The following is a 72089-nucleotide window of genomic DNA, read 5'->3' as shown; positions in this document are numbered from 1 at the left end:
GCTATAGCCTTTGAAGGAAAATCCCCATGAAAACTGCTCTATCTCGTCACTTTGTCACCTAAACTCCTTTGGATGTGTACATATTTGTAAGATCACTAAAAGTCAGTTATCTAACTCTAAAAGAATACACTCTATATAAGCTATTTGCTATATCTATATGAAATAAAACTGGTTGAAGTAAGATAAATCTGCATACTTAATGATCTGCAACTTACGATGCACCCAATATCAATTGTTCTTGTTAACAAGTAAATAAGTTTAAATAAAGTTAAATGAGAAAACATTTGAAATTGTAATATGTCATTCAAACATGAAGAATGCTGCTCTTTTTCTAAGAAAATATTTATTATTACTATTTTTAAACAGTAAATAAGGTGATCTACTATTCAAAGAGATGCTAAATTTAGTCAGTCATCAACCTTTAGCTGATGATATTTTAAACTTTTTTTAAACAGCAAAGAAAACCACGAAACAAATATTTTCCTTAAATTCTTAAATTGCATATTTGCTTAACTCAGCAATTAAAATCATGAGTCCCCCTTTAGAGAATCTGATGAAAGAGTTGAATGTTGTCCTGAGAAAATGGCACATTCACACAAAATATTGTGTGCAATTACACAGCATTAATCCATTCTCCTGAAATCCTACACTACATTCCCTCCAAGAACTCTATCCCTTCATAGGCCCTAGTTAAAACCTCTTGACTCAATTTTATTCGCATCATATTTTTAATGTAAATGGTTTTCTTTAAAGAAAAATTTAGATGCTTCTCCTACACAATCAATATGCTTTACCCACAACATACTTTCTTTTATTCCTGTTAAGTGAAGAAAATTTCAGGATATGAAAGATAGTGAAAAGCATCATTTTGTTTATTGTTACTCGTCATATCTTCCTGAGATTAGTTTTGTAAATCAATATATCTACACCAGAAAATGTATCTGTTTTTATTGTAAATCAATACAACGAACAAATGTACATTGTTTAAATCCTGATATCATATGCCTCAATGCATCTGCCTATTTTGAAATATTAGGATATTATGAGTACATTAAAAAAAATAAAGAGTTAATGTGTTAATGTAAAGTAAAAGTAAGAGGAAGTATTGATTTTTTTTTAAAGTTTATTAAATAGCCTTGGGGAAATGCGAGATCCAATAATACAACACTTATGAATTAAAGTATAATGGAAATCCATTTTTACTAAATTTTGATATTATGATTATATCCATTTTACAGTGTAAGAGCCGGCAAAATCATTAGTAAAACAAAGACAATGACTGCATGGAAAAGTCAGAATCGCTTATCTATGAGGCACTCAATCACCCTTTATCACTATATTTTCTTTTACCAAGAATTTTGGGGAAGAAAAAAATATATGTATTTTTAATTCTTTAAATGTAAACATTCACATTATTTTTCTTTAAAAACAAGGGGACTTAGCCAAACATTAATATTTCATAACACTGAAAAACATGCCCCCCAAAAGAATTGGCAATTGTTTAGATATAGATATAGATACAGATATAGATATGCAACTTTTGGCTGATAATATTTGAAACTTTTTTAAAAGACCAAAGAAAGCTACGAAACAGAAATATTTATATATATATTTGCTTGTACTCAGATTTCTATGAATATCTGTTGACTTTGTAGAAAAGATTTTTAAGTGTGCGTTGTGACTTTAAAAAATTATAGGCTGAACCCCTTCATGCATCTGATTTTTGATGATTTCACAAGGACAAATGTTAGTCATTTGAAATTCATCAGTAGTCACTTTACCTGAAGATACATCAATAGTGTGATGAAGCACTGAATTCATTTAGAACGAACTAATCATAAAATCATACCATGATGAAATACGTGTCACAAAATGGCATAGCCATGCTTATTTTAAACCAAACATAGTCATCTAGAGGCACTAAAGGTGCTTAGTTTCTGAAATGAAAATCGGATTTAAATCTAAATATCCTGACTTATTCCAATGATTGAAATATAATAAGAATCTGAACAGATAAATACTTAAGCATTTGGAAGGTCAAATAAAAAGCTAAGGAAAAGAAGTATGAGAATGTTAAAAAGAACACGGCAAGGAAATTTTCCTACAAGTTAGCAAGAATTATGATGAAACTATGATATGATGCTAGTAAAATAGTAGACAGAGACAAAGGAAATAGAAAAAAAACCAGAGTAAGTGATTTTAACCTGTTTTACTGATTTACTAGAAAAGCATTACAAATCCATGGGGAATTGTAATTCAATATTGAATTGAATATTGAATGAACAACATTCAATAAATGTTGTTAGAAAATTGGCTATCCATAGGGAGAAAAGTAAAGTTGGATCTAATCATACCACATGAAACAAAATTCCCAGAGAGATTAACCACATAAATGTTTAAACAAAAACTCTCAAATGATATTTAGAAAATAGAATATCTTTCTGATATTGAGTAGAATAGAAATTATTAAAAGATGAAAACACAAGGATTAAAATAAATATTGAGGTATATGGTTATATTTTAAATATTCTTTCCTGAACAGCAAAAGATAAAAGATGTAATGTTAAAATATAAGCCACATACACACACAGAGACACATACACATACACATACCATTCCAGAGGACAGGGAAAAGAGGAGATTCTACCCAACTCACATTCTTATGCTTGTAACATTGATACCAAAACATAAGAAGCACAGTATAAGAATAAATGGTTATAGATCATGTTCTTTGTGAAGAACACAGAAAAACCTTAATCTTAGCAAAACAAATCAGAAAAATATAAAATAGGTAATGTACAATGACTATGTGGGTTACTCTAAGAATGCAAAGCAGCTTAAATATTAGAAAAATTCAGTAATGCAATTCACCATATAAACAGAATAAATAGAAAAAGCATATTTTTTTCACCAGATATTAAAAAAGAGCACAGCAAATTTGCTGGATACAAAACCAACACAAAAATTCCACTTTTATATACAAGAAAACATATTTTAAAAATTAACTTAAAAGGATACCATTTTATAACAGCATCCACAATAGACAGTATATATGAATAAATAAACAACAAAAAAAAAGTAAACAAGACCTCTATGAGACATAAAAGGCCTCCTAAATAAATGAAAAGATCGACCAAGTTCTTAGCAATAAATACTTAATATTGGAAAGATGTAAATTCTCTGCCAACTGAACTAGAGATTCAATGAAATTCAAATCAAAATTAAAACATGCTTTTTATGGACCTGGCACAAGGGGTCTCAAAAATTTATATAAATATGCAAAATGCCAGGACACGCATCTTTTTGTATAAGAAATACATAGTGTGAGAGTTTGCCCTACTCAATATCAAATCTTACTTAAAACCTATAATTAAGAGGATATGTTTTTGGCACTCTAGTAGAAACATAGATAAATTTAACATAGAGATCTCAGAAGCAAATATATAAAAACTTTGATATATTACACAGATGGTATTGCAGATTGGAGGGAAATGACTGATTTTTAAATAAACTTTACTTCTTAAACATTTTTAAGTTTATAGAAAAATTGTGAATGTAGTCGAGTTCCCTTATGGCCTACAACCACTTTCCTCTATTATTAATATCTTACATTAGAAAGGTACATTTGTTGCCATGAATAAATTAATATGTATATATTGTTACTAAATTAACTAACATCCATGTCTTATTTAGATTTTTATAGTTTTTAATCTAACTTCCTTTTTCTATTCCAGGATCCCCCAACCCTCAAGATAGCACATGACATTTAGTCATTATGTCCCCTTATGCTCCTCTTGGCTTTGAGAGGTTCTCAGACTTTCCTTGTTTTGATGACCTTGACAGTTTTGGGTAGTAATAATCACGTAATTTGTAGAAAGTTCCTCAAGTTAGATTTGTTTGTTATTTTTCTCACGGTTAGACTTTTCTCGTGGTTATTGGTTTTAGGGAGGAGGGCCACAAATGTAAAATGAATTTTATCACAATATATCAAGGGTACCTGCTATCAGTATGACATCACTGTTGACTGATGTTGACTTCTTGACCTCGATCACCTGGATGAGGCAGTGTTTGTCAGGTTTCTCCTCTCTAAAGGTAATATTCTCCCCTTTTCACACTGTAATCATTGGAAGAGACTCATGATGCACAGCTGACACTTAAGCAGCGTGGAGTTAAGCTCCACTTCTTTGAAGATGGAGTATCTACGTAAATTATGTAGAATTCTTCTGCATGTAACATTTATTTATTTTTTTCCATCATTTGTTTATATCAGTATGGACCAATGAATATTTATTTTATGGGTTGGGTTAAATCCAATAATACTTTGTGTTTTTTATTGCTCAAATTGTTCCAGCTTTGGCCATTGAGAGCGCTTTCATTTGGTTCCTGTGTCCCTTTGGCATACCTCATCATTGTGGTATATATACCTATTTTTTGTGTGTGTGAGGAAGATCAGCCCTGAGCTAACATCCATGCTAATCCTCCTCTTTTTGCTGAGGAAGACCAGCTCTGAGCTAACATCTATTGCCAATCCTCCTCCGTTTTTTTTCCCCAAAGCCCCAGTAGATAGTTGTATGTCATAGTTGCACATCCTTCTAGTTGCTGTATGTGGGACGCAGCCTCAGCATGGCCGGACAAGCGGTGCGTCGGTGCGCGCCCGGGATCTGAACCCCGGCTGCCAGCAGCGGAGCACGCGCACTTAACCACTAAGCCACGGGGCTGGCCCTGTGGTATATTTTTTTTAAGTCCTTACTGTCTGGCACTAAAAATTACTCCAGGATCATCTTGTATATTTCCTGTCCTAGTCCTAGAGTCAGCCATTTCTCCAAGAAGCCCTCGATCCTTTTTTTTTGTACAATGGTCTATCAGCATTTTTTGTAGAGTTCGAAATTGAAAAAACTCAAAGATTTATTAATATTGTGGTGGGTAAACATACTGTGGAGTATTCATACAATGAGAAAATATACAGTAATGAATATAAATAATCTGTAGCTTTAAGTATTAATATGGATGCATCTCACAAAAAATGTTTCAAATCATAGTAGAATGTATATAGTGTGACTCCATTTATAATAAGTACACATACTTCATTATAAATAATCATTCTATTAGATTTCTATTGCTATTATAACAAACTGCAACAAACTTTGTTTCTTAATACAAATTTATTGTCTTACAGTTCTAGAGGTCAGAAGTTCTAAATGTGTCTCAATGGGCTAAAAGAAAAATGTCAGCAGGGCTGCGTTCTTTCTGGAGGCTCTAGAGTAGAATCCCTTTCTTTGACATTTCCATCCCCTTAAGGTCACACACATTCCTTAGCTCATGGGCCCCTTCTTCCATCCTAGTGCTAGCAATGTCAAGCTACATTCTTCCTACGCCTCCAACTCTTTAATTCTCCGTCTAGTGCCTCCGTCTTCCACTTTTACGGCCTTTGTGATTGCAGTGGGCCCACCTGGATAATCTAGAACAAACTCCCCATTGTGAGGTTAGTTGATTAACAAACTTAGTTCCATCTGCAGCCTTGTTTCCTCTTTGCAATATAATGTAACATGTTCACAGCTTCCAAGCATTAGGACATGGACATCTTTGGGGGCCATTATTCTGCCTACTACTATTATCATTCAAAAATTAACTACGTTTTTTGAATGTGTATATCACTATCAAACAATGGAGAAAAGTAGGGCAATGATTCTCACTCAAGTTAAGAGACTGATTACTTCTAAGGAGAAGGAAAGGAGATGTAAACAGAGAGGGGCAAAATGGTGCAAGCAAATGGTGCCATGGCAGTGACTGACTTCTTATACAGAAGTTACATGGTATCATTGTTCTTTATCCTGCATTAGTGGGTACAGTGTTGAGGTATGATATGTTCTACAATTTAAATTTACCTGGATTTTTTTCCCTTATAATTTTAAAGGTCATTAAATGTTTTTCAAAATCTATTTAAGATGACTCAACATGAGAAAGCATATGCACACACAAAAAAAAGAAGTTATATTTTATTTATGTATACAAAGGTATGTAGTTCAATTAAAGCAGAACAAAATAAAAATTCTTAGATCAAAGGTATTGGATTAATTCTACTTTTCACTTCTTTTTCAGTCTACACCATGCTTAGGCCTGCTCTGTGCCACAGGAACATGGCTTGTGTCAATTTGGTTCTTTTGCCATCTATCTTCAGGTTTAGCAAATGGAAGGTACTGACAGGAGACTGAGAATTTAGGAGATAAAGAGAGGAAATGGTATTTCTAATATTTTATCTATTAAATATTTGAAAAAATGAAATATATAGTTCTGTTATTTTTATATGTAAAAAGTTCAATGAAAATGTGATTAAACATGAAAAATCACTTTTGTTGTTGCTCTTGTTGCTACCATTACCTTTCTCTCCTCCTTCTCTTTCTTTTTCTTCTTCCCCTTTTCCTCTCCTTCTCCTTTTTCCTCTTTTTTCCCTTATTCTTCCCCATCATCTTTTTCTTGTTCTCCTTTAGTTTATTTCCTGCATTTCCTAGTGTTGTTGTCCCAAGTCTTTCAGGGGGATTTGATTTTCTTACTGGTTTTCCTTTGAGTCAAAGGAGAACAGACCAGAGGATAACACAACTGGGTAAAATAATCTTACCATTGCTTATACAAAATAGTATACAAAGAAGTGCTTTCTAGAATTCACTCTAACAACAAATATTTTTCCATTGTTACCTCCCCTGCATGCTTAGCTTTACTAATGTCAAAGACAACAATCTAATGTATAAAAGAAAAAAATAGAAAAAAGCAACCATAGCTGGAAACTGACCAGTTAATGGTTTCCATTTTCATTCTAGCATGAGTGAAAAAATTCACTATTAGCATGTGAATTTTTAGGTGCAGTGCTATGAACATGTAAAGGAAGAAAGGACTCGAAAGAGCATTTGACTATGATAGAACCTCATATATGATCTTGAATCTTAATTGAACTGTTGACTTTTTTCTCTTTTTCCCCTGATTATTATTCAAAAATGATTACTTTTTATCCTAATCCTCTGTTAGAGTTTAGTGAGAAAAAGTAAGAAAAACTAAGTTTATAGATTGCATGCAGTTATTAGATTCTGACAAAAATATTTTGACTTTCTCACATAGATATATTATAGAAATCTAGAAATGGATTTCTAAATAAGTGTGTGTGTTTGTGTGTTTGTGAATGCATGTGCATGTAATAATTATTATTGTAGTATTTCCATGAAAGGCTGTACATATGGGAAGTTTTATGGTATAGAGATCAAGTGTACTGTCTCTGAGGTCAAATGGCCTGAATTCAATGCCTCACTATCTAAATTAGTGACCATGTGATCATTTATAAGTAACTTAACGTCTAATTGGGGTCAGTCATCCATAAATTTGAAATAATAATAATAATAATTTCAAATATTTTTTTAAACCTTAAGTTATATACATAGAAAATCTTTTAAAAATACCTAGAATATACTAAGCATTCATACATGTAGGTATTACTTTATGGCAAAAAACGTAATCTATGAAATTTCAACTCATATAATGCATACCTATAGTTATATATCTTAATATCAAATTAATGTGTATTTGTATTGTATTTACTCATTTGTTCTTTAGCTTTTCTAGAAATAATTGGAGTCTGATAATAATAAAAGATACATGAAACATTTAAAATCAAGATAAAAGTCTTTGGTTCTTTAGTGTTACTGTAGCTACTGCTAAAATTATTTAAAGAACTGGAGATATTGGATTGTTAATGGTCATAATCACATGATCACGATCTTAGAAACCAATCAGAATTTAATTTTAAACAGAGCTTAGAAAGTTTCTACTCATTTTAATATACTTTTACTCTTTTTTGTGTGTGTGTGTGGTGAGGAAGGTTGTCGCTGAGCTAACATCTGTGCCCATCTTCCTCTATTTTGTATGTGGGATGCTGCCACAACATCGTTTGATAAGTGGTGCGTAGGTCTGTGCCCGGGATCCAAACTCATGAACCCCAGGGCAGCCGAAGCAGAGCACATGAACTTAACCACTATGCCACCGGGCCAGCCCCTGCTTTTACTCTTTTGATTCTAACATACATCAATCTTTGTGGTGTCTCTTTTATATTTGCAATGACATGGCCACTAAGTACTCTGATACATGGAATGGCATTTCATGAGAGAGGTAGACTAGAGAAATTTTTTCAAGTTCTATCTTTAATTCTTAGCTCTTTTCTTTCTATAATTTTTCTGTTGAAAACTTCATTGACTGATGTCATTTTAACTTTCCCAATTATGAGCTTGTCTCAGTTTTGCATCTGGCACTCTGGCTTCTCTAATTGGATACTGCATTTTCAATAGCTGCTGATTATTTCTACATGCGAAACATTTCCATTAAAAATGCTATCTGGAAAAAAGAGAACTAAATAATAGACACATATTGTGGATATTTTATAGATAAGAAAACTGGGTCTTTTAGAATTTATGTGATATACATTAAACCATAGATTTAGTAACTAAAAAAGCAGAGCCTAAAACAGATCATTGGAATCCAAATCCATTGCCTTTTCTATATGGTACTTTTATATGTAAATGTATTCCAATGTATAACAATGTTATAATAATTGAGTTGTATTATATCACCGCATTTCTATCATCCAGCGTAATCTGTGGTCTGCTCTGAGTTAATTTATTTCATTTGCTTTATCCAGTACTGTATATATAGAAAAAGCCCCTTACACTAAGTTATCTGAATGAACTGCTCCACATTATGCTTTGATGATGGCATTATTGCTGTGTGTCTCTTCGGGGTATTGCAGATTCGAAAATATAAAGCTCATTAACATGAAACTGCTCCCCGAGGAGATGTGTTATGTGGAATCCAATGTTTACAAACATTTATAGCCCTATTCATCTAAAAGTTGTCCATTAGTTGGCAGTAAATCAGTGTGATTTGCATTGAAATATACTATTTACCTTTAGTAGCCATGCAGCAATATATATACATGTAATATAGAATGACACAATTATGCAATATCATATTTTAAGTTAAAGAAATCTATCAACACATTTAAAGAAAGATACATTGCAGATTTATTTTCATGTTTAAACCATTGACAATTTATGGATTTGATTTTTCAATCGTAGTCCATAGCTCAGATTTCTTCAAACTTAACTTTATAGAGATTACTTTGAATTCTGAGAACGACTTTAAAATAAAATAATAATTATTTTACTCTTGAATAGTAATATTTCATATATCTTATTGCAATGAATGGGTCTCAGTTATAACATAGGAAAAAACGTCAAGATTTACATTAATGTATTCATTAATATATTTGTTAAGTATAAGTGAATATATACAAGGTGATCTGGTTTCACCCTTTATTCACTTAACAAATATTCATTGAGCTCTTAAAATGTGTAAGGCTCTTTACAGTAGACACACATATGAAGAAAAGAAATGTCTTTATTTTCATAATTTACATTAACAGAAGGCACAAAAATAAAATCTAAAACTAAGTCAAAAATTAGAGAACAGATAGAGAGGGTATCTTTGGAACAGAGAACACTACAACTACACAAGAACTGCATCAGATAAGGGGGCAAGTTACTATCTCAATAACTTTCCTGTATGCCAAAACAAAGAGGCACTGCATTTATTTACCAAAATAGAGAGAAATGTAACATAAAAAAAGGGAACTGTGGACTACTGATGGTGGCTGGTTAAGGCTGACAGCCCTTACAGCGACAACTGTGATCCAGCAAAGGTGTGATCATGCTTAGGAAAATCAAGAGTGAGCGTGTTACATATTTTATACATAGGCAACGACAAGGATATCAGAATCAACTTGACTAAATGAAGAAAATTACATTGTTCTTTGATTTGAATATTTTCCAGTGCAAATGACTATTCTTAAATGATTTTATAGATGAAATCATATTTAAATTAAAATCCCAATAAAATTACTAACCAAAGTCAATCCTATCCCAAAGTGCATGGTTTGGGGTGTTATATGGACTTAGGTTAAAACATCAGATCACTTGTTAATTAGCTATATGTCCTTAGTCATATGACTAACTTCTTGGGGCCAATCTCCTACATGAGGGCAATAATATTATCTCTTATAGTAATTAAGGAGAGTAAATAAGATTACATATATAAAATATCTAGCATAGTGTCTGGCACTCAGAAAGTGCTTCTGAATGTTGAGTTTTCCTTTCTCCTTCATATGCTCTGCGACTGAGAGACCTGTATGACCAGCAAAATCTGTGCTTTCTCCTCCCAGAGTTGTCACTTGGAAGTATTTGCCCAACCAAGGACTCTATTCTCCAGACCCATCTGTATCTATATAAGGCCATGTTAGTAGTTCTTGCGAATGAAATGTGAATAAAGTGATGTGCCTCTTCAGGACTGGAATATTAAAAATCAGTGTTCTGGACCTCCAGTTTCAGCTCCAACATGTAAAGAGATTCTAAAACAAACAAAAAACAACAACAAAAAAACCTAAATAAATTGAAAAGCTATTACTTTTATTGGATCAATGAGAGACTTGAGATTGCAGGGCAGACAGTCACCCTTAAATGTGGAGAGAAAGGAGAATAGAGAGAATCACAGCAAAGAACTGTTTACCTAGAGCAGAAGCTTCTGGAGCCATAAACTGTAAGATGTATTTAAATGGTAATGTTGTAAAATTGCTGGAGTTGATTATAGACTCACATGAACATGAGAAACTCTACAGGGTCACAGTCTTGTGGGTGAGTGGGGAGGCATCTTCATGAGCTTTATCTCCAGCTAGCCCATTAGATTCTCACTTGTTAGAGTCAAGAAAGCCTTTGTGGCTCTGGTAGACAGAGGGGAAGAAGAACCGTTATGAAATATTTCCAGAGTGTTCTACATAACAATGTCCGTGGGAAAAGACTTTACTAGAGCCTCATTCCTCCTAAGGGGTAGGACACATACCAAACTCCTGTGCTCTTCAGTTTCTCATATCTGGTGAAAATAGTTATACCATGCCAATACTTATCAAAGAAAGCTTGAAAAGCTGTATTAATTTCAGAAAAGCAGGTAAGATAACACCATCTTGATGGAGATATATTAGTTAAAGCTGTGACGGGCTGTTAAAATACAATATACTGGTTTTATCATTGTCATTAATGCAAAGTCGCAAATAATATTGGTCAAAACATATAAGTGGTGTCTATTTCATATAACAACAAGTCCAGTGGTAGGCAGTCCAACACTAATATATCATGAAGTTCCAACCTCCTGTCATCTTCCAATCCTGGCAACTTCATCACATAGGCCTTTGTCACCAGCACGCTTTTCACTTTCTGGACATTTGTTGAAGCTCTAGTTACAATATCCATGTCTAAGCAGGAGGGAAAAGCTTCCTTGCCTTGCTGAGCAAGGCAAGCGCAGGTAACAGAAACAGACTATTGCCCTGGAGTTAGTAAACAGAGGAAATCCTAGTATTAGATTAAATTGAAGATATAGTCAGAAGAAAAATTAAGAAAAGTCTTGTAGTTTAAGCTGGATTTGATGGTAGGTAAGATTTATTCTTAGTACAATGTGAAGCTATCTAGTGGTTTTAAAACAGGGAGTGACTTTACCTCAGTTATATTTAAAAATATCACTCCGGCTCCCTATGTGGGCAATGAAATGACAGCAATAAATGGAGACAAGAAAGATCAAATTAGATGATATTAGAAATGACTGTTACTTTGGCTAGGGTGGCAGTGATAGAGAAAGAGAGATGGGATGATTCACATACATTTTGGAGGAAGACCCGTTAGGATTTATTGTAGGATTGAGGATTGAATGTAGGCAATGAGGAAAGGGGACAAACAAAATGTCTCCTAACTTGTGGTATGAACTGGCTGGTTAGTTAACTGAGAGGGTTGAGGGGAAGGGCAGATTTGGTGGAAGTGATTATCAAAATTCTACTTTGAACATGTTAAATTCAAGATGGCTTCAGACTTCTGAGTGGTTGTATACAGTCATAAATCAGAGATTTGTTTGGAACTTGGTCGTGAACTAGAATGGAAGTGTAAGTTTTGAGGATTATTACCATATACATGGTTTTCACAATTTTGAGAATATATGCAATCATGGGGGCGGGGTAGGTATAGAAGAGAAAAGGGATCAAACCCTGAGAGACACCATTTAGAATACACATAATAAAGGGAGAAGCTCATAGAAGTAGACAGACCAGCTGCAGCCATTGAGCTAGAGGAACACCAGGAAACTGCTACAGAAGACATGTGAGGAGAATGTTTGATGAATGAAGCAATGAACAAGGAGCTCAATGAGATGCAGATTGAGTACTGTATTTTCAACTTGGAACATGGGAGAGCTGTCAGCCTTGACAAGAGCAGTATCTTTGGAAGGACAGAGATGAAAGGCATTTTTGAGAGGGACGTATAGTAAACAGAATTTGAGAAAGTAGAAATGCCAAGAGTTAACGGATCTTGGTAGAAGTTTTACTGTGAAAAAGAACAACAAAATGTTAGAGTGATAAGAGAGTCTTGTGGTATTCAGAGAGCAACTGAGTTTTGTTGTTTCAGTGGTTATTGTTACTGTTGCCAATGATTTTGCTGTTTTAAGATGGAATAGCTGGGGTGGATTTTTATGATAGTGGATTGTTCCAGTAGCTAAGGACAGATTGATAATGCATAAAGTGTAAATTGTGAGGTCAATAGAGTTACAGATTGTACGTGGGAGGGCAGTAGTCAAAAGAGTTATGTAGAAAAATAAACACATTAGGCTAAAATTAAAAATGTGTGTGGGCAGGAGAATGGCGGCCATGAAAAGTACTCAAGGAGTAGTCAGAGAGGACTGAATTACAAGAGACCTGTTACTAGAGCAAAAAAAATGAAGAAATCTATTAAAAAGTCCCTTAAAATAAATTATCAACAGTGCCAAATGTTTTGTACATGAAGTGAGATGAAAACTAAGTGAGTCAATCAATCTTAGTAATTAGGAAGTGACTAATGGCCAGAGTCATTGTAGTGGTGACTAGACTCAAGTGGGTCAAGGGGTGAGTTTGGGATAAAAAAAGGGGAGGCAAAGATTCGTAGCAATGCTTTAGTGGAATTAAACGGCCTCGTCATTAACAGGGAAATGCAAGTTCAAGGAAAATTTCATTGTTTTAAGATGGAAAAAACTAGAGCACATTTTTATGCTACAAGAAAACACCCCTTTGAACATTTGAAAATATAAAAGACAGGGAATAACTATGGGCAAATACTTTATAAAGATAAGAATCCCTTGAAATTGGAAAGAAGGAAGAGTGGGCACAAATACAAAATAGCCTGTGGGTGTTGTCACAGAAAACTGACGAATTCTAGATAAAGAAAAAAAGTTCATCTAATGAGAAAGAGTTAAGATAATTCTGTGATGGGGAACTTGAAGATGCAGTTGGGAATTGTGGTTTTTTGTCCAAACCAAGTCACGGTGATCCATGGCAATAGTTAAAAGCATTTTGTCATTTGTATTCCAAAGAATCCCTCGATTGATAATAACATCTGAGCAGTGGAAGAATAATATCAAATATTCAAAAAGACTACTAAAGAATCTTCTTGAGCAGGGAAAAAATAGACATCAAATAAGACATTATTTCCTTAATCTCTTATCTAACTCTACTATTTTATAAATTCATGAAAACCTCATAAAATAGAATGAAAGGGTAACCCCTACTGAGAAAGTGGCCCTTGGAGGCACACATCTTTGATAGGCCCAGTTAATTGCCTAGGAATTCCTCCAGGCCAAGAACAATAAATCAGAGAACAATTGGGTAGGGATCGCAGTGCCAATTCCCTTTGGCTATAAAAAGTTTATTGGAATAGATGATTTAAATTGCTTTTCAGCTAAAAGCATCCATGATTTACATAGATTATTCTTTGTAGTACAGTCCTTGTATACTCGACAAGTCTGTATTCACTACTCAATCGTATGCTTCCTTAGGGCAAGGAGTAGGTACTACTCATTCTTTTCCTCAGTCCAGAAGCATTCTTGATTTCCTTATACAAAAGACATGTTCGAAGACTAAAATCATAGACATACTAACAAAACCAAGAAACAAAAATATATTTTCATATAAAGAAAGCACCCACATACTATCAAATAGGCATTATTTCTGCTTGAGGACTGAAAAGACAAAATTCCACTCAAGGGTGAGATTTAATATGTGCCCTCCGGTAAATTCAGCACTTTCAGAAATATTTGAGATTAATCCAGAAGAGAGAGCTCAAAGTGGCCCTGAAGGATTTTACAGACTTGCCCCCTTAAAATAGTTTTTAGCCAACAATTTTATATTCCATATACTACATAGAATTTGTATAGATTTCAACATTCCTTTGTCATACAAGCACTTATCATCTGAAATAAACAATAAAATAGCTGAGACATATTTCTCATGAGATATCAAGGATCCTCACCTATAGAGCTACTATAGGAAATCAATACAATTAACTGTTAAGTGCTTTGAAGAGATTTTGGCACAAGATGAGCATGTAACAAATACTACCTTTTGTTTTAGCTTGCCAGGGCTACCATAACAAAATACCACAAACTGGATGGCTTGAACAACAGAAATTTATTTTCTCAGAGTTCTGGAAGCTAGAAGTCCAAGATCAAGGTGTCTGCAGGTCCTTTCTCCTGAGGCATCTCTCCTTGCCTTGCAGATGGCTGCCTTCTCCGAGTATTCTCAATGTGGCCTTTTCTCGGTGCACATCCCTTGCGTCTCTCCCTCTTTTTATAAAGACACCAGTCATATTGGATTAAAGTCTCAACCTAACGGCCTCCATTTAATTCAATCATCTCTTTGAAGGCCCTATCTCCAATATAGTCACATAAATTAGGGCCCACACATGACCTCATTTAACCTTAATTACTTCTTTAAAGGCCCTATCTCCAAATATTACATTCTGAGGTACCAGGGGCTGGGAATTCAATACACAAATTTTGGAGGGATACACAATTCAGCCCATAAAAAACTGTTGCTATCATTATTATTACCGAGATAGCTTGGCAACATTACCATTCATTTGCTATAAGCCAGTTTGTGAACTCCAAAGTGTTTCTTTACATTGCAAGTAGTCTATTTTCTCTAAAAGTTCTTGCGTAAGAAAACACCTCAAAACCTTAAAACAAAAATTTTCTTCACAGTTTTGTGGGTCAGGAGTGTGGGGAGGGTTTGGCTGAGCAGGTAGTCCTTGGTCGACATTGTGTCAGCTGGGGTGGCCTGGCCTGGAGAGTTAGCTTCTAGAACAACTGTACAGTCATAACTGGCCCCTATGACCTCTCTCTCTAAACCTCTCCACATGAAGTCTCATCTTCCAGGGCCTTCCATATGCCTTGGGCTCCTCATAACATGGTGATCACAGGGTAGTTGGTCTTTACATGATAGCTGACTTACAGGTTCAGGAAGTGGAAGCTGCCAGGCTGGTTAAGGGCTATGTTCTTACCTAGCAGAGTCTCACTGCTGCCACCTGTTAATGATCTAGGCAATCACAGAATCTGCATAAATTCAAGAGAGTTAAGAAATAGACTGCACTCCTTGGTGGGAGAGTGAGAAAGTCAAGTCGCAGAAGAATTTGTGAGATGGAAATGTTTTTGAGGCCACTTTTGGAAAATCGGATGGGCACTAAGTATGACTTGAGATGATTCACTACAGTGGACTGAGATTCTGAAAAAAGAACTACTTCCAAAAATGGCAGCTGACTCTACAAGGCAAAGTTGCAAGTACCAAATGAAATAAAATAGGCTTATTTTAGAAGAATTAAATCAGCTAACTGAAACCCAGTTTCTAATCTTTTGTTCATGCTATTTCTCCACTTCGAATTTTTCTACTCCTCCTACGCACAGAACACACACACACACACACATACACATAAACACACACATACACATAGACACAAACGCTAAACACATTCACTACCATTTTCCTTCAATTTATTCTTCATGTGTCAGCTTCCAAAACTTCCCTTATCTTACTAAGGAAAGATTAATTGCCTCTTTTCACAACATTTTCACACTGCATTTCAATAGAAAATTTATTTGTTTTAGTTTCCCACTGAACTGCAAGGTCCAGGAAAAGTTATCTTTTACTCATCATTTTCTCATCATTTTTCCCAAAGTGACTGGAATATAGCAGATGCTCACTATATATTTGTTGAATAATTGAAAAAATAAATACACAAAAGTACTATTGCATTGGGAATTTTCCCAAAGTTTTGAAATAACGTTGAGTAATGGAATATGGAGACTTTAGTCCATAGCAATTTGCTTTTATATAAAAACTAATTATTATTGTTTGATTTTCACTGTTTAAAATAATACTTTTTTACATTACCATGATTATTCTTGAAAGTGAGTGGATGAATTAGTCTCAGGCTAATTATCAGCTTAAATAGAATAATTTCTCTGGTGTCTGGAAATGTTAGATTTCTGAAACTCAAGATTGCACTTTGACACATTTTAAGAGCTTAACTTTTTCTAGTAAAATAGTTTCAGCCAATAATTCCATATCTTTATCCTTAATATAATGTATATAGAATAAAAATAATATTTGGGGGATTTAAACAGGAACCAACTTTTTGATGACATAAACAGCAGATAGAGTAATTTAAATTTTTCAATTTACATCACATTTTTCTTTTAAAATCACTTTTTTAGAAATAATATAAAACATTTTCATTGAAGAAAAATCAAGGGATACAAGTAAGAAAGATGAAAACAAAAATTATGCAAAATCTCATGAAATGTTATCTACTTATCAATAAAATTTTATTATAAATTCATGTGCCCAGGATATCTCACATGATGTCACACAAAGTAACTTATACAGACATGACCCCTGCCTTCTGGAATTTTACAATATGGAGCAGAGAACAGACTTTCACAAAAGAATTAAATGAAAACCAAAGTACTGAATATGTACATTCAGTGCAAGAAAACTGAGTCATTCGTGATGTTATTATATTTGTATCAAACTTTTACTGACAAATAGTAACACTGATTAATCTCAGTTTTAACTCTTTAACATAGCTTTTATTCATATTTTAATACAAAAACTAACAATCTATAAAATGCTCACATACTCCACAAAAAATGACAAGAAATCATAGGCTTGATATTAATTAACATTGAGGATTGGCTTTATATAGCTAAAATTCCAATGTATAATTTCTTGAGAGATTAAAATATTATAGAAATGTTAATATGGGCACTGAAAACTCAGAAAAGGTTCTCATATTGTACATAGTGTGATTTGCAAGAGTGTTTTTCAGAAGAAAATGTGTTTGCACATAGTTATTTTTTCTCAGATAATATTCAAGGAAAGTTTTCTTTAAAATTTCATGGGAAATGTTGCCTATAATTTTCCAATATCTGCAGATCAAGATAGTCTTTGAATTTCTGTGCTTGACTTAATTGACAACACATTTCACATAATGCAAATCTAAATTATTATTCAACAATGATAATGCTAGATTGAAGGCCATAATTGACGGTAGTCATATGAAAGAAACATTTGAAGATTCAGTAACAGTACAAACATATTGAAACATAGTGTTCTTTTTGCTTTTATAAACAACTTTGATGTAAGAAAATTTCCCTCTTACCATATTTTGATTGATGTTTTTCATGAAAAGAAAGTAAAGTGAGGGCTTTATCTCCTAGAACAATTTAATATAATATTTTACCTCCTTGACTTAATTTTGTTCACCTTCAAAATACCTCCATTAATGTAGAAAGTCAATTACAAGTGTTAGTTATAGTCAGTTCACAATATTATGCATCTCATTTGGTTTAACATCATTTAAAATAAGTTAAAATCTAGGGATATCTATTAAGAAGACAATTGCAACACAATATAAGGATTGTGTGGCTTTAGACTATCTTGTCACACAAAGACAAATTAAGACAAGTTAGACAAGTTAGTGCCCCCTCCCATCCCTGGACCCCCACACCTTTGGGTTAATAAATATTCCTCAGTACCCTTTTTTTAAAATTAGTAGATTTTATTTTTTACAACAGTTTTAGGTTTACAGCAAAAAATGAATGAAGGTGCTGGCCCCGTGGTATGGTGGTTAAGTTCGGTGCACTCCACATCGGTGGCCCGGGGTTTGCGAGTTCAGATCCCAAGGGCAGACCTACACCACCTGTCAGCCATGCTGTGGCGGTGACCCACATACAAAATAGAGGACGATTGACACAGATCCTAGCTCAGGTTGAATCTTCCTCAACAACAACAAGAAAAAAGGTGAGTGGAAAGTTCAAAGAGTTCCCAAATATACCCTCAGCCCCCATCTCCCAAACAGTTTCCCTTATTAACATCTTGCATTAGTGTGATACAATTGTTACAATAGTGAGCCAATATTGATAAATTATTATTAAGTGAAGTCCATGATTTACATTAGGGTTTACTCTTTGTGTTGTACATTCCATGAGTTTTGACAAATGTATAATGATATGAATCCACCATTATAGTTTCATACAGAATAGCAGTTTCACTACCCTAAAAATCCCGTAGGCTCTAGGGGATCACCTCCTGCCCCATCCAGCCCCTACAACCCCTGATCTCTTTACTGTCTCCATGGTTTTGTCTTTTTCAGAATGTCATATGATTGGAATCACACTGTATGTAGCCTTTTAAAACTGATTACTTTCATTTAGAAACATGCATTTAAGTTTTCTCCATTTCTTTTTAAATGGATAGCTCATTTCTTTTTAAATCTGAATAATATTCCATATATATGACTACAGTTTGTTCACACATTCACCTATTGAAGTATATCTTGGCTGCTTCCAAGTTTCAGGAATTATGAATAAGGCTGTTATAAAACATTTTCGTTCAGTTTTTTGTGTGGACATAAATTTTCAACACACTTGGGTAAATATCAGAGTGCAATTGCTGGTTCACACAGCAACATTAAGTTGAGCTTCGTAAGGAAATGCCAAACTGGCTTCCAAAGTGGCTGTACTATTTTGCATTCCCACCAGCAAGGAATGAGGGGGCCTGCTGCTCCACAGGCTCGACACCATTTGGTGTTGTCAGTGTTTTGAATTTTAGTCATTCTACTAAGGTATGTAGTGGTATCTTGTTTTGTTTTGTTTTGTTTTTGTGAGGAAGATCAGCCCTGAGCTAACATCCATTGCCAATCCTCCTCTTTTTGCTGAGGAAGATTGGCCCTGGGCTAACATCCGTGCCCATCTTCCTCTACTTTACATGTGGGACGGCTGCCACAGCATGGCTTGATTAGTAATGCGTAGGTTTGCACCCGGGATTAAAACCTGCGAACCCTGGGCCGTCAAAGCAGAGTGCGTGAACTTAACCACTACCCCACCAGGCCGGCCCCCTGGTATCTTGTTTTAATCTGCAAATCTCTAATGACATATGAGAGTCTTTTCCTATGCTTACTTGCCTTCTGTATATCTTATTTGGTGAGATGTCTCTTCAGATCTTTTGTCCATTTTTTTAAATTGGGTTGTTTATTTTCTTAACATTGAGTTTTTAAAATTCTTCGTATATTTTGTATATCTATCTGTCCTGAATCAGATATGTATTTTGCAACGATTTCCTCCCAGTCTGTGGCTTGTCTTTCATTTTCATAAATATATATTCTTTTTATCTATGGAAGGAACTTTTTAAGGTAAGATACTCATTTCCATTACCCATAATCTTTTACAGTTTAGAGAGGTAGCTAGCTTTGAAGTTGAAGCAAAGTTTGCTTTATGAAGACCAAATCTGTTTCTAAATTTAGCATATATATAATATATCAGGAATATAGCATACCTCTTCATTGGTTTATGTACATCTCGGAAAATTTGTGAATCCCATTTCCAAAAATAACGCACACATAAAAATATTTATGTACCGCATTAGGCAGTTGTAGTAGTCCTATGCCATGGACCACATTAAAGAAAATTTTCCTTATGTGATATGCCCATACAATGACAGAACATCAGAAATGAAAAAAAGAAATTCTATCATACATATGTGACTTTGGTGTGTCAAAGAGAAAATCAATTGGATAATTGTCTGGATTGCTTATATTGACATCATGTAGACAAAATCCCATTTTTCATCTGAAGTTTCTAAATTGATTGAAATTGGTTTTAGGTACAGAGGTCTACCCCTTTTACTATCCATTCTATGCTTGAGCATTTTCATGTCATTTTGGTTTGTCATAGTGACATTTGGCTTAATAGAAATGAGGTAATCAGTAAAAACATTGCTTTTGGGAAAAGTACATATGTAATAAAATTATGGAAAAGTCTTTCATTGATAATAGAAAAAGTTCTATTGAATTAATTACATAGTCCAAGTAAAAATGCAAACTGTTTTGAAAATATCTTTTAAGGTTCTTGTTTATAATTAGATATTAAACAATAAAAAATGATAGCTAAAGATGATGCAAATGAACATTGGAGTGTATAGATTATAAATTGGCTATCACAGTCCAGCTAGTGTGGTCAGATGTTCTATTTTTTCTTTCTTTTTAAACTTTTTATTAGAGAAATTTTAGACATATAAAAAAGTAGAAAAAATAGCATAATGAAGCTTCACATACCCAAGAGTTATCAATTGATGATCAAACTTCCTCTATGCACACTCCCCACAACAATTTCTCATCACCCCCATTTTACCAACAGATTATTTTGAAGCAAATTCAAGAGAACATATTCCTTCTAAATATTTCAAAATATATATATAAGACAATTTTATGTCCTCTTTTTAAACATATGGACAATTCTTTGAAACCTTTAATATCATTAAACAGCAAGTTTCACATTTCCCTGAATGTCATGTAAATTTTTTAAAGCTTCCTATTCTTTTCTGTTCACAAAGTCATGAACATATTGTTTCCTGCTTTCTGAGATCTCCCTCCTTGTCTCCGACCCCAGCCTTTTCATCTCATCCATTCCCTGTCCTGCTCAGTTTGGATTCCACTCTCAGAAGTTTCTCCATAGTGCATGGCTTTTTCCTTGAGTGATGCTTAGGCTTGTTCATTAGTTCCTGAGATTGCTCAGACGCCAAGACATCTTCCCATGGTTCCCAGGCACTCCCTGTAAATTTTAGCCTGTGGCGCCTCCATCTAATTTCTGCTGGTGCTCTCAGACTTTTCTGGAGTACATGATGGCAGTATGTAGGCTGTCTGGATCCAGGGACTATAAAAGGTTCCTTTACCATTCCTCATTTCTTCTGCTCACATTCTGATTCCATGAGATTCTTGCAGCTGTGGTGGTTGGTCCTTTCTCACTCATATTTTGAGGTTTGGGGGGATATATTGTTATGAAATGTCTTTGTTTCTTATGGCTGCTGTAGCAAATCATTATAAACTTGTGACTTAAAACAGCACAAATTAATATCTTACAGTCTGGAGTCCAGAAGCCCCAAATCAGTTTAATTGGGCTAAAATAAAGGTGTTGGGAGGGCTGGTTCCTTCTGGAAGCTCTAGGAGAGAATCTGTTTCCTTGCTGTTTCTGGCCTTCTTGGCCTTCTGAAGGCCATTGACATTCCTTAGCTCCTGACGTCTGCCTCCCATCACTCCAAACTCTTGCTTCTGCCATCACATCTGTATTTCTGTACGAAATCTCTCTCTGCCTAGCTTTTATCAAATCACTTATGATTACATTTAGCACCCAACTGGATCATCTAGGAGAATCTCATCATCTCATCATACGGATCTTGGATCCATAACTTAATCACATTTGCCAAGTCCCTTTTGTCATATAAGCTAATGTAGGAGAGGAAGAAATATTACTCTACCCTTCTAGGTTCTTCTGGCTGGTCTAAGAATTAAATTGATATGAGACAAAATAACAGGAGAAAATCAAGCAAGTTTAATACATGGAGAGAAACCCAGGAAAACTGAACAACTCGCCAAAATGGCTGAAGCCACCAACTTAAATACTGTCTTTAACTAAAGACAAAGGAGGATGTTGGGGATGGTGGTTTGGGACTTCAAACAGGAGGAAGGCAATTCACAAAGAGACGGAAAAGCAAATGTTTGGTAAAAAAAAATTTGCCAGGCCTTGCAAAGATGAGACATGGGGAAGACTTTGATCAAATGGGCCTTGCGAGGTTCCTCCCTGTCTACCACACCTAGTTCATATGACACTATAGTTATCTATAGTATTAGCTCCTTCCTGGAATAGGCCTTCTATCTAAAATTCTCTTAGGTGGTTAGGGGGAAGGTCAAAGTTTCTTCCTGAGTCTTTTGTTCTTAAAAATAATCAAACCAAAGAGACTCATTTTGGGGTAGCAAATTCTGCTCCCCTACAGTAACATCTGTCAGTTCCAAGGATTAGGACATGGATATCTTTGGGGGCCATTATTCAGCTTACCACATGAAATTTCATTGTAGATGTCACCCATAGATTTTTAGTTTTGGTATTTTTAGTTTTAGTTTGGTAAATTTGATGAGGTTCAAATGTGTTCTGATTCACACCTTCTTCCCTACCTCTTGTTCCTTTCCTATTTATTTAATGGAAATTGTTTATAATCCTGGATAAATTACTACTTGTCTTTTTTTTTTTGATAAATGAAATATTTCCCTAGTTTAGTTTTGCCGTAACTGGAGGAAAAAATGCTACAGAAATATACACATTTTATCAGTAGAATAGACAACTCATAAAATATTTCCTGATTTTTTAAATAAATACAAGGCTCAGGATCTCATATTTTGAAAGGAAAATTTTAATTAATTTATTTCATGCATATTTCTAAGTATCAAGATGGATCCAAAAGTATTATGCATCAGCAAGTAATAATAATTATAGTAATAATAATTGTTTAGTTTCTATATTCTCAATATCAGTACCATTTTAACTTCAGATTATTATCCCAACAACTCAACCTGGTATTATTTTTACATTGTTAATAATAACAAATGTTTTTCTAGACATCTATAGACAATACCATTTGTCCAAGTGCTGCAAATTAACTTCTATAGAATTTTTTTTAACACTAAAAAATTTGATTATTTTATGTAGAAAATGCCAAAGTTTTAGTGTTTAATATTTAATAACACAACTTACCAAGGTCCAAAATGTTAAATTACCATGTTCAAGAAACTGGGCGGGGGAATCACTCTATAAACTAGTTATATAGTATGGATAAGAACGCACGCTTTATAGTAGAAAACCTGTCTATACATAGTAGTTGTAAAAAGCCATTCGGTCTCCTCTTGGACTGTAAAAAGGTGTTTCAGATTTCAGTCTAAATTAGCAACCTTCAACTCGTGTGTGTAGCAGGTATCTTGTTTTCACCTTCCAATTCTTCCACCCCAGCCTGTGTCACCAGGTCTGCAATGTTTTTCTCCAGGTCATCAGTGCCACTACTCATGTTATCAATTCTTCCAATGACCTGATCAGATATAGTCTGAAATTTATCTTGCATCTGTTGCAGGAGTGTTTGCATCGCAGAGTGGAGATCGGGCACGGTCTTGAGGGTCTGTCTCAGCTGACCGCCTCCCTGGTTCCCAGCTTGGCGGTGATGTCTCAGCCACCTACACTTCCATTTGTCAGAGCAGACGCCCCCCAATGGCTACGTCTCGCCACAACAGAGGCCAGTAGCGGGACCGCGGGGTCGTTGTGGGAGCTGTAGTTCGCGTCACGCACAGGAGAGGCTTGGAGGTCTGGCGCTTCTGGGTTTTTTGGTGGTTGTTTTTAATAATCATGTTTATTTATCTGTTGTTCCTTTCCTATCTACGCCATTAGCCATCTTCCCCATCAGGTAAGTCTTTGTCCATCTTGCTCTTTGCTGCATTTCCAGTGCCTAATGAGCATATAATTATCAATGAATGACTGAGCAAATGAAGTGAGCAAAAGAAGGTATTGAGAGGTGAGTGACACCAAAGTCATTCCTTGCAGATCAGCGCAGGAGTTCATTCCATCAATATAAGGAAGTCCCATCCCTGACCCACAGCAGGGGAAGCAAGGAGAGGGCAGTGGCTGGGATCAAGCTGGCAGATATTCCTACTCATTTTTTTTTTTCAGATTAAGTATTTCTCTCATTACAGACTAGCCACAAAATTATATAGCAAGTAAACCATTTTGGACATTGAGTTTTTGGCTCTAAATTAAACTCTAAGAACATTTCACCAGTTCACATTAAGGTAACTTGTTTAATACCCGTCTTGATACAAAGTCACAAAGATTTGCCATGCCTTCTAAAAGTTTGATAGGTTAAGCTCTTACTTTTACGTCTATCATCCATTTTGATGAATCATTGTATACGATCTGAACTAAGGGTTCAGCTTTGTTCTTTTGCATATGGATATCCAGTTTTTCCAGCACCATTTGTTGAAGACAATTCTTTCCCCATTGAATTGTCTTGGCATTTTTGTGGAAAATCAACAAAGTATAAATATAAGGGTTAATTTTTGGACGCTCAAGTCTGTTTCATTGATATGTATTTCTTATCTTTATGCCAGTACAACACTGTCTTAAGTACTGTAGCTTTGTATTAAATTTTAAAATTATAAAGTGGCCTTTCTCTGATGATGTTCTTTTCCCAAGACTGTTTTGGCTCTTTCCGGTTCCTTGCATTTCCATATGAATTTTAAGACCATCTTGTCAATTTCTGCACAAGAGTCAACTGGGACTTTGAAAGGGATAATGTTGACTCTAGGTAAATTTGGAGAGCATTACCATCTTAACAATATTGTCTTTCTATCCATGAACGTGCAATGTCCTTCCATTTGGTTAGGTCTTCTTTAATTTCCTTCAACGTTTTATATTTTTCCATGAAGTCTTCCACATCTTTTGTTAAATTTATTCCTAAGTATTTTACTACTTTTGGTGCTATTTAAATGGGAATGTTTTATTAATTTCATTTTTCATATTGTTCATTACTTATGTATAGAAATAGAATCTAATTAATTACTCATTTAATATTCCCTAAGTTTTGTGTGTTTATGTGTCTGTGTTTGTGTATCTGTGTGTGTATGTGTGTTCATTCCTTAGGACTTTCTACATACAAGATTATGTTATCTTCAAATAGAAATAGTTTTACTTCTTCATTTCTAAACCATAAACCCTCATTTTTTTTTCTTGCCTAATTGCCCTGGCTAGAACCTCCAGTGAAACACTGCATAGCAATTGTGAGAGCAGACATCCTGATTATAGTGGAAAATCATCCAATCCTTCACCATTAAATATGATGTTAGCTATGGGATTTTAGTAGATGGCCTTCATCAGGTTGAGGAAATTCCTTTTTCTTCTTAATTTAAGTGCTTTTATCATGTAAGGATATTGGATTTTATCAAATACTTTTACTACATCTATTGAGATAACCATGTCATTTTTGTCCTTTATTAAATTAATATGGCATATTACATTGATTGATTTTCCTACATTAAAGCAACTTTGAATTCCTGGAATAAATCTCACATGTCTGTAGTATATAGTCCTTTTTTATATGATGCCATTTTGGGTTTGCTAAAATTTGTTAATTTTTCAGTCTATAGTTGTAAGTTATATTGGTCAGTAGTTTTCTTGTAGTGACTTTATCTTGTTTAAATAGGGTAACACTGGCCTCATGGAATGAATTTTGAAGTATTCCTTCCCTTCTAATTTTGGGAGAGTTTATGCAGGATTGTGCGAGTTTTTCCTTAAACATTTGATAGAGTTCTCCAATGAAGCCATCTAGACCTAGATTTTTCTTTGTGCGAAGTTTTAAAATTACTAATTAAACAGTTTTCCTAGTTATAGGTCTATTGAGATATTCTATTTCTTTTTGAATCAGTTTTTGTATTTAATGTCTTTCTACGAATTTGTCCACTTTATGTGGAATATAAAATTTTCATAGTATTCCCTTATATTTCTCTTTATTTCTGTAAGGTTAACAATGACATCACCTCTTTTGTTCCTGATTTAAGTAATTTGATATCTTTTTCTTTGTTTTCTTTTTCTTTCTTATTTTTTTCACCGCTATGAATTTTCTACTGATTATTTCTTTAAATGAAGATATAATTCTCTTTATTTATGACATTAAAATAACTAATACCATTTAGCACTGCTACTGACCAGTAGGAATAATATAGGCCACAACACTGAGCAGTAATTTGGAGGCACCTGTCTGTGCCAGATGTTAATCTCTGTTTCTAAACCATGGAGATGTCCAAGGATACTCAGAAGAGGTTGAGAAGCAATCCAGGCACTTGGAGCAGGGGTTAGTACCATATGAAACAAAAGTATTTCAAAATTTTAATAACTAGTGCTGCTGTACTGGTACTCATCTACTGAAAAGAAGTCTTACTTATAATTCTCATGACTACTTCCTGAGGCAACTTTCTTTTTGGTGTGAGTTCTGGAATTAGATAGTGGTAATGGTTGTACAATTCTATGAATGTAATTAAAAAAACACTAATTGTATACCTTAAAAGAAGGAATTTTATGGGATGTAAATTATATCTCAATAAAGCTATCATAAAATAGTTCAAAATAATAAATCAATGTATTTTGCGTGTTTTTTTTTTGTGTGTGTGCTGAGGAAGACTCAGCTGAGCTAATATCTGTGCCAGTCTTCCTCTATTTTTTAGTATGTGGGCCACCAGCACAGCATGGCTGCTAACAGAGTGTTGTAGGTCTGCCCCCAGGAACCAAACCTGGACCGCCAAAGTGGAGTGCGCTGAACTTAACCACTAGGCCACTGGGGCTGGCCCTTGCCTGAGCTTTAAATTCAGGATATTAAGTTATAAGTTGCATGAACTTAGAGCATTTTGGTTTGAATGGTGATCTATAATTGTTAGGTTTATATAGATTGATCTGTTTCTCAAAGAGGTAAAGTTAGGAACAATTAAAAAATTTCTTTTATCTCAAATGTTTCAAAACTCTTTTTCAAATTTTTAGTACGTGAATGTACCTTTAAAACGTACACTGTGCATTTGCTTTGACTCCTTAAGAACTGTAGAGGTCTTGGCAGTAAATCATGTTTAAGGAGCTCTAAGGTGTCTTCCAAAACTATGAATGATTTACTTGTAAAACGATGACATTTAACTATGCACCTTTCAAGGGCCCCCAGTGTAAAATGAAACATAGTGTTCTTTGTTGATCTTACTTGGTACCCCTATGGAGATTAGTGAAAAATTATTATCTTTCTTGACTTAAAGAGCTATTTCTTATGTTAATGGTAACGTGCAAGTAGCATACTTCATATGGGATATAAAAAATGTTAACCTTTTTTTTACCCTCGGGGAATTACAGTCAGTCATAAACTCAGTAAAAAGGATGAGATCATTACTTGGGTTGAGACCATTTCAAGATGAGAGAAGATATGAAAACTTGCACATGTCAAGATTTTTTGAAACGTTAACATTAAATTACACACTTTTAAAAAGTATGTGTTAAGGAAGTCAATTTAAGCTTAATCAAGCAAAATACATAAAAGCTGAATAATTTCCCATATTTGTCCTGGTGAGTAGAAATAGAAAAATCATAAAAATATTTTTTTAGATTATAATACCATTATATTTAAAGACACAAACACATATATGACTTGGCTATTAATTAAATTAAATTAAATGATAAATTATAGGTGAATATCTAAATTTTAAACTTGAAATAATGGCAGTCTATATAGAATCCAAGTAAATCTTGATTTATCAAGTGGTAACCTGGTGCCATAAATTAATAATTTGCCACTCCTTTATTAATAACAAAAATAGATTATTATATTAATGATATTTATACTTTTCTTCCTATCTTAAAACAGAATTCCATAGAATCACTATTATCATTATCATCATCATTATCTTCACTGATGTTTATTAATTCCCATATGCCAGGTGCAATTATACATGATTTACTATATTATCATCTGATATAATCCATGCCATAAGTTTATGAAGAAAGAAGAGCTATTTTGCGGTAATCTTAGAGAAGAGAAAAAACAATGTACAGAAAATGTAAGTCATTTATATAATTCCCCCCAGCTAGTACATGTTGGAGTTAGGATTGAGGATTCAAATACATGTACTCTTATATGGTGGCTTGTCTCTTCACCATTTAACTTCCTTTAAAGGAAGTTTCTTTCTTATTTAAAAATTCATTGGCCTGAAGAAGAAAATTAGAAACTCTGGATTTTAATTCCAGATCTCACTGTCTCTAGCTTTATGTCATGGTACGATCAGTTCCTCATCTACAAATGCATGCATAAAACACTACATATTTTATAAATTTCCTTCAGTTCATAAATTATGACTCTATCTCTTGTTTCCTACAAAAACACTTCCAGAATATTGACTCCCACAATCCAATTGACTTGTCACATAACATAGTGTAGAAGCTTCTATAGTGCAAAGAGAAAACGAAGTCTAAGACACAATTAGTGAAGGCTGTTTATTCAAACACTCGCAGCAAGAGAAGCCACGTATGTTACTTGTTTCATCAGGGTTCAAGAAAGGAGAGTCGATTTTACAGAGTAAGAAGAGGAAATACTGAGATAGTCTCTGATTGGCAAGCATTCTAGTAGTATTTGGAAGTGGGGGAGACTTTCTAATTGGTCTTCAGATACCTTTGGCAGTGCTTGGCTGAATGGAAGGGGGGCAAGTTTGTTGGCATTTCAAAAGAGGAAGCATTGTTCAATGTTAGGGCCTGAGCGTTTTCTGTGATGGGTCATTTCTTGGAATGAGTGGGGATTAATAGAGTGCTTTTTTGTGATCAAACTGTAGTAAAGGTCCTTAATTAGGGGGAGGAGGCTGCCATGACAGCTTCTCAACAGAAAGATTTTCGACTGCAAGTTTATCAAATCAGGATCATGCATAGAGCAATTCTTTTAATGGCACATATTTAAAATAAAAATAAAAATTAAATTAGCAGACGATACGTTCAAAATTTTAAAAAAATTTCAGAATTCCTGGAACCCGGAGTGAATTACATGGCAGAAGCAGAAAGCTCTAATTTTTTTCCATAACCAAACCTATATTTACTATAAAAAACATTCTTAGTGACATTTTTGTATTTTTCTAATGTCACTTGCACCAAGGACTTTTGGCTTGCGTTGGTGGGCTATTTGTTGACTAATTTCTTTTATTTGTTCCTTGCTGTAACATTTTCTAAACGCTATTAGATTTAGTCTCTGGTCTCCATAAATGATAAGTGCATTTACTGTATAAAATATTTTTGTGGAGCCGGCCCAGTGGCGCAGCGGTTAAGTGTGCGCGCTCTGCTTTGGCAGCACAGGGTTCCCTGGTTCGGATCCCGGGCGTGCACCAATGCACTGCTTATCAAGCCATGCTATGGGGCGTCCCATGTAAAGTAGAGGAAGATGGGCAGGGATGTTAGCTCAGGGCCAATCTTCCTCAGCAAAAAGAGGAGGATTGGCAACAGATGTTAGCTCAGGACTAATTTCCTCACTCCCCCACCAAGAAAAGCTATTTCTTGCTGGTGTTGTCATTGATGTAAAACTATTATATCATAATTTAATATTAGTGTATGTGCATGCACGAGCACATGAATCTAAAGTTAAGCTCATGAACAAAACATCTCCCATGTTGGAGCCCTAACACTCACCAACATCATCTCCGTTTCCTTCCACCTGACTTTCATCAGGTTTCTCATCCCATCACTTGTAGGAATTAAAAGGTTTTGCGTGAATAGATATTTCAAAAAATAGTGAATATTTGCCCTCATCCGAACTCTTAAAAGAGCCAAAGAAACATAGTTTGTAAATACAAGTCTTTGGCGGAATACAGTTTCTCATGTTTTTAAGCAATATTCTGTATTTTTTAAGTGTTGTGAAGATTTGGTTTGCCTAATTTAATTTATTTATGTATAATATTCACCTGCAAAAGAGTACACATTCAAAAAAATACATTCACTGTTGTTGGATTAAATCCTAGACTTTGCGATGGAGCAGTTGCCTGTAGGAATGAAATCCCATCAACACATTAATCCATGATGCCCGAATAGCTATATTGGAATTCTCCTATTTTACAAAAATAAATGAATGAAAGGGAAGTGGTCATTTCTAATAATTGAGCTTGCTTTCCATTTGGCAGTATTATGGATTATTATGAATGCAATTTTAGAGAATAAATTGTTAATACATTTCATATCTTAAAAGCATGGTCAAAATTAACAGCAGAAACTACTAAATTTGGTTATTTGAAGTAAATATACTCTGCTGACTTGAACTTTGTATTTATTCTATGTTTGATGGAGTTTGTATAATGTTGTAACATCGGAAATCTTAATAAAGTTATGAAAATATTAGTCAAAGAATATTTCCAAGATCTTCTATATGTATATCCATGGCAAAAATATGATTTTGGAAAATGCTTTTAAACTATTCTGATTATTATAAGTTCATATAATTATAATATTGTATTATATTATAAATATTATAAAATTTACTTAAAGGCTATTGAAGAGTTGAAGTGTATGGGCTGCTGCATGGATTTCACATTATTTATCTACCTGCTATTTCAGGAATATGAGACATACAATTACTGTTTTCTTTAGAGTCCATTACATATAATATGCATATTTCTATCCTAACTTCACATGCAAATTTGGTAAATTAATAGATTTATCATAGACAATAATGTTCATAATGGCAATATGAATTTCATATTACACATTTTAGATAAAGGAAATATTCTATATTAGAGTATGATATTTTCTGGTAAAAAGTCAAACAAAAAAAATAAACTGAAATTACCAACTGAAGGAGAAATTTTAGGTGAGATTGAGAGGTGATACAAAGCAGCAAATGAGAAGTGATTTTTTTTCAGCTCAATTTAGTTTGTAGGCAAAGTTATTGGAACTTAATTATAATTCCTAAGACTTACCTTGCCTTTAATCTATTAAATAAGAACTCTTTTAATCACTCATATTAAAAGAAGGAAACTAAGGCACAGAAAAACTAACTTGCCAAAATTCACATAGTAGGTTAATGGAAAAGCAGATTGGCAGGCTGACTGCAATGCCAACTCCTAAAAAGAGTTAGATGAACCTTTTATAAAATTTGGATGTTGACATGTTAAAATTTGCCTGCATTTATTAGTATATTTGTGCAATGACATTCTAGGAGAGGTCCTGATATGATTGGAAAACTTCTTGTTTAGAGATTCATAAGACACACGTATAGAATAAAGACTCTAATGCACTGAGGTTAGGAAATTGTTTATGCCAGAAATTCCTGAACTTACTTCAACATGGAAAACAATTTCATGGAATACATGAGAGCGCAATCACTGGGACAACAATATTAACAATTTTAAATGATTTGTACTTGCTTTACCTTGCAAAAATACAGAATTAGAATATACAGAAAAAAATGAATTTTTAATAGTAAACGTAAAAGTCACAGGAATCTCCATTTTGAGAGGAGAGCACTCATAGAAACTGATTAGATAGATAGATAGATAGATAGATAGATAGATAGATAGATAGATTCATAGTATAGAAAGTCATGAGTATGAGTAAATGAAGTGGAATGGTATAGTGGTTAACACATACAATGTGCTCAAATTTTGTTTTTTTCACTTATAAACTGGTCATACCTAGCTATTCATTCTCACTTTGCACAATGGGAATCTGTTAGTTTTCTTTTCATAAAGTTATTCACTCTATCTTTGCTTTTATGGTGTTTTCCTTAATTTAAGATCCATTCTCATATTTATTTACTCTTGTTAATTTCTTAGACTTATCAGTATTTGTATCATCTTCTATCATACCACAAGTATTTTAACAGGTTCTCATGTCCCTTTGGTTTTCTCATCCACTCCCATCATGTTGCCAAATGCAAAATTTAAATTCTAGGTTTTGATGGATATGCTTTCTCTTTTTCATGTCTCTATTTAGGGCACCCACATTTGAAGAAAAATTTGGATATAAACTTGTGGGTCCAAGTTCAATTTCTTGCAAGAAACAAGCTATTTCTCAAACATTGTTTTGCATCCAGTTGCTGTGGGAAGTCTGATGTCTATCTGATCTATGTTCCTTAGCAGATGATCTGCTTTTACTATCTGGAAGCACTGAGAGTTTTCTCAATGTCCTTGCTGTTAGTCAAAATTTCACCATAATGTGTACAGGTTTAGATACTTTACTTATCATCCATGTTGGGTATTCCATGGACCTTTCAATATGAAGAGGTCTTTCATCTTTCTTTAAATTTTGGAATTTTATATTCATCTTTAAAGATTGAACTCCATTTTCATGTTCCACTCTTGCTGGAAATCCTATTATTCAGATAATGGCATTTCAACTTCTACCTTTCATGTCATTTAGGTTTCATTTTACACTTTCTCTTTTTTCTCTCCTCTTGCTTTTTGGGGAGTACTTCAATTTGATCTTCTAACTTACTAATATATTTTTGAAATAGATACAATCAGCTATTTATCTCATGTACCATATTATATATTTTATTTATTATATTTTTCATATGCATATTTCCATTTTGTTCTTCCTAGTAATTTTTCTTCTTGTAGGGCTAGTAGTTTCCTTTATCTCTTCCAATAGTTCTGATTCAGTCCTCAATGTGGCTCAGTTTGTCTTTTTAAATTAGTCATGTACTCTTCACGTACCTAATTATTCTGATTAATTCATGGTCCACTGATGTTATCAATTATTCTATCTATTAATATAATTGTTAGTTAGAACTAAGATAGAGCCTCAATCTCTGTGTACTTCAGTGACTAAGTTAAAGGGAGGGATACCCAACAGTGTGGAGAGTTCCAGCAAACACTCCTGCTTGTTACAAATCCACGGTCAGTTACTCTGGTCAAGGAGTCACCTTCATCCCTGTGGGGAGAAATATCAGTGGGGGAAGGTAAGTTGTTTAGATATGAATCCACAAATGCAGGGAATTGAGAGAAGGAAGTGAGGGAAGATTGAATGTCTAAACATAATGATTACCTCAGAGAAACACTGGGGAGAGACAAATGTCAGACTTGAAAAAGCTTGCCTCTTGCCTTTCCTGTCAATACTGCTTCTGCCTGTAGCTACGCTCTTACACACACACACACACACACACACACACACACACACACACACACGCCAGTTCAAGATACTCTTCCATTTCCCCAACAGCTTTTCTGAGTTTGTTAGTGTTATTGGTGGTGGCTATTTGGTAGTGGTTTCTGAATTCATGTTTCCATATCTTTTCCGTATCCTTTCCGAGCTAATTTTGTAGAAAGTATCCAGCAGCGCTTGATTTGTGCATATCTTGTGAGGAAACTAAATTTTAATTTATCTTTATATTCGCAGCTTCATGTAAATAAAGTAGATGTGTAGGCACTCAATATATTCTAAATTAACTGAGGGATCTTGTGGATATCAATTTTTCTCATGGTCATATTTAATTTAAGAAAATAAAAGACTATATAAATGGTGACCACGAAAATTGGACAATATCAATTAGCTGTGAATTAATTTTTGCCTATCGGGCATTCACAAATGTCTGTCCTTTCCCAGCAATGTGTATGTATAAATATTGTATATATATATGTGTGTAAATATTAATGTATATAATAATTACACATAATTTATAAGATTGCCCAGAAGCAAGATAAAGTGTTCTATTAAATGAATAAATATGTGTGTGTGTGTGTGTAGTTTATGGACATACTTATGAATGATTTTTATCCAAGTAAGTATAGTATTATATAATTTTACGTAAGTTAAATAATTTTCATTAATAATCTATGATTTTAATAAAACTAAAACTGATTATCAAATTAACATGGGTAATAAAAATAGGATATAGTTAAAAGATGGAAAAACTTTTGGAATATGAGATATAAAATTGTAGGACTTGAATGTTGCAATAGTTGTACTAAGCAATACTATATTTCAAGTGTAGCAATCTGTTAAAACGGAATTTAGCTTATTTTAAAATGTATCTGTCTTCTTCCATTATATCAGATAGTCAGGTTAGATTACAATAAATAAAAAAGAACACTTCATATATTCAATATAATCAATATATTATGTTAGCAAAACACTTCAGTTTCTATAACTTTCACTTTGATAACATAAGGTGATATTATAGAGTACATATCTATATAAAATAGTGTTTTATTTCGGAACTTTAGTAAAATTACTGTGGAGCATCCAAAATAATGGCAAATAATGCTTATGGAAATTGTAAAACCCTATTCATGAACAGGGGTAGCTGAGTCAGAGAAGTAAAAGCTTATGTCTCATTTCTGCATAGTACAAAAAAACAAATCTTTAAAATTGCTTAACTAGGTGAACATGTAGATAAAATAATTTCTAGCATCCATAAGTTATGTTTGTTACAGTTTGGATGATTGAATTATAATAGCACAGAATGACCCTAGAAACAATATAGAAACCTGTTAAATATGGAGAAGCAAAGCACTGCGTGCCTTGTATCCCATTTGTGAGAAATTCTTTTCTGCCCTTTTGTGGTTCTGTATTCTCAGTATTAAGCTCTTCTGGTCGGGTTTTCTTCCAGAGCTAACAAATGAAATTCTGGTGCTTGGGCCTGAGAAAGCTGCTAGGGCAAAAGAAAAATCAGGATGATAAAAAGAAGAAAGTGTTTCCTTCTGCCTTATGGCTGTGCAAATGCAGGCACTATTCTGCATCAAGGAGCTAGTTTTGATAAAGTGATGAATTGAGAATATTAACAAAAGCTTCAATCTTACTCGCCTTTTAAATGTGAAGACTTGTATGAATATGTATAATCCTGTTCAGGTTAGTGTTTAATAAACATGTATTTTCAGGCAAATGTTCCACAGAGATTGTTACTGTGTTCTCCAAAACATAATCTTTAATCCCTAAATGTCTGCTCTTCTATTTGGTTCTCTTCCTTAACTAATAGTTGCCATGTTAATAATATTTAAAAATTTTTTGTGTGTTTTTATAACCATTTAAATACTTGTAAAACCCTTTGTAAAGCCAGAGAAGAAATTTTGGATTTACCAGTCTCTCCCTTTATGTAGGAAAGCATAAACCATGACTCTGACAGATTTCTTAATAAAACAAAGAATTTAAGAGTCTTTCATATTTAAATTAACAAAATAAAAGACCCTCTATAAATGGTGACCCCGTAAATTGGACAAAATTAATGAGCTGTGCATTACGCGTTGCTTATCTAGCATCCACCAATGTCTCTTCCTTCCCAGTGGTATTTAGATTTTCTTTGAGACATACTTGTAACCACTACGGCTAAAGTATACACTCTATTAAAAATGAACCACGCCTATTTAGTCTACCACTTTATTCCCAAGCACATATTACAGTTCTGACATACCAAAATCATTTACTAAATATTTATTTTCAAAAATAAATTATGGAATGGATAAATTATGACTTCATTGAGGATTTGGAATTTGAGGTGGTGTTCTATACTGTATTGCATTTATGAAAAACATAAAGTATTTAAAATATAATGTTGGATTATAGTACTTAACAGGATTACATAGCACCGTAGATTCGAAAGTAAACTTGGAAAAAATATTTTAGAGACCATTGATTTCCAAACTAAAACAGTTTTGAACTTTGGTATATATGAGCAAAGCATTTCAATTTCTCTTTTAGAAAACAGCAACTATTAAATAATATACACGAGTGACAGACTAGAGGCAAGAAGCTCCATTAAAATGGTAATTAAAATTAAAACATATTGAGTAAGTTAACTTTAAAAGCTACAACAGTTTCTCAAATATATTGCTGTAACATCTACTGTAATAATAATTAAATGAAATATGAAAAAAATGTATAAACAAAAGTCTCACAAAGAGTAATAAAAAGTTGTAATAACTCACCACTTATGAAATTTCTGGGACAAAACTAAAATTTCAAGGCAGTCAACATTGTCTTAAAATCTAAAATATAAAAGCCAGGAGCTGATAGAATTTGCCTTATTTACAAATGCTTTATCTCCAGCTCTTAGTATATACTAAATGTGGAATAATTATTTATTAAATGAGTAAACGATTTCCACAAAATTTAAATTTTTATTACTTGTTACAAGGGTTTCCAGTGAGGTTTTACTGAAAAATGAAACATCTTGATTTGCCAGGAAAAATACTTGCAATCTACAAGGTCCAGAATCATATTCTTCAAAATCTAATTCTAAACTTATTAATGAGTCATACACATTAGAAAGACTTAACATCTATAAGAATGCAGAACACCTTGCTTTCATTAATTTAATCTATTTTGTGGTAGGCAAGTAGGCCTAGGTTGCTCAGTTCTACTTCTATTTGTCCCTCAGGCATGTATCGCTTCTAATCCTTTTTTAAATGTCTTGGAGGTTTCTGGGGGAAGATAAGACTATTAGCTTGAATAATATTTAATTAGGATGTGGTTTAGGCATTGTAGCTTTTCTCCTATGTATGAGTGTCAGAGGTGAATGTCAACGTACTGTGGACAGTATGTGGTAATGAAGGAAATGAGTACAGATATTGATAAGTTACGAAAATGGGTTGTTCCTTGGTGGATCCACTTTCTCAATTTAACTGCCAAAAATGGAAAAATAAATATTGTCTCTGCAGAGAAGCTGAGTTAAAAAATGGACCAATATCTGGTACAGTGATATAACCAGTGCTACCATAAACCAATTAAGTTCCTGTGCTGGTGACCATGACTAGGACTAATCTATTGTCAGGGAACCCTAAGAGGTCAGTGACCAACTTGAGCCCAAATGGCAGTTAAAAACCTCATGTCTCAGCAAACGAAACCTCCTGGTCCAAGAAAACCTTCTGATCCAGCTTGAACACCACAAGTTACTCACTGAATGTAAGACATCATATAAGAAGGAAAGGTCACACCTTTAAGTAATTAGGTTATTAAATGTCTCACATGAATTAGAATTTTTTAATGTAGAGTTCCCCCTCAGACTGAAGCAAATGGAAATTTGATGAATATAATTACTAAGCTCCAAGAAAATGGCATTTAGTTTTCCAGAAGTACACTAAAATTCAGAGAAAGGCAATGTATCAAAACTAGGAGGATATGTACGAATCGAATTGGAATCTCTAAGTGTGAGTGAGGCAGTACAAAGTCAGGATATTTAATATCCATAAAACCAGCATAGGGCACAGCAGAGAGAAGAGTAACTGGACAAAAATGCTTATGGCAGGATTTCTCAATCTTGGCAATATTAAGTGTTTGGGCTGGATAATTCTGTTGTAAAAGGTTGTCCTGTGCAATTACAGTATCTCCAGACATTGCCAAACGTTCTGTGGGTGTCAAAATCACCCCTGGTTGAGAACCAATGGCTTGGAGAAAAGAGTTGGGCAGTGGATTAAAGTCAGTGCTCTTTTATGCATACCAGTCAGGAATAAATCAAAATCAAGCTGAGCCGTGGATAAAAACACTAGTAATACTTATATTCTGTCTCAGCAACTAATAATAGCAGATACTAATTATAAAACAATGCTTATTGTTAGGCCGCTTATTAGCTATATTTTATTTAACCTCACAAGTTATGACACAAATATGATTTTTGCCCATATTTTACAGGAGAGAAAAATGAGGTTGATAGTAAATAATCTCCCAAAGTCATATAGCTAGTAAAGATTATTATTCATATCTGTCTGAATTCAAAATCTATGAATAAGAATTAAAATATACTGCCTTAAATTTCTTGTATGTTTCCTGCTTGGAAAGGAAGCAGTGTTTGAACATCCTAGATCCAAGAGGTAAGAGTGGAGAAGTGTTAGTTTGTTATAAAGTGTTATAAAGAGTAGTCTCTTTAGGACTCACAGGAAGAATATCAAGCTTCTCCTGATGAATTAGTTTGTTTTTTACTCTATAAATACTATTCATCACCTATATTAGCAATGTAGGCAACTCAGAGAGACAAAATTGAAGAAAAAATATTTAGGATTTCATTTTTTGTGTTCATATTGATCTAGCTTCATTGTGTTGTCTTACCATATTTTTCAATTTATCTTTATTGCTACAATTTTCTCTTATTGTATATAATTTTAATTTGTATTTTTGTAAGCAACCTCAAAGCCAATCTTGGAATCTGTTGAAAGGAAATGGGTTATTTGTAAATAAGAAGTTTTGTAATTATTCATTTGTAGAATTTCAAAAGCATAGACTGTGGTGCCACACAAACCCATGTAAAAATCCAAACTCAGCGTGAATTTAAATAAAGTCTTTAAAATGTCTGCTTAAATACTTCGAGGGACCGGCCCGGTGGCTTAGTGGTTAAGTGCACGCACTCCGCTACTGGCGGCCCAGGTTCGGATCCCGGGCGTGCACCGACGCACCGCTTCTCCGGCCACACTGAGGCCACATCCCACATACAGCAACTAGAATGAGGTGCAGCTATGACATACAACTATCTACTGGGGCTTTGGGGGAAAAAACAAAAAGGAGGAGGATTGGCAATAGATGTTAGCTCAGGGCTGGTCTTCCTCAGCAAAAAAGAGGAGGATTAGCACGGATGTTAGCTTAGGGCTGATCTCCCTCACACACACACACAAAAAAAATACTTCGAACAGTTTCCTCGTTTGCAATATAAATACAACCTCTGCTATGTTTTCTGGTAGATTTAATCTTATGGCATATTTAATACACAGAGCTTATTTCCAGCCACATAGAAAATCTTCAAAAGTTAAATGAATCACCTCCATTAATTTTATAGCTGTCATAATAAAAGGAAAAAATTAATAAAGTATCTCTTTAGTACTCAGATGCAGATTAAATAAAATATCTTTGTTGAGGCTTTTTTTTTTTTTAATTTGTTTCCGTTGATGGGAATTGTGCTTTATATCTGTACGACAGACATGACAAAAGCTTGAAAAATTCTGCTTGATTTCTTTTCTTTTTCCCAAAGTGAAATGATTATCATCTTGACTCATTCTTTTTAGGCTGCTTCTATTTGATGACTAATTTATTCACTCAAAAAACTGGCCAACCCAGTACACAATATCCAGCTGTTCATTGAACAGAAAGTGTCTGTAGGCACACATCAGCTTGACATGCCAAAAAAAAAAAAAGTACATCTGAAAAGTTTTCTACTCCCAAATTACTAATCAGTTTGTTCCATCAGTAAATAAGTTAACAGACTTTTACTGAGCATTTCAAATATGGGGGAAAAAAGCTGACCTGGGAGAGAGTAGGTTCTTAATAAATATTTATTGCAAAAATGAAAAGAAACTGTTTTGCTGTTGGAATGGATAAGGAAGTTGGAGATGTGTACTTGTCTCAAGATGTTTATGTAAATTAAGATTACTATACTATAAGATGACTCCATAACCAGAGCTTAAAAGATGTGCCTCATAAGTGTTACAAACTATAAATGTTGTAGGAGGTTTGTTCTAAAGGCTTTCTAATTAAAATGCTTCCAAGGAGGTGAGGTTTTTCTTAGATTTTGAAAAGTGGATACATATATAGCCTGAGAGAATTGATAATGTGTGTTCTAATAAGAGGGCAGAATGAAGGGCAGAAAAACAAAACAAAACAAAAAAAACAACAACCAGAGGAGACAGTGGAAGATAGACATTCTAGAAAGGTAGATGGAAAAGCCTAATCTGGTGGCTATTTTGCCAGATGAATGTGAGTGTGTATTTTGGAATAGAGGGAGCAAGTTCAGATGCAACAAGAACAGCGCAAGATCTATTGCAATTATCCAAACATGAAGCAGTAGGAGGCTGAACTAACCAAATGGCATAGAAATGACAGATGTATGAGAGATTACGCATGATGAATCAGCTCTCCTCTTTTCAATCTCCAAAATAGCCCCGATAGTTAAATATGCTGATAATACAAATTTATGGGAGTGGTAAACACAAGGCAACATAAATGAGAATTTGAAAAGGACTGGAATGTTTTGATAAACAAGCTAGTTGGCAAGCGCATTTAAATGACAGCTCCTGTGAAGAAAAATATGTTCAATAATAATTAAGTACCATCAAGAATTAACGATTTGATTCATACAAGAACAGTATCTCTTGTCTTCTAAGCAAGAGAACCCATAGTTACATTTATCATCCGCACAAAATAATGCTTATCACATTTCAAAATTTATAAAACATTTTCACATACATTGATTCATTTGCTATTAAAAGGCCACTGAAAGACAGACACAGCTTATATTGTGACGTGCATTTTATAAGAGTAGTCACTCATTGCTTTCATCATGTGGCTACTCCAGGCGAGGGAGGGCGTTTGAGCCTGTGTGGAGGGGCTATTGTTAAGCAGAGACATATTTGCATTTATATGCTTAAGAAGGTGTATCAGTCATAATCCTGGCAGGCAAAAGATGTCATTGAGGAGAGTTTAAAATTTAAAAATGTGGGCAATAACCAATGGCTAATAAAAGCAAGGAGTTTTTGTCTCAAAGGCAGGAGGAGGGGGAAGTTACATGATCCCCACAGGAACTGAGCCCTTCGGTAGAGAAATGCAACTAACCTGTGGAAACCTGAAAGGGAGCGAGCCAGGAAATAAACACTCCATTCTTACCCACCTCCCATGCTCTGAGCTTCCCTTGCTCCCTGTTAATGGCCAAACCCAACCATATGCCAGAGGCAAGTGACCCTGTTGACCCAGCCTGTATGAGTAAGCCTCTCAGGGCGAGAGAAGGGTAGAGTCATATGGCAAGTGGCTCTAGGAGACAAAAAGAAAATATCCAGCAAAGAATTTGTGGTGTGTCTTTCAGACGAGGAGTCAAAATTACTGGAATAAATTATAGAAGACTATATGCATCTTCCTCACCTATAGCTCCATTCTAGGTAAATGATCAAAAACAGTTTTTCCCACAGAAGATTGCTCTGATTCATATATGTTTGTGAAGTAAAAATATCCTAACTTAATTGGACCAGGAAAGTTACCTGTGAAATATATATGGGGCTGGGCATGAGTGAAACTGACCATTTCTTAAGTGACTACATGCTCAACTGCCCCAAACAGAGCTGTAATAAAAACACTATGTGTTTAAACAGAAAGCAGTTTCCTCAGGCTCTGGATAAATCCTGTATTAAAGTGACTACGCAATTTTCCTGGCTCCAAGAGTCTTTTTTTATAGTATTGTACAAATTGGGATGCCGTTTCATCTTCCCTTATGTATTTGTGGCAGAGTCCAATTTTCAGAGACAATTTAGGTATGATTCATCCTTTCACCACTTATGAAGTTAATTAAAACACAGGATTTCAATAGAGTAGTTAAGTTCATCAAGTTATTCCTATAGGTATTTCATAAATAAATTGTTTAAATTGAAAATTCAAAAGGTCAGGACCATGGTAAGATTCTTCAATGATTCTTAACTAGGGTGGCAGACACTATTAGCACTCACTAAAACAAAGTTTGCCTCTCCTTTGGAAGCTACCATGCTGAATTTAGATCTATCATGTGATTGGCTCTGGTCATTTAATCATGAGGATAGTGATGTGTGTCACTTCTACCAGGTTCCATTTAAGAGCAGGTGCACAGTTATCCAAGTTATCCTCCCTCAGCATGGGGAACACTGAGGCCCAGCACAAGGAAGGCTGTAGCGTGAGATGGCGGAGGCTGCATCAGCTTTGGCACCTGTTTGATTACGAGTGGAGCCCCCCTGCTGACTAGCCTTAGATATGTAGAAAGAGTGAAAATTAACTTTTGTTGTTTTAGGACCCTGATTTTTGGGGATTGCTTTGTACTGCAGTACAAACTAGCCAATTGTATTAATCAGCTTGGGCTGCTATTACAAAATACCATAAACTGGATACCTTATGAACAAAGGAAATTTCTTTCTTGCAGTTCTAGAGGATGAAGTCTGAGATCAGGGTGCCAGCATCATTGGTTTCTGGTGGGAATCCTTTTCTGGCTTGCAGGCTGTCCACTTCTTGTTGTATTCTCATATGGCAGAAAAAGAGCGAGTTAGCTCTTTGACTTTTACTTATAAGGGCACTAATCCCATTCATGAGGGCTCCATCCTCATGACCTAATTATCTCCTAAAGGCCCCAGATCCAAATATCATCACATTGGGATTTGGGTTTCAACATTTGAATTTGGGGGGACACAAACTTTCAATCCACAACACCAATATTACATGATACATTCTCCATCAGGATAAGATTGCAATTCTTAATATTGCATATGATGCCCTTAATGATTTACCTGCTTTCTACACCTTGTAATCTGCCAAAAGAACACTACTCTTCATCTATACAGAACTACTTTAAGTCCATCAATCAAGCCATGCTTATGTCTCTAAGCACGTTTACGTTCATGCGCTATCCTTCTATTGAAATGCAGTTCTTACCATTCCTTGCCTCACCAACTCTTAGTAGTCCCATCAGATCACCTTATTCATATGAAAGTGCTGTGCTAGAGCCAGTCTTTATCAGCCCATGAGAACCAAGTGTTACATTTTCAGCAACTTTGCAATACAGTTTTCAAACAGCCTAAGAGTTAAATTATGTAACTTAAATAAATTACATTAAAAACAAAAAACACACTCAAAAGTCATCATTTCTTTTTCTAATTTTACTTTTTTCTCTGTTCTTGAGGTTATTTATGTCTATTTTACATGTATGTTGAAAATAATGGTATGTTGTACTATTGTGCATCTCATTCCAACTCCGAGTTCAATGACAGTTTGCTAGTTTGAAATCGGCCGTGGTGGGAATATTTACACCAGAGATATCAAACAAATACTACAAAACAGGGCTAGATTTATTCTTTTCTGTATTGGCAAGACCTAGAAAAGTGTTGGAGAAAATGTCAATAAAGTAGATTAAACTTAAAAAGTGTCTGTGGTTATTGCATTGCAAATACACACAAAAATGTTGAAGAAATATTCTTCCAGTATTCAAAAACCATTATCCAACTCAGCAAAAACCATTACCCAACCTTGACGAACAAGCACAGTTCTGACATACATTTCCATTGCTTCACTTTTATCTTACTCATTGACATAAACAAAAGTGTAAATCAACTTTCATAGCAGAACCACACCTTGACAGCCAGTTGTTAAACATTAACCAGCAGATCACTGCACAAAAGTTGCCCCATTCAGGAAGTTTTTCTTTATAATCTTCACTCAGGAAGTTCTTCATAGTAACCCAACTGTCGTGGACTGAATGTTTGTGTCTCCTGAAAATTTGTATGTTGAAGTCTTAACTACCGAAATGACTGTGTTTGAAGAAAAGGTCTGTGAAGAGGTGACACAAGTTAAATGAGATCACAACGGTAGGGCCCTAATCTAATAGGGCTGGTGCCCTTAAAAGAAAAGGAACAGACACCAGAGCTCTCTCTGTCCTCCATGTCAGGACACAGTGAAAAAGCAGCTGTCTATAAGCCAAGAAGAGCGCTCTCACCGGAAATCTAATGGGCCAGCATCTTAATCTTGGACTTCCCAGCCTCCAGAACTGTGACAAATAACTATCTGTTGTCAAAGCCTCCCAGGCAATGGTATTTTGTTATGACAGCCTAAGGAGACGAAGACACCAGCCCAATCTGAGTAATGCCCTTCCTAATTTCTCTTATTGTTCCCTTAGCATAATAGTATCAGAGACCCTATTTTACTCCAGTATAAATGTTTCTATTAGTCACCACCAGTAGAAATAGTTATTGATTATATACTGCATAGGAAGTACTTTCTAAATGCTGGGGAAGCCGCTTTGAACAAGTCAAAAAAAAAAAAAATCTTTGCTGTTATAGAGATTATACTCTAGGGAAGAAAGACAAAATAAATAAGATTAATAAAAATAAGATCACTTATGAGAGTGATAAGAAAATAAAGTAAAGTTAGGCAATGTTAAAGAAAGTGACTGTGTAGAGAAGGCATTTTGTATATCAAGAGGTGATGATTTGTTCCTTGAAATGAAGACCATGGTTTGCTCTCCAGATTTCCAATTTTCTGCTTTCAGGAATGAAGCATTTCTTCTCCTAGCTGTTGGGAGTATTAGGGACTGCCTCTTCACAGCTGAGTTTCCCTTGAAACATTGACCTTAGCTGGAGTGAGTTGCTTCTGTAAAGGAAAACTCCCTTCCTCGTGGGCAGCACACATCCAATGACGGGACAATAAGGGGTTAAAGAGTCTGGCCTTATTGTCTCAAATCAGGTCATCCTGCATGGTTATTCTGGCTCCAGAGCGCCCCGTGAGATTGGCTGAAGCTTTTGTATCACGGTATCAGCAACCAGATTTTTCTGGACGACTGCATCAGCAACCGACTTCTTCCTCTGCCCAATTTTGCTTCCTGAACTCCCCACAGCTGTTAATCCTGAAAACGTTTTCTACCAATATTCCTACACACAAATACCTCTGTGTCAGAGTCTGTTTCATGGGTAATTCAGCTAGAAATAGTTGGAAACAGAAGTGGTCCAAATAAGCAGATGCTAAAATGGAATATTTGACCTGGATTACTCACTGACCAGTTGGCAAAGAGGTTCCCTTCACTGGTGGTAGGTGGACCATGGATAGCTCTTGGCATGGCGCATTGTTGCAAATGTGCAATTATTAAAACTTCCATTGTTGGTGAACTATGGAAGAAAGTGGAAGAAAATGCACAGGCTCATGTACAGTAGCAGGTGTCTTGAAATGTAGGGGAAATTGTAATCATGAGGACAACAGAATTGCATGGCTGTTGCTTGGGACAATTGACGCAATGGAGAAGGGTAATAAAGACTGAGGGTGATTGATCAGCAATTAAATATGGAATGTTAGTATCAGAAGCAGGCCTGGCAGCATATAAGTTGACTCCCATGAAGCCAGATTGCAGAAAAAGCTCAGCATCCGGCCCAGGGCTTAGTTATAACATTAGAACACTCCCGAGAAGGTTGCATTTTCACTCTGGATATATCTGCTACAAAAAGGTCAAGGCACTAATTGGGGAGGAATGGGGAATTGCAATACGGATGAAGAGTTATGTTTGACACAGTTCAAAATCACGAATCCAAAGATAGCTGACCCCCTAAGCCTGCAGAAGTGGCCCAGTGCTATCAGTTAAATGCTAGAAGACAGAGTTTAACTTACACGAAGAGAGTACCTTATACAACACTCTGCTTGCTCAGGGCCTGCCCCTACCTCCTGACCACCAGAACAAAACTAGGATGAAGGTACAACATAACCCTGTTTAGGAGGTGCTGAGTAAGCTGAGAGAAAAAGTATTGCCTCCCAAAATAGGAGCAGGTGAGAGAATACGGTTGGGATAGATTCTGAGGTTGGGATTGGATTCCCAAGGAGAATAAAACACAAATATGGAAGGGAAACATTTATCATTTTAGGAGCACTCTCTCAGCTGACAGTAGCTAATACTTTGGCTAGGACTCTCAGAGACAGTGCTAATTCATTACTAGGATTGGTCTTAGAAATTTGGAGAAAGCAAGTGAGGTAGGAATTCCAGAACTTCTATGGCAGATGTTATGAGTACAATTTAAAATACTTGGAGATGTTGTTAAAGGGTATAAGCTTGCTAGAAGATAAGCAAGTTCTGGAGATCTAATGCACAACATAGTGATTAGAGTAAACGATACTGTATTATATACTTCAAAACTGCTAAGAGATTAGCTCTTTAATGTTCTAACCACACACACAAAAAGATAATTATGTGACATGATAGAGGTGTTAGCTAAAGCTACGGTGGTAATCATATTGCAATATATAAATGTATCAAATCAACACATTGTGCACATTAAACTCATGCAATGTTATATGTAAATAATATCCCATAAAATAAAATAAAATACTTGTGGAAAGTGAGCATGCTAAAGTGATAAACTGTGCAGAGCCAAAAAATCCCCAAGAGGATTATGTTTCATGGGCAAGCCCCAAAGGACATCCCATTAACCAAAGTGATCAGAAATGTGATGGTGAGTGAAGCAAGAGTATCATTGAGGAGCTCAGAGGTTTCTGTCTTCTATAGATTAGGACTGAGAGTAGAAACTGTTGATACACAACTCTGTTATGTGAGAACAATGAGAATGATAGTGCCTTAATATCTTAGAGGCCAGCACTTAACCATCAGCGGAAAGCTGAGCACAGTTATCAAAATGATAAAGGGAGGATGGAGGGGAAGGAGGTGACCCAGAGATAACCATGGAGATAGTGAACAGAATACAGTGTCCTTAGGGGCAAAAATAATGGTCCCAGTCAAAAAAGGATTGCTCAATCTACCAACAAATTTTAAAAATAAAATATTAAAAAAATGAAAAGATCAAGAGGCTGAAAAATAGCCACTCCAATTAAAAGCCACATTCCCTTGCCCAGTTCTTCAACCATATGGTAGACTCAGAACCCACTGACTAAAACAGAGGCCAAGTTCCCCAGAGAAAGAACCTGGCAACACTATGTCAAGTGTGTATGGTAATGATTATTTTAGTCCTTCCTGACAGGAACCTACAGTTATTTATTCAGGTAACCAGCACTGGGGAAAGGGCAATGTCCAAAACTTGTGATAACTGTTCGATTCTCAAAGGGCACAGTTGATATTGATAACCAGAGATCCTCCTATTAGAATGTAGCTAACGAGAGTCCAAGTAATAAATAGAGTCTTGGCACAGCCTGGGCTTACAATGGGTCCATTGGGTTCAAGGACTTATGGTTACTTTCATTTTCTACAAAAATTGTATAATTTGCATGGGCATTGGTGGTAGTTGCAAGAAAGCCCGTATTGGTTCCTTGCTGGTAGGGAAAGTTCTATAGTAGTAAAGAAGAGCAAGCAGAAGCATCAGTAAATGCTGCTTCCTTCTCAAGATATTACATCAGAAGTAACACAGTATTATAGAACAGGGAGAAATGTCAGAGGTCGAGGGTATTCTCAATGATGTAAGTGACACAGGTGATATCCCCCATTAAATCCTACCTTTAATTTGCCAGTCCTGCCCTTACAAAAAACACTCTGGAGAACGAAAGTAGATGAATGTAAACTCAATCAAATCATAGATCCAATTACAGCTGTTATTCCCATGTAATATTTCTGCTAAAGTAGTTGATACTACCTCAGATATACGGTAGATGGACACTGATCTGAGAACACAATTTTTTTCCCCATCTGTATGAGAAAATCGGGGCTTAACAGGTGACATTCGTGTGGAATAGATAATAGTATGAATTTATGTTAACTCTCATGCCCTCTATCGTAAAATAGTCCAGAGATCTGGATCAACTGTACATGACATAGAATATCACATTGTTCCACTATATTGTTGAGATCATGTTAATTATATCAAATCAGAAAGCAGCAAGTGTGTTGGCACAGAGGTTGTGAGAGAAAATTTACCATCTCAGGAGCCATGAAGCATGCCTGGACTTCCCTCCAAAATAAAGGATGGATTATTGCACTTTGTTCCATCCACCTTAAAGAAGGAAACAGGCTTAAATAGAAAAATCAATGTTTTTATATTAATATTTTAGAGTGAATGCTTTTGTATTTTGAGGAGAATGGATAGTAAAATACACTAGCGGAAACTTAGAGATTGATTACTACAGAATTCCATTTTAGAAATCTTGGGGAGATTTCTACGATCACAACAATGGAAATGTAAAGAATTGGAAAATGTATGATAGGTTTTAAGGGTTTAACTGAAACATCTATTATATTTGATGCAGGAGATAAGATAAATTAGGGATCAAGGATACTATATAAATTCTTAAATTAGTCTATTCTGTTGGTAGAAGTGATACCTAATAAAACACAGAAGACTTTTAGAGAAATATTTAGAACATGTTAAATTTAATTTACATAAGGAACATCCAAGTGGAACTAATATGGAGGAATTAAATATCTGAGTCTGAGCTGGAAGATACATATATATAATGTGGAATCCTAAGCACATATTTAGTACTGAAATTCAGGAGCCTGAAAGATCTCACTTGAGTTTGAGCAAGAAGAGAGATCAAGAATGACTCTCACTTATTGCAACAGAATTTGGTATAAGAAACAGAAGAAGCAAAGGATGTTAAGAAGAGACAGCCATTAAGTAAAAGAACAATCTTAGGAGTGCTGGGTTATGAAATTCAAGACAGATAGATATATGTTTAAAGAAAAATGGAATAATAAACTATATTCAGTATAGTTGACAGGTGGGGTAAAATATGAACAGAAATCTGATCATTAGATTTGACATTGAGAATGTCATTTTCAAGTTCAGTGGAATGGTGGGAAAAAAAAGCCAGAATAGAGACATTTAGAGCACAGTAACTGAGTGAAGCTGAGATGGAGATAGCAATGTCCATTCTTTGGCGACATTTTGCTATAAAAGGAGTAGAATAATGAAACAGGATCTATTGATGTAGGAGATGATATAAATGCCCGGACAAGAAAAGCTTTCTATTTTGTTTCATTTCAAACATGAAGAGCCAGTGCACATTTATATGCTGTTTGAAATAATTCAGTAAATAAAGGCAAACAAATAAAGAAGGAGATAGAGAATAATTACAAGAATCATGTCCTTTCAAAAGCGAAATGGGATGGGATCCAGAGAAGAAGAGTGGAAAAATTACACTTTTATTATAATATTAACAGAAATAAGCCAACTACACGTTAATGTCTGTCCTTCTAGTTATGCTTTCTATAAGACATCATAGATCAATTTACTGTGATATCATGTATATATAGTTCAGTTTTGGTATTCTTTGTCTTAAAACCCACCCTGAAGGAATTTGAACATTTGGTCTTTATTTTACTTTCATAGATTCTATTTGTTTATATTACCTTTGAACAAACAATAGTATCCACCTTTATATTCCATTGATCTACCTCATGTCACCAACAAAACTATACTATTTATTACTCTGAAAAATGTGTAAGGTCTTTTTTTTTCTACCACCAGTTTTCTTTCTATTTGTTGTAGTGTTTTATTGCTTCCAATTGTTCCCCCAGATATTTGAATATTTATTCTGATTGTTTGTGCCATATCCCATTTCACAGTACCCCTCTGTTCCCATATATAATGCAGTCACTATAGAAGACTGTCCCACACAAGTGATTTGTAATGAGCAAGGCCTTCACATTCATGTACTATTTTCTAGATTTTCACTGTGGAAAGTCTTTCACTTGCCATTCAATTTTGTGTAAGACGTATTGATGTCAAAGAATAATGTTTTCTAAGGAGTTGGACTGTCAAAGTCGTGGGACTTTCAATCTTAAAGAAGAATGGAGAGACAACAATTTGACTACGTGGCTTAGTCTAAAATGTAATCTTAGAGATTTATATCACAACTACAATACAATATATGGAGACACTGGATTTCTTTATATGCTCTTCTAGTAATGTAACTGCACCAGCTCTCAAATGTGGTAAACTCTCCAAAAGATAACTGTGAAAACCACTTCTTCCTCTCAGCACATTTCTAATCATTTGTAAATAAATTAGTAAAAAGCTAATTTTTCAAACAAATGAAAAACACAATGCTTCTTCTCTAATATGTTTTTTATAGAAATAAAGGATTTTAAACAGTATATTATACATTTTTGTTAAATTTTCTGCATTTTACAACAATTCAAAAACTTACTGAAATATGGTTCATTATTACTTAAATAATTTGATAATGTTGCTGAACATGATAAATTAGTAGACCTTTTATTTATTTGGAACTATCATAAAATATTTGTGGTTTAAATAAAGCATTATTGGAGCCTTTATAATTTCAGTGTATGTTTATAGCTGTCCAGTGGAAATACTAACATTAATTTCACAGTGAAATTTTGAAATTTCAAAAAATACCTAAAATTCAAAAGATGTTTGAGGTTGTAATGCTACATTGATGTTAGCTACATTTTCTGACAAAATTATACCAACTATTCCAAATATCATCTAAAATCAAAGTAGGATAAATTAATTTTATTCTAAAATATTTTGAGTGCTCCCCTGTTGAAGTAGAGATATTCTAACAGACCAATATAAAAAATTGGCCATCAAAGATCTGAGTTTTATATTCACAGGAAATGTTCTGGATCACTGAATTGTCATTAGTTTTACAGTACATAAAAAGATGTTTGTGGCATAAATACGTTGTTATTGTACGAATTCAGATCACATTTTGGATGTCTATTGACTATCTCTTTGTTTTCTTGGCTTTATTTTTCCCCCCCTCTCTTTGTGGCACACCTTATTTATCTCTAGTTAAAAATCCCAATGAATATTGTATGTCTTAACCACAGTGACATTCTCTTCACTACTCTGAGCCAAGAAAATCTGAAGTGTTGACAAAACTTAATGATTTCCAGTTTTTGACAAACACTGCATTCAACTTCAATTCCAGAGAACCAAAATGATCCCTGTTATAATACTATATTACAACCAATATAGGCGCAAATATCAATATAAATATTTGAAAGTGAACAATTATATATCTCTAAATTTAATTGGTATTGGGGTGTGTGTGTGTGTGTGTGTGTTTTAATCTGCATTTCAGACACTAGGAATACTGCATTACCTGCCATCTACATATGATAAATAAAATATGTTTAGTGAACACTTTAAGAACAGTTCCCATTTAATCCTTTTAGAGCTTTGCTACAACACTAGAAAACGGAAATGATTTCCTGGCATCACGATACAAATCCTGGAAATTTTTGAAGGTGATGTTTCCTGGAATGAAATCACAGCTGAATGTATCAGACTATAATAGATGAGAGAAAAAGCAATATTTAGTATCCTCATATTCTTGGTATATTAAATAATGATAAGTTTATCTCTTTCCTCACCATAATATTAAAAATGTATTACTACTAAAATTATATATGTTTTTAAAAACTTTTTTCTTAAATTGTTATGCTTGGTGGATTTGATTTCAGTTTAATAATTTATTGGCCGTTTTGTCTAGAGTTACATAACTGCTAGACTAGAGATGTTTTTAACATTCTCTCCTGAAACTTTCAGTAAAGTAGAATTCCAATTGGTGCGAGAGATGAATAAAACAAATGCTATAATATTAAATTCTTTGGAAAATTCTTTGCTAATTTAAAATAAGAAGGAATTGGGTGATTTTCATGCTTCAAACTTTAGCAAAATACAATAATCTGGCCCACATGTATGTGAAAAGGCTACTTTTGCAGACCAGTTTTCTTTCGAACTAAAGACATGCTTCAATTTAGTATTACTGAAATAGTCAAGGATAATTTCTGCAAAGCAAATCATACTTTAAAAATAATTCATTAATTTAACTAATATTTATTACTGTATCCCAGTATAAAATCCTTAATATGAACAATTTTACCTCATTATTAAATCTTTCCTCATTTACTTTCATCTTTTTCCTCCCTTTTCCCTCTCTTCCTCTTTCCCATTCTCTCTCTCTTTCTCTCTTGTTCTTTCCTTCTGTTTTTTAAAAGAATAGAATTTATTTTATGTATTATTATTTTTTTATTTTAGAATTCTTTAGCAGCAAAGAGGATTGGCAGCCAAGCCAAAAATGCATAGAATATGAAGATAAAATATTGACATTGAGATAAATCCTAAACAGCATGGTAAGTTAAGTTGTCATTAACTAGATAGAATGTGACTAGCACATGGGCATGTGGAAATACATAGAGCTGAAAGAACAGGGCAAAATCAAATAATTTAATGAATTAACATTGATAGACTAGAGTTGGCATTTGGAGAAGTGCCATGAAAGAAGGTCATAGATAAAATGAGGGTACAGATTATTACAACCCTGGGTGCCTTTACAAGGAATTTTGATTTTAATACGAAAAGAACATGGGGAAAGCAAAGGATTGTAAGAAAGGAAGTGGCGGGATCATAATTGTTTTTTGAGAAAATCTTCTTTAACTCTACTGCATAGTAAATTGTAAAGTGCCTGTGAAAAAGTCTCTGTAAATTGTTATAAAAATAGAAATAAGTTTTGGTGACTAAAATAATATAGAGTAACAATAATAATTTAAGTAAAAACATAAAAACTCATTTAAAAATTGCATCAGAAATATATATATACACACACACAACATATATATACACACACATATGTGTATACACATATACATCACTGTATTTCCTGTCTAGGCAAATAAAATTATTTATCTTCTAATGAGTAAATTATTTCAATTTTTAATTTTTAAATTTAACAAGAATATTTGTGTCCATTACTTTAGCTTAAGATAACATGAATAGAGTTCCAAAGTCTATTTGTCCTTTACAAACCTTTCTGCCAAGCAACATTTTTTCAGCTGCATAAAGGTATTTTTACCTACATTTCTCAGAAATATTTTAAATACAATTTGTTCCCAACAGGATTCTCCCTCATGACATCCACAAATACTATTTCCAATGATTTTTTTATATCACTTATTACTATCCCCCCAGTCTACAAGCCAGAAGTCCTACAGTCCTCAAATTTTCCCCTCTCCTTAGTTTGCTGTATGTTCAATCAAGAAATCTTATTGAATATATATCCTTATTAGCTTTTAACTCCATTTCTTCTGTTCATTCACCCTGGTGAGTTAGAACATATTTATTATTCTAAATAATAGAATAGATTTATATTGTTGATTTACTATTTTCCATAGTTTCTATAATTATTGATGAAATTTGGCAAGTCTTTGTATTTCCAGTCCTCCCACTTCTTCACTCCATCCTCCATTTCGCTGCCAGTTCCTTCTCCAAAACACAGACCATCATATCTTTCTTCTACTCATATCCTTTCAGTTCTTCCCTATTGTCCTCAGAAATAAGATTTCTCAGAATACCTACTGAAGCCTATTATTATCTTGAGCTCTCTTAACTCTTAGCTTTATATGTTACTCGTTTTTCCTCCCCTTCCCATACCTGTGTTTCTCCAATATTGAGCTAACTGCACTTTACCTAATTCAGTAATTGTTTTTGGCTCCATTCATTAGCTTATGCTCTTCCTTTGACCAAAATCTCCCTTCTTTCCTAGTTATTCCATCTGGCTAAAAGATATTTATCCTCCAAGATTCAATTATACATATATTCCTCTCCCACATACTTTACGAATCACTTCAGGTTAAGTATATTTTCTATGTGCTCCAACAGAATTCTTAGAGCTACAGGTAGAGCTGTTCAATATCTTGTTAAATAAATCACAATGCAATTTCAAGCACTCTTAGGCCATGTTTTCTTATCATTCATTAATATTTTGTAGACTTCTCTCACTTATAGCCTTAGAAGTCTACTCTGAATCAATTATAAGGGCACAATATCACCCTTTAAAGTACCTTTAAAATCTCTCTTTTAAAATTCATAAGACAAGCATAAGGCAGTCCTTATGCCTGCCCACATCCTTGTTTTCAAGTGTTCTGACATCTTCAGAAAATGTTCCCTGAAAAAGAAAGCCGAGACAGTGTTATTTAATAAGAAAAGAGGGAAAACGCCGGTTTATAAAAGATGGAAACTGCCTGCAGTTAGATAACAACATCTTTACTCTTTGCAGTCTCCTGGGCACACAGGCAATCTCTAATTTATATAGTCGTATTTTTGAAAGTGTATCCATTTTCCTAGAAGGCGTGGATTCCTTAATAGGCTTTGTACTACTAATCAAAGGTCAATCTACATAAAATATCCTTATGATTACTCCTCAAGCCCCCTGAAAAGCCCTAGATTGTATATAAAGTTTTATATCTGCATGACCTTAGTGAACTTAGGCCCTTCAAATTTAAGCATTAAATGTTGAGGCACATCATAAAATGAGACATAAGAAGTGAAACTCTTTTCTTTGTTTTGGATATCATGCACTGCTTATCATAATTTTATGTTAAAAAATTTACTAAACTAGGATAATGGCTCATTGAATTTTAGTCAATAACCAAATAATTAATTCTTTAAAAATTGAGATATAATTAACATATAATATTGTGTAAGCTTAAGGTATATAAGTCGTTAATTTGATACATTTAAATATTGCAATATGATTATCACCACAGTGTTAGCTAACATCTCTATCACATCACATATTTGTAATTTTCTGTGGTGGGAACAATTAAGACCTAGTATCTTAGCAACTTTGAAATTTATAGTACAGTATTGTTGACTATAATAACTATATCAGAACTTGTTTATCTGCTAGTTGCAAATTTGTACCATTAAACATCTTCCCAATTCCCCCAACCCCCAGCCTCTGGTAACCACCTTTCTACTCTCTGTTTCTACCAGTTCAGTTTTTTTAGATTCCACATATAAGTGATACCAGAATTCTTTGAAATGAAAAGTTAAGATGAATTTTTTTCTCCCTAGCGAGGAAAAATCTATATGAGGTTTACCACATCATTTCAGTTGTAAAGTTGGTTTAATTTTAGTTATGCATTATATTAGCAAACTGAACCTCTAGTAGTCTGAGATCCCTTCAAAAACCTGTTGCTCACAGAGACCTGCATTTCTGTCTTCAGAGGCCATAGCACTGTGTTATGGATTTCCTATACTGAATTACACTGAGCCTATGAAAGAAAATATGCAAGTTATTACAGTATAGCTATGGTCAGTCAATAAATCTAGACTATTGCTCTAATAGATTTCTGAAGGACCTACTACATGGGCCAGTGTCTTCATATCTCATACATTTCCTGGTTGACAAAATGCACATTTCTAAATTGCAGTCAGCCTACATAAACTATTCTTGTATCTAACCCTCAAGCTGCAACTGAAGAGACCTAAGATATATTAGGTATACATGACCTAAGTGAATTTGATCCTTCTAGAATATACAAATGTTAAAATGGGTTAGTGCTTAATGAGACAGATTTTTTTGTACATAAGTCACTTTTCTTTTGGCAGTAACATAATGTAGCCCATTGATTCATGTCATTTTTGTAGCAATATGTGAAGTTCACGTCAAGTTTATGGCTCACTTGAAATGCTTCTATGAAGGTGATTAAATAAATGAAGATTATCAATGTCTGGGGATCTACAATTTCAGATAACTTTGGTTATTATTGTTTGATTTGTTTAGTGTCTTTTAAAAGATAAAATGGTATAAATGAAAGGCTCAGGAAATAAGATCTAACCTTACATAATGCCACAAAAGATAATCAATAAAACGAAAAATATTAAATATCAGAAATGGCTGTGTATTATATAACATTAATAAATAATTCTGCTTTACCATTTGATACTTTGGAAAACTGTGTTTTCCATTCTATATTATAATCAATAAAAAAAATCTTACTGATTACTCTCCAGTACTGACCAAGTAGAATATTGTTTGTTTTGTATAAGAATAAATCATTGAGCCTAAAATATATGAACGCCCAATATTTAGTGTATAATCAATAATGTTGTTTTATTGTTTTTAAAAAAAAAATCCTCCTGAAGCATAAAGGGTGATAAGTGACATATACAAGGCAGTATATGAAAAACACTAAATGAAAAATTTTGTTTATATGAGATATAAGATTTAACAGACCTTTGCAGGATCCTGTCTCTTCAGGAAAACCTCCATATTCTCATTGTTGCCTGTAGTAGGTGGATATGAGTGTTTGAACAACCTTTCATGGTATAATTGGATCTCTGTGCTTTTGCCATTTTGTACATGAATCTAAACTTGATTCTTTAGACTAAATACATTACTACAATTTCATTACTTATTACATAGAAGAGGGCAAATACATCTGTGAAAAAATCTTTCAAATAAGCGTTTTAGCTTAGTCATTAACACACGGACTGCAGAGCAGTACAGCTGGGGTTCAATTTTGTTTCCCTACTGACAATTTATATAATTTTAGCAAATTACTTAACTATTCTATGCCTCAGTTTCTTCATATATAATATAGCATCATTACACCCAACATAGATTTTTATGAAGATTAAGTGATTTATTTCCTCTAGTTTTGTGAAAACTGTTTGCACATCTCAACATGCACACAGATATGTCAGTGTTGCCTTTCTTCCTGCTGAAGGTAATTTGGTCTAGCATCAAACACTTAGATCACGGTTTCTTGAGGTTTATGGAGTTTGTGGGTGGAATTCAGGGGTTCTGTGAATTTTGGCTTGGAAAACATACATCTTTGAAATCACAGATATTTTTATTTCACATTATACTTTTGCATATATTTAGAAATACCATTTATAGTCAGCATTATTACAAAATTACAGTAGTTATTTTGATCAGGAAAATACCAGTGATTGCCATTTAGCTGTCCACAGATGCTTATGCAATAAATCAGGCCATCTATTGAGCTACTTTGCGCCTAGCAGTCATTTGGCCAAAATCCACAGATTCTGAGCTCTCCATTGCTGCCCCAGACAAAGAAGTTGCTTTGCAGTATTGCTCGTTGACAGTCATTGTCAATCAGTATGTAGAAGGCAGTTAATCAACCACCAGCCTAGAGTTTAATGTTAAGCAATTACAGTCTACAGTGACTCTCTTAGAACATGAAATGTAACTTGCCTAAATTTAAATGTGTTTTCTTGTTATATCTATTGTGTTAATTGACAAGCATATATATTACTATACCATAATTTGTAAAATGCTAACTATTTCAATATATTCGCTTTCCTTTGTAAATACTATGCATTTGTATTTTACTTGGGCATTTAAAAATCTTCTTTTGACAAGTAGTCTATAAACTTCAACAGATTGCCAAAGTGGACCATGACACACACACGCACACACACACACACACACACACACTTTCTGAACACCTCTTCTAAGTAGTTAGTACAGGCTCAAATGAAAACTCCTTCATAAAATCTTTCACTGTTTTCCCCAAACAGATAATAATAGTGGTTACTATTTGTTAAGTGACTTACTGCGTGCCCGGTAGGCACCTCCTATATACTATTCTAATAAATCTGTACCGTAATTTTGCAGGCTATTTATTTTCATCCTCAGTTTAAAAAATACAGTCCAAAGAATTTAAATAAAAACTCAAGGCCATCCAGATAGGAAAAGGTTGAGTTAAAATTAGAAATCATGACTTTTTCAAAAACAATTCTCTATATATCCCATTCTTGTTTTATTTCTCTGTAGCTCTTTTATCCTTATTGCTCCCAGTACATTGTAAGGCTCAGTATTATTTATCTCAACTTACCTTATGGCAATTGGCACAAGAATTTATACGTAGTGGGTACTCAGTACATATTTATGAGACAAATAAAAGCATGGCTTTTACTTTAAAGAGAAGCAAAGACAAAAGAAAATAACAAAAATGACAATAAATGAAAAACTTAAGCTCATACATTGAATATTTAGAAATTTGAGTCTTTTTCATTGTTAATTCATTTAGATTATACTGACTATTCCAGGGTATTTTTTCATCTTTATTTCTGCTTTTCTAATGTATAAGACCTTAGAGAATCATTTCAAAAATAGAGGCCAGGCCTCTATATACTTATTTCTTAGTAATAGCATTTACTTTTCTAACGAAAATAAAGTACGTTTCATTCCTGCATAAAAATTCATAACAAAAAAATTATTTTATAAAATGGGTTATTCTATTCATAGATGGCATTTGTTTTCTAAATTAGCCGACTTTTCTTTCTAAGACCTTTTTCTAACGCAATTAATCATAATAATATTAATAATATATTAACCTTTTTTTCTAGAAACTATTTCTAAATTGCTCCATGAGAAGCAAAAGCTCATTTTTTTCCTTTATTTTCCTTTAAGGAAAATCAATATCTAAGAGATTAAGTGAGGTTACAAAATTCGTATAATCTCACAAATATTGATGCTAGGTATCAGAAACCCAATCTTTCTGGCATAAACAATATATTTTTCTAATAGTAGAATTATTTGTTGATTTCTTTGCTTTGACCCACTGTACTGAACACTTTAACATGTCTCATTTAAATTAAGCATGGCAAAAAAATCTATGCTTTATATTTCTTAAGCTTTTCATATTAGGAAACTAAGGAATCAGTGATGTAAAAAATTGCTCTGGTTTATAGAGTCAGTCACAGAGTCTGATCTGGAGAGTGTGTAAGTAGTCTGTCACAGACATATTCTTAACCATTAAGCTGGTCTGTCTCTTGGATTAAACCAAAACTTAATCTCATGGAGTTTGCATGTTAGGGATTTCCTCTTTAACTAAGGGATCATTTAGAAGTGTATTGCTTAATTTCCAGATATTTGGGGTTTTCCTAGATTCTTGTTACTGACTTCTAATTAGATTTCATTGCGGCTAAAGGATACACTGCACACAATTTGAATCCTTTTAAATTTATTGACATTAGTTTTATGGTACAATAAATGGTCTGTCTTGGTAAATATAAATACGCAATTGAAAAGAATGTTTATTCTGCAGTTTTTAGATGTAGTGTTCCATAAATATAAATTAGACAAAAGTGTTGTTCAATGTACGTCTTATTTTTATTTAATTGTTGTTAGCATTATTGCTCAGTGGTTATATCAATTGTTAAGTGATGCACAATGTTTTACTATGATCGTGGAAATGTCTATTCATTCTTTTTAATTCTGTCAGTTTTTGCTTCAAATATTTTGAGATTCTCTTATTAGGTGCATAATTGATCATTGTCTGTTTTTCTGATGAATTTTCCTTTTTATCACTATGAGTATTCCTATTTGTTGCTGGTAATACTCATTTTATTGAAGTAGCTTTCTTCAAACAGACACACAGATCAATGGAACAGAATCGAGAGTTTCTCGTTTAGTTCAGAACTCGGGCATACAGAGGGGTGTTAATTACTGACCTCCTTTTAACACTAGAATTTTGTCATTCTTAACCTAATTGTATATACTAGCAAACCTATGAATTCTATTTAATCATATATGTGACATTCTAATTTTTTTTAGCTATAATCAACAAAATTTTATTGTTAGAAAAAAACCAGAAATTTATTGTTTCCTTACATTTTGAAATAGTTTTATGGCCCTCATTGGTTATTCTCTAAACATTTTCAAATTACTATATTTTCTTCTCAATCTTGAGTCAATTCAGATTGTTCTCAAATTCTAATATAAACACTCTTGAGTATTTGTAAGTAGTCGTCATCAATCTTCCCTACCCACATGGAATGTGTAAAACAGAAAAGTATGTTATTGGTTCATTGTGGAAACCTATTAGAATAATAAATACAATCCAATCTGACAAGTGTACTTAAATTAGTATTATAGAGAATTGTTATAATGGTGGCTAATTTTTTTCCCGTTTCCATAATACAGTTATATTTCACATGTTTAACTCTCTAAGTCAATTTGAAATTCAGGTGAGTTACAACATTCACTGATTATAAATGCTATTTTGGTTTAGCATTTTTCATTCTTTCAAATTAAAGCAATGGAAACTAAAAATCAAAGCATTTGGTGTGTTAAAATTACTCTAAAGTGTGCATAGTGATTAAAATCACTGAAAGGCTTTACATTTTATGGACACTCTACTGTGGGAGCACTTCAATAATTTTAAATTACTCTTCACTATACAAAGCAATTTAAATTTATTGGAAATGAAATTTGGAAGAGTTCAAATTCTGGGCAATGTTGTACATACTGTTTGAAAATTACTAAAAGGACTTCTTTAATGTTTTGTATAAGCACTTCATTTAAAGGTGATCTGAGCTTTGGCAAGGAATGATTTAGAAAGATTTAGAAGTGCTGGAGTCACTCCAATTTCAATTCTAATTTGGAAAACTAAAGCTCTTTGATAAATAAACTTATTTGATATTGTTTAATTCTTCAAATATTCATATCACAAATTTAAAATATGAAAATATACTCTGAAATATTTTTGTAAAAGTCTTATTTTCCAGAATTTTTGTAATTTATTCAGGAAAATCAGTGGAGTTCCACTGATTATAACTTGTAATGTTCAGAATAAAGGCCAAGAGAAGTTCAGAGGAATTCTGATTCTATTAAAACTATGCCATCAAATGATTTTACCATCATCTACTATAGCCTATGTGAGTATATACGACTACAAGAAAGTACATTACTGTGCAAATAAACTAATATGAATACAATATGCATTCATCATCAGTAAATACATTATTTCACTAAATAATTAATTGGATATAAAAATTAAAAACAATATCTATTATTTTGCCAGTGTGACTGTCTCTCAGGTTAAGAATTGGTAGCCTTAGGGGCCGGCGCCGTGGCTTAGAGGTTAAGTGCACATGCTCCGCTACCGGTGGCCCGGGTTGGGATCCCGGGTGCTCACCTATGCACCACTTCTCCGACCATGCTGAGGCCGAGTCCCACATACAGCAACTAGAAGGATGTGCAGCTATGACATACAACTATCTACTGGCCTTTGGGGAAAAAAAAAAGGAGGAGGATTGGCAATAGATGTTAGCTCAGAGCCGGTCTTCCTCAGCAAAAAGAGGAGGATTGGCATGGATGTTAGCTCAGGGCTGATCTTCCTCACACACACAAAAAAAAGTTAAAAAAAAAAAAAGAATTGGTAGCCTTAAACATGAATAGACTTTTCAACGATAGATACAATCTTCAGAACTATGATGTTTGAAAAAGTGATATTAAGGGCATGCTATCTCATGCTTTAACAACATCTTAGCAGTGTATTTTCTGTCCCTGATGGAGCTTCATGTTTACACACGAAGCAGCATGCTGCATAACAGCAGTAACTAATGCATGATTTTGTCTACAGATCATAAGGAGTGTCACTTAAAAATGGACCTACCTATGCACAATATCATCCTGAACCTTAAAAAATAGAGAATTTTCTTGTTTTACCTTAGTGAAGAAGTAGGCCCTTGAGCATTTGTCAGCATTTCAGGAGTGATGAATAAGCTGGCTTGAAATACTTCATGCATGCATTTTAATGATTAGAAGGGACTATAATTCTCCCCAGCCTACCTAAAGTTCCATAGGAACCTAACTCCTGAAACTGAACCTGCATTATCTGGTAGGCATCTTTATAAATGAATCTAGAAATGCTGTTCACAGTATTTGCCTCCAGTGACATTCATCCTAATTGAATTGTAAATGAAGCAGTCAGGGTGTAAACCAACCTAAAGCTTTCTTCACTACTGAAAGGCAGGGAAAACCCTAAAATATATTCTCTTTCATTGCCAGTGACTCTGAAATGACATTGAAAATTGTCCATTCAGAGTTTCTCTTTATAGGAAGAGCTTCATTTTAAATTACCTATGTCTTCAAGACTTTCCCTACAGTGTCCTTGAAACAAAAGTAATTTTAGAGTCAAATTCATATACATCATAAGTGAAAACACTAATTATGTGACCTACTTCCAAAATAACATCCAGTAGTTTATTAAAATGTGGTAAGTAATCACAGGTTAAGTGTTTTGACAAAATTTGGAAGATGCAAGTACCTCTCAAGGTGTCTGAAGACATCAAAATTTATCTTGATTTTGATTTCTGGTGAGCAGTCTCATATAACACTTTCTGAATATATTAATGAAATTTATAGCAGAATCAGTTATGTTTCTTTTTATTTGTTTATTTTTTGTTTTTGCTGGGGAAGATTCACCCTGAGCTAATATCTGCTGCCAATCTTCCTCTATTTTTTGTATGTGAATTGCCACCACAGCATGGCTACTGACAGACAAATGGTATAGGTCCGCACCCAGGAACCAAACCCAGGTTTCCAAAGTGGAGCACACTGAATTTAACTACTAGGCCGCCAGGGCTGCCCTCAGTTATGTTTCTAAAATACACATATTCCAAATGTTAGAAATCTCATTTGGCATCATATAATTCTGATAGGAAGAAAAAAATGAATAAATACTTTTTGAATTGATTGCTAAGAAATAATTGCCAAGATCAAACAAGAAGTGACTGAAGTAAAAAATAAGTAATTTGTGAAATATTTACCGTAGATTTTTTAAAAAGTGAATCACCATTGTTGTATTTTAGTGAAGAGAAAACTCAGTTTGATGAACAAGAGAGCTTAGCTTAAGAACCACTGATATCTCTAGGCAATCTATTTCTAAAAATTGAAGTTCCCTTACTTGCCAAACTTTGACTATGTCTGACTGGAATTGATTTTGACACAATTGTTAACACAGCCTAATCTCATTCCATTCTGGCAAAGTCAGCAATTTGAAATAATGAAGGTAACAAATATAAAGGTATCAAAGGGTCAGAGTTAATGAATAAAATCTCATGGAATATAATGCAAAAGTGGGAGAGTTGAAAAAATGAGATACATTTGACACCAAATAGAGAAAATATTGTGAAGGTTCTTCTGCTATAATACAAAAGGTTGCTGGAAAAGCTACAATATTCTTTAAAATTATTTACAGACTGAAGAGAAATTAAGGGGAAAAAGTAATTAGGTAAAACTGAAATAAGCAGTGCTATGGGCTAAATTCTATCCTATCAAAATTTGTATCTGAAGTCCTAACCCCTTTTTGCTCAGAACAGCATGATTGCCTTGCAAATAAAAATTATAAGGCATAGTAAGTGGCAGAGAATAGTTTGAAAGGACTGAAAAAGCACCAAATCCAGAGTCGGATATGGCGAGAATGATAGGCTTAACAGACTAAGAATTTAAAAAAAAAACTATGATTAATATGCCAAGGACTTTAATGGGAAAAGTAGACAACATGCAAGAACAGATGGGCAATGTAAGTAGAGAAATGGGCATTCTAAGAAAGAATCAAAAAGAAATGCTAGAGTTCAAATACACTAAATATAAATGAGCATGCCTTTGATGAGAAAAATGCCTTTGATGCCCTTATTAATAAGTGGGATGTGACTGAAGGAAAAATACCTGAGCTTGAGAATATCTCAATAGAGATTTCCAAAACAAGAAAGGAAAGAGAAAAAATAGTAAAAAAAGAGGGAGGTGGGGTAACAGAATATAAAGAACTGTGAAACAGCTACAAAAAGTAAAACATACACATAATAGGAATACCCAAAGAAGAAGAGAGAGAGAAAAGAATAGAAGAAATCTTCGGAGCAATGATGACTGAGTATTTCCCCAAATTAATTCCAGACACCAAACCACAGATGCAGGAAGCTCCGAGAAGACTGAGCAAGATGTCAAAAAATAATACACCTAGGCATATTATATTCAAACATCAGAAAAACAAAGATAAAGAGAAAAAATCTTGAAAAAAGCCAGAGAGAGGCAGGGGACGGGGAACATCTTATCTCTAGAGGAGCAAAGATAAGAATGACATTCAACTTCTTCTCAGAAACCACGCAAGCAAGAAAAGAGTAGAGTGAAATATTTACAAGTGGTGAGAGAAAAAACCCACCAACTTAGAATTCTATACTCTGGAAAATTATCCTTCAAAAGTGAAAGAGAAATACGAACTTTCCCAGACAAACAAAAATTGAGGGAATTTGTTGCCAATCGACCTGCCTCGCAAGAAATGTTAAAAGAATTTCTTTAGAGATAAAGAAAATAATAGAGATCAGAACGTGAAATCTACATAAAGATAGGAAGAGCATCAAAGAAAGAATAAGTGAAGGTAACACAAAAACTTTTTGTCTTGTTCTTAATTGATCTATAGCTAAGTAAACATAAATATTAGAACTCACCCTTATGCAAAACAATGCCATTTTCTCGCTCTTATCACAGAAATTTTAAAGAAGATAATTTATTTTAAAGGTCTACAGTTTACATTTGTTTTATACTTATAATCTCTTTAAAATAGGTCCTTATAACAAGACATTGCTATTCCATTTTAGTATTTAAGAAACTGAGGTTCAGAAACACCAGGTAGTATGCCTGTCATAAAATAAAGGGAGCTAACATGAAACCAGACCTCTATAACCTCAAAATAATTCCTTCTTCCTTTCCTTGTTGGCTCTCTCAAAGATAACTCTGCTGATCTGTTGACAGGTTTTTAAAGATATTTCACACAGTGTAACAGCAAGTCACACACAGTACAAAAACACTAATGAAGCTGAATGAGAAAAAGTCAAATATCACAGTACAGACCTCTAAACTATTCTCCCCGATGTCTCCTTTATGGAAGATAAATATAATGTTGAATAATCAAATATAATGTTGATAATCAAATAATGTTGAAACACAGTATGTAAATTGAGGATGCATTACAAAAGCCACAACATGTTTCAGGCACAAGCATTGCTTTGATGACATCAATAAAAAGCCTTGATGATAAACTGATAATCCAGTTAGACATACAAAAGTATGCTGTATAAAGTAGTGATAATCCTAATTAGATGAGGGCATGCCAGATTTTGGACATACCAAAAATGTGCTAAATTCAATCACTTTGCTATGAGGAGTAGTGGTGAATCTACGCTGAAACAGACAGACATGACAGAATTTCCTCTTACAAAGCTTTCCTTTCCACATTGATTTGCCCTCCTATTTCAGTTGCATATCAAGTTCCTGTAAATGTGTGAATCCACATACTCTCAATTCTGATTAACTGACATGTCTATCTCTGTGCCATACCACATTATTTTGATTATCTAGCTTTATAGTAAAGCTTAATATCTCATAGATCAAGCCCCATTCCCATTCTGTTTCAATATTTTCTTGCGAATTATGACTCCTTTAATATTCTGTATAAATGTTTCAATCAGCTTGTAAGTTTCAAGGATAAAATTAGTTTCAAGACATTTATTAAAGTTGTCTTGAATTTAATAGATTTAATTGGGTATACTGAAATTTTTATGGTATCTTATGATCTACCTAAATGCTTACCTTTCAAATATTTCTTAATTTCCCTCAATAAGTTTTTATAATTTTTAAGATGACTTTCATAACGTTTATTAGATTTATGTCTATGTCTCATAATATTTTTGTTGAAATACTTTACTGAACTTTTTAAATAAAATTACATTTTCTAATTGATTCATGATAAATACAAAACTTGTTGATTTTTTATGTTGTCTTCTATCTAGCACCTCCATTCTATTATAATGCTAATTTATCTCGAGGTTTTTATGGAGAAGAATCATGTCATCGACCTACAATTCATTATAATTTTTTTCTTCCATTGAAGTGATTAAATTCTTTTTTTCTTCTTAAGATATTGTTTTACTTGGCCATGGATTTAAATTTGTTCATATTATTTTTATATATTATATATATTTTTGAGTTTTAAAATAGCATATATTCATTTTAGCAAATAGATCATGTTCTCGGTCACAAAGAAAACTGAAAGTCTTCCTTAATGAGAAAATGTATGAGCACAATTTCTGGTGATATCTGTATTTTTAAAATTTTCTTAAATATGTTAAGGGGATAGATCTCACATTAAGTGCTCTTAACATACATATACGTACACACAAAACAAACAAAAAACACGAAGACATTTTTGGAGGTGATCGATATGTTTAGTGCCTTGATTGTGGTGATGGTTTCACGGGTGTATACATATATCCAAACTCATTAAAATGTATACATAAAATATGTGCAATATTTTTATGTACAAATTATACCTCAATAAATCTTAAAAAACTAATGTTCAAAAATCTTATTTTAAAAAAGCTTTCAAAAACCAAAGAAAATACTGTGTACTACTTAATGCCAGTAACTCTTAATATCTCATTATTTTCTTATACTGCAAATTACAGAAATTAATTTAAGAAAAATGAATAGACAAGATAATAGAGTAAACTGAACAAATAATATGATCATCCTCAAAATTTTAGAAGTTCTAAAACCAGAGTTTGACAAGTAAGTTATCTTAACTTCTAATAAATAGAAGCTACAGAGGAATGTGTTTTAAAAAGAGAGTAGTGTAAAACACCCTAAGGTTGGTACATACACAAAAAAGTGAAAACTACAGACTGATCTCCCAGGCAAAATTTATATAATTACCAGAAAAATAATTTACTAAAATGTCAGTTAAATTATGTACTTTTAGCAAATAGAGTTTATTCCAGGAATGTAATGAACTGAACCATGCTACTAATATATATGGACCAAAAAGGACCCATTTAGTATTATTTTAAGGTAAGTTATTATTCTTTTTAAAATGTGAAAAAAATCAGCTCAATGTTAAATTTAATTAGAAAATTTTACACGTTCGTTATCTGTCTATCCATCAATTGATCTATCAACATATCTATCCAACCATCTATTGGTTTCATACAAGAAATAATTAAAAAGTGTATCTTTCTTCCAAATTATATTGTAATTTTAACATGATCAGCATCAGAACATACTTTGTGTGTGTGTGTGTGCGCGTGAGGAAGATTAGCACTGAGCTAAGATCTGGTGCCAATCCTCCTCTTTTTGCTGAGGAAGACTGGCCCTGGACTAACATCCGTGCCCATCTTCCTCTATTTTATATGGGACACTGCCACAGCATGGCTTGACAAGCAGTGTGTTGGTGCACACCCGGGATCCGAAACTGCAAATCCCGGGCCACCGCAGCAGAGCACGCACACTTAACCGCTATGCCACTGGGCTGGCACCAGAACATAACTTTTTTCAAAAGTCTGTACAAAATCATTTTAGAATTCATCAAGGAAAACAAAGGCATTTAAGTAAAAAAAATAATAATAGCAGAAAGGAAAGTAGAACACGAAATAACAATACACACATACACACATATCTACACACAGATTATCAGCAACAAATGAACCTTCAAATAAATAGACTAATAGTATTTTCTAGGAGGAAGGAAGCTCATCTATTGAATGACCTTAAGAGAATATTAAGGATAAGTAATGACATATAAATCCAGAACGTATGAGCCATGGCTTCCTCAATAATGACACATAAGCTATATATATTAAAGAAAAAAGACTTTGGACTTTAAAATGGAGATGTTCCATAACTTAAATGCTCTCTCCATTGGACAAGGTGATCTCATAAACTGCACTTACGGATATCATGTATGATTCCAAGTAGGAGGTACAATTCTAATGCAGGAAAGAAGGATCAGAGCAATAGTCCTCGATGATGTGTAAGATCTCTAATTCACGTGTGTATGATTTCACAGTCTGATCTTAAGTGACAGCTCATGTAAAAAGGTGTGGCATTATTTGTGTTTGTTCTGCTTCAGTTTGATGTTACTTTTTTTCACTAATTCAGATATTATTTCATCCCTATCCTTGCTCTGCTTCTCTTCTATTATTCCAGTTATACATATATGAGGATGTTATGCCATGTTCCATGTTTCTTATGTAGTTCACATGTATTTAATGCGTAGTTCACACATAGTTCACATGCAGTTCACTTTGTAGTTCACATATCTTTTCTTTCTACACTTCAATTTGACCCACATGTATTGATATCTATTTTCCAGGTCACCAACCGAGCTTTTAAGTAACTGTCCAGCTATAAACCCATTTCAGAGTTCTTAGATTCACTATTCTAGATAGTCAATAAATAATATCCCATATTCTATAATATTCCAAATCTTAGAATTTTAATTTGATAATTGTTTATACTTTCCATTTTTCTGGTGAAATTCTCCATTTGTCTTCTATTTCCTTTCACATATTAATTAACTCTTTCAGATTGTGTGCTCTTAACTCCAAAATAGGTATTAGCTATTATTGTTTCTATTATCAATTAATTTTCTTGGTTTGCATTTTTTTTGGTCATTTTGCCCTGTCTCATTGAGCTTTAATTTTATTTTTTTAATTGAACTTTATGCTAAGTATGAAAAATTATGAAGAAGATGTGGTTGAGTAGGTGAAGTAATCTTGATCCAGTCAGAGCCTGAGATCATCTGAGTCTGTTTCCACTTTATAAGGGCTGCTCTTTTCCCTATTTGCTTCAGTCTCAGGATGAAGCATTTCAGAAGGCTCAGCTGAAACCTTGGGATGTTTAATAGGGCCTCTCTTTTTGCCTGTTCCTGAGTTCCAATTTTTATGTCACCAGCACAGTATGACCGACAGTATTTCTGCTTAGATTTTTAGTATCTCACCTGTTGCTTTGGGCATGATCGCTAGTCCTCTCAACCCTCAAATTATACTTCAATCTGGGTTCTTGGTTTCTGAAGTTTGGGCTGCCTTCATTGCTTTTCAATGACCTAAATTTTCTTTATTTTTACTGCAATTTATTTAAAAAATATATATTATCCAGCTTTTGTAGCGGTCCTCAGCGGAAACATTGCTCTGACAAATCTAGTTAATAATAGGCAGACTGGAAGTGTTGTTTGTTGTCTTGAATCAGTTGTTTCATTCCCTTTTTAAACAATTAAGGAAACTATTTTTTTTATTTCCTTAAAAATAAAGAAATGTAATTGCATTCTTTATGCTTTATGTATGTGCCTATTATATTTATTTTTCTAAGATAAAGCTTCTTTCAAAGAGAAACAAACAAAACAAAATAAAAACGTAACTAAATAAAAACTCTCAGACTAGTATTTTATTTTCCTAGAGTTAAGTTGGTTAGGGACTGAAAAACCAGCAAATATTATATTTTATGTTGAAAAAATATTCAACAAAATACAATATCAATATTTTAAAAATTAAAATTCTCTAATATCTAAGAAATATATTTCTGTCTCAGTGTTTGCTAATCCCCAGCAAGATCTGTTTTCCTTTTATTAAATTTCTCATCCATCTTGCTAACAAATAGAACAATGTCAGTGAATTTTAGCCAAAGGAATGTGAGCAGAATGGATATATGGTCAGTAAATATCACCCACATATATTCTTCATTGTCGTTCATGTGAGGGGCAACTTGGAGATAAGTGATGATCGTGGTGACAATACAGTAAGAAGCATGGACCCCTGTGCTACCACTTGTATAGGAGCTACTTGACCTGCATTAGAATATAACATGAGCAAGAAATAAACTTTTATTTGGTTAAAACACTAAGATTTGAGAATGCATTGTTACAACATCTAGCATAGTCTATTAACCTATGATAAATACTAAATATTTTAAATCAACTTACATAGATGTTAATATTATTCTATACTTATCCAGAATTGTTGGCCAGACTCAAAACATTAATACTGAGTTAATCATTCTAAGCAAAATATCAATGTGTCAAAATATGAAGTCAAATTCATAAATGTATTAATTAATGTAACAAATAGTTGTTAAATAACTCATACATAATAGGTGCTATTCAAAACACTAGAGATTTAGCGGGAAAAAATAAAAATTTCTGTCACCATGGAAATTACTTATTAGTTGAGGAGCTACTGTTCTACTTGAATACATAGACAAGGGACTTGGAGAGTCACAAATATTAAAAAATATTTTCTCACTTGGGAACAAATACAAATTCCATAAACAATCTGTTAAAATTAAGTAAATATTTTTAAAAAATATTTCTAGTTATCTATTTCTAGTTATTTCAAAATAGATAAACAATATAAAAGATATTTTTTTAAAAAAGTTGTTGATGGGGCCGGCCCAGTGGCATAGTGGTTAAGTTCGTGTACTCCACTTTGGCGGCCCAGGGTTCACAGGTTTGGATCTCAGATGCGGACCTATGAACTGATTATCAAGCCATGCTGTGGCAGGCGTCCCACATAAAGTAGAGGAAGATTGGCACAGATGTTAGCTCAGGGCCAATCTTCCTCAGCAAAAAGAGGGGGATTGGCAGCTGATGTTAGCTCAGGGCTAATCTTCCTCCCCCCCCCAAAAAAAAAGTTGTTGATGAGTTACAACATTTTATTTGACAAAATATAAATGTTGTAAGTCTTCTTTTTGGTTATTTTCAGTATGAGAAGACATTAAAAATACTGTGATGATATCACTCATTTTTGAGACAACCATAATCAACGTCTCTACTCAAGTACCTCTTTTCTCTGATTTGTTTTCTGAGAACACTTTCAGTTGAATTGAAAAAATTGGGGTTCAGATTCTAATCAAAGCAGTATAATAAAAAGACATGAATCATTTGCAATGTTACAGCTGCATTTCCATCTCTGAACAGCTAGAACTGTTCTGATACAGTATTACTTGTTCAGGTAAATTTTCCCAAATATTTACCTTGTATATTCATGGATTTCTCTTAATTATACATATATTATTAAAAATGTATATTGCAAAGAAACAGAATAAGAGAATTATAACTTAATGATACATTATTCAGTGTTCAAGGTGCAGTGTTTGTGAAGTAGATTTTAGCTTTCTTTGTCATTGAAGACTTTCCCATTAGATGATTTACCAATGTAGGCTTTGCTTGAAAAGGCAAAGTAACATTAATAGCAAGTCTCCTTTTAATGAGATCAGGTAAAAGTGAAACAGAGAACCAAGAAAAGGTAATTAGGACTTAAAATTAGATATGACCAAAAATAGAAAGAGAAAGCCCATATGTACACTGAACCCCTTTCAAGAAGATAGTCTTGCTGCACAGTTTGGCTAATTGACATGCCTTCTTAGGGAAGACTTTGGACAATGACTGAGCAAAGCAGTGGTAACAATTGTCTTGCCTTTCTTGAGTGGCCCTCAGACAATGACTGTACAAGTCACTTGTTCAAGGGCCTAACCATTCCACTCAAGGCAGGACTTAGCTCCAGAATTCTCCTAAGGGCTGGCAGAGTCTGTCAAGTCTGCACTGTGGTCTGAGGCTCCCCTGTACACTTCTGTGTCTTGCCTAATCCATTCCATTCCTACTGTTGCTCCCCAATATATTTTTGGTGATCTTAACTCGCTCTCAGCATCTACTTCCTCCCAAAAAAACAACTTACATCAAACATCTTTTGAATTAGGGGGAAAGAAAAGATCATAAAAATAGAATTTATCTTACAATCTCATTTCAGAGATTAGAGTTTAAAAGGATTAACTTTCCTTATTGTTATGTTCTGACATCAACACATGAGGTTGAAAGACTTGATTAGGTATGCATTGCAGTTATGTTTGTATCAATTTCAATATTTCTAAATGGATAAAAACAACACCCAAATCCTAATGCTTGGTGAATCTTGTCCTAGCTTATCACTCATGATATTATTTTATTTTTCATATCTTCAGTTTGTAACATTTGTATGAACTGACACTTTGCAACTACAATCTAAGTAAAATGGCATGCAAAAAATATATTATCGCTATAAATTTCCATTTTAAATAAACCAAACGTTCAGGAAAATGGAAAACACATACCCAAGTAAGACTAGAGAAGTTTGATGTTATTTAAGATTAAATTAATATATAGATAGAAGTAAAATAAATTATTTACACTTTATAATTTCATAATTTGGGGAAAATCTGTCACATAATGCAAAATATATCTTAATCTTGGCATACAGCATAACTAAAATTTGTTAGCCAGTATCTCTTTTTCAGAGGCACACAACAAAGACAAACTAATATCAAATGAACACCAGAGAAAATGAGTCTTGGAACTAGTTTTACAACAGAGTATGCTAAGTCCCAGAGTCATAGTCAATTGCCTAATGCTTTTCATGTCACTGGTAGATTGATATTGATAATATTTGGATTTCATCACACTTCTCCAACTAGTGGTATGAGTCATACTTATCACATTAGATATCAGTTGTGTGAAACAGCTGGGAATATCAGAGAAGCATTTTCAGGAGTTGCATTGGAAATAGCCTTATATCACCCAGCAGTACATGCTCTTTCTCTCTACTGCTGTACATCTTCAATAGCAGAGAAATAGACTCATGGAATTAGTATTGATTCTCAGATACAAGCATCAAGTTGTTGTCATGACAATGAACCGTAGCTACAATTGCGTTCTTGTTAGAAACGATATAGCAAAGCTCCTCACAGCACACCACAGGCACAGCACCTTACTCTGCTTACACGCAAAGCCATAAGAGAAGGATGCAGTCAATAAAAGCTTTCTATCTTGTCTGTATGCCAGTTGCAACTTGGATATGGACTAGTAAATTGGTCAAAGTGTTTGTCGGCCCATACGACCTGTGCACAAATTGTCAGATTGCTACATTTATCTTGGGCCATCTGCATTGAATACTGTCTTGCTCCTTTTTTTTTTCCTCCCACTCCAGAAATCAAATGGATTATCCTTAGTAGTTGTACACTGCTGTGTGAGCTGATTTGAGTAAAACAATGTGATTCTACTACTGGAATAATAATATAAGGAATGCAATAAGTTCTGACAGAAAATAAATTTCTACACCAAAACATTGTAAACAAGATAATTCACCTCTCTCCCATTTGTACATACAAATAAATAAAAAAGAACAACTGTTCTCAGTGATTGCTAAAATTTTGTAAATTGCCTTATACAGGTGTGCCCAGGCACTTTTGATATACAGGTTATTTGCACATGCAAAATTATTATCTTAGATGAATGTAAATCTTGTGTTTCTATATTTTAATGAGATGTAGATTGACTTGTTCAATAAAACAATAGCTCAAGTCAAAAGAGCTTATTTTTCAAAATTAGTTATATTTTCAAAATCTGAAATTAAAAGTTTACTTCTCCAATATCTCTGATTATTACTGTTCTAAAAATTTCTAAAATTCCATCTCTGACCAGAAAAACATTTCAGAGATCTGTCTTAACACAAGTTGATTTTTGG

General features: G+C 33.8%; 1 pseudogene; it reads right to left on the bottom strand.

The window, feature by feature from the left end:
• Nucleotides 1-23209: 23209 nt before the first annotated feature.
• LOC147914591 (heat shock factor-binding protein 1 pseudogene) lies at nucleotides 23210-56067 on the bottom strand (annotated as a pseudogene).
• Between the last annotated feature and the right edge of the window lie 16022 nt (nucleotides 56068-72089).

Source organism: Ceratotherium simum, chromosome 18 (genome assembly GCF_057802395.1).
Source record: "Ceratotherium simum simum isolate JZ-2026a chromosome 18, ASM5780239v1, whole genome shotgun sequence".
Taxonomy (NCBI): Eukaryota; Metazoa; Chordata; class Mammalia; order Perissodactyla; family Rhinocerotidae; genus Ceratotherium; species Ceratotherium simum.
Note: the sequence above shows the minus strand (reverse complement) of the source record. Positions and strands in the feature narration are given on the sequence as shown.